Genomic DNA, 72,089 nt, shown 5'->3' on the forward strand with positions numbered 1-72,089 from the left:
TTGTTGAGGAGAGAGAAAGCTCCAAAAACGATGATTTTGAAAAATAAAAAATGTGGTTCCATAGTAAATGTGATACTAAACAACTTTAATTCTTGAAAATTTTCATTTTAAGACCGTCAGCGGAAAAATTTAGCAATGTCTATCCAAAAAAGTCCTCGATTTGTAAATGTCAGCAAGCATAGTCCTCGTTTTGATAAACAAAATATCACTGTTCTCAATCTTAAAATAATAATAATATGAAAAAACAAGAATTAAAAAAAATACGTACATGATTAAGAGTGGAATGTTGGCTAAAGCTGCATTCCAGCAAGGTAGATTGCTCATTAGTAAGTCTTAGTTTCTTTCTGCTGCTATTTATTTTCTTGCAATTCCTCAAACTAGTTATTTCTTTATTATTTCCATTTTCTTCTTCATCAAAATGGCTTTTTACGTTAATTCCATCTTCTTCGTTACGAGAAAGAGGGAAAGAGAGTTGTACAAGGGGTAAAATTGTCTCTTAGTCTCTTTTTTTCTTTGTTTTTTTGTACGTACAAACCACCAATACTCAATTTAAGATCGATTTCTCTATTTCTCCCTTCTACTTCATGTTGTTCTTCTTCCATGGTACTAGAAAAATTTGAATAAAAAAAAGAGAGAATAAAAATTTATATATAATATTGGGATACATAAAGTATATATATACAAATTATTAGTCTAAGTTTTTATGGAGGTATTTAATAGATTCAATCAGTTATTTTATGTTTTGAAAAAATTCAATAAGTTATTAGTTACTAATGACTATAATTCAATATTAATTATTATTATTTTGGTTACTTTGATTATTAATTATTTATTCAATGTTTTCTTTGAACTTGAGTTACAACAATGCCTCTTTCCAAAGAAACCACATGTTTCATTTTCTAAGTTCAATTATTATTATTATTATTATTATTTGTTGTTGTTATTGTTGTTGTTGTTTTTTATGTTACGATTTGTATCAGTAATTAAAGACTTTTTAAGATAAGGCATATTGAATACCTCAACTTGTGATCAAAAGGTTTCTTATGGAACTCTTAATCAAGAATAAAAGAAACAAAATGATAAAATGGAGAAATAAAAGAAAAAGAAATTGAATTAAAACTGATTAATAATTAACTAAATTCTTACAATTTATATACAACATTGATTTCTTGAATTAGAAAAATTAAGGGTAAATTCTAAAAACAACCTCTGTGGTTTCATGTATTTCAAAAAAAAAAACCATGTGGTTTGTTTTTACAAAAAAAAAAAAAGAGTGTGTTATACGCCGTTACCCGAAAAACGGAAAATGGCTAACACCGTTAGTTTGGATGACGTGGCAAGGGTGAAAACGGGAAAAACCAATTTTTTAATTTTTTTTATTTTTATTTTTCTCTCTTCTTCTTTTCTTCTTTTTCTTCTTCTTCTTCTTTCATTAATAAGGAGAATAATTTATTTTTCTTTCTGTCTTTTCCTTCTCTCTCATTCTTCCATGGTTTTTCTTCATCCATGGTTTTTCTTCTTCTCTTCTCTTCTTCCTTTTTCTTCTTTTTCTTCTTCTCCCTCCTCTCTTCTCTTCTTCTTCTTCTTCTTTTCTTTTTCTTTTTTTCTTTTAATTTTTTTTAATTTCCAAAATTCTGAAGAACGTATGAAATCCAGACGTGATGAATGTCTGGATTTCAGACGTTCTGAAATTTCCAGACAGAATTCTGGAAATTTCAGAATTAAAAAAATTTAGAAGAAGAAAAAAAGAAGAAGAAGAGAGAGGAGAGGAGAGGAGGAGGAGGAAGAAGAAAAAAGAAAAATAAAAAAAATTGGGTTTTCTCATTTTACCCCTTGCCACGTCATCCAAACTAACGGCGTTAAGCCATTTTCCCTTTTTCGGGTAACGGCGTATAACACAGTCCTTTTTTTATAAAAAAAACCACAAGGGATTTTTTTTGAAATACATGAAACCACAGGGGTTGTTTTTAGAATTTACCCAAAAATTAATTATGAAAATGCAAGAAAAAAACCTTTAAATTCAAAAAGGGTAAATTCCAAAAAATCCCTTGTGGTTTCATGTATTTCAAAAAAAAACCCTTGTGGTTTGTTTTTATAAAAAAAAAGGATTGTGTCATACGCTGTTACCCGAAAAATGAAAAATGGCTTAACACTGTTAGTTTGGATGACGTGGCAAAAGGTAAAATGGAAAAAACCAATTTTTTTTTATTATTTTTCTTTCTTCTTTCTTCTTCTTCTTCTTCCTCCTCTCCTCTCTTCTTCTTCTTTTTTTCTTCTTCTAATTTTTTTTAAATTCTGAAATTTCCAGAATTCTATCTAGAAATTTCAGAAAGTCTGAAATCCAGACGTTCATCACGTCTGTATTTTCTAGACGAATTTGGAAAATACAGACGTGATGAATGTCTGGATTTCAGACGTTCTCCAGAATTCTAGAAATTTTCCAAAATTCTGGAAATTAAAAAAATTAGAAGAAAAAAAGAAGAAGAAGAGAAAAGAGAGAGGAAGAAGAAGAAAAGAAAGGAGGGGGAAGAGGAAGAAGAAGAAAAAAGGAAGAAAAAGAAGAGAAGAGAGAGAGGAAGAAGAAGAAGAAGAAAAACCATGGGTGAAGAAAAACCATGGAAGAAGGAGAGAGAAGGAAGAGAGAGAAAGAAAAATAATTTATTCTCCTTATTAATGGAAGAAGAAGAAGACGAGAGAAGGGAGAGAGAGAGAAAAAAAATAAAAAAAAATTGGTTTTTCCGGTTTTATCCATTGCCACGTCATCCAAACTAACGGTGTTAAGCCATTTTCCATTTTTCGGATAACGGCATATAACACAGTCCTTTTTTTGTAAAAACAAGCCACATGAGTTTTTTTTGAAATACATGAAACCACAAGTGATTTTTTTGGAATTTACCCATTCAAAAACTAAATTTTAGTAATTGAATTTAAATTGTAAACTATTGCTAGCATTCTTTTTAGCAAATTTTCCTTTTACTTTCAGAATGATATAATAGTATTTGATATATAATATAATATTAATATCATATTATATATCAAATTATAGTATATATTATGTATAAGGGATCCACCTAGAGTAGGGCTCCCCATTGTGAGCAAGTTGAAGCACTTGAAAAGCTAAAACTCCAAGTGGGGTAATTCCGCGTTTCTTTTCTCTTTATGAAACCATTTGGAGTTGTTTGGAAATTGACCTTATCGTCCAATCCGATAAGATTCTATTGAACCACGTCAAGTCATAGTGACTTTCTTCTCTAGAATGCAATCAACAGATAGTTAGTCTTCCCTCTCAAACAACAGTCTAGTGGGGTTAGCCGAGAATCCTGAATAACTTCTTCATCCTCTAGTAAATGATGGTTCAAAAGGCTTTCAAGTACTCAAATTTTTTGACAGAATACATTTTATGTAAGGCAGTAGCTTAAGTCGAAATGTATTCTCCCCGATATTTTCCAAGATCTTGAATGGAACATATATAATTGGTTTTAATTTCTTGTCATCCTTATCGAGCTTCAACCAAACCATATCTCCTTCATGGAAGTTATGTTGGAGATTATGTCTGTTATATCGTGCTTTGTAGCGCTCTTGTGACTTCTATAGTTGCACCTCTACTTCCTTATGAATCTTTGAAATGTGTTCTAATAGTCGTCCTAAAATTAGTTTTTGAATTTAAAGGTTTCTTTCTTTTATTTCCATAATTAGTTTTCCTAATTTAAACCAATGTTGTATATAAATGGTAAAAGTTTAGTTAATTATCAATCATTTTTACTCAATTTCTTTTTTTCTCCATTTAGCATTTTGTTTCTTTTTATTCTTGATTAAGAGTTCCACAGTTTGATCACAAGTTGAAGTAATCAATGTGCCTTATCTTAAAAAGTCTTTAATTACTGATACAAATAGTCAGTGGCGGAGCCAGGACTCAAACCTTAGGGGGGCTCCATTCTATGTAGAATTTTTTTCTGGCATATAACGACTCAAGCATTTGATTCCTACTAAAAATGTATTTATACATAAAAATTGTTCTTGAATTTTTACCCCTAATGTTTAAAATAGTGCAATTTTACCCCTAACGTTGGCATCCAAGAACAATTTTACCCTAACAAAATATTTGATTTTTTTTGTCCAACTCATACAAAATACGGTATATTTTTTAATTTTTTAATTTTATGTCTAATCATATGTTTGTGATTTCTTACCAAAAAAAAATTAGTGATAAAATGGCGCACATATAAAGTGTAAATGAGGAGATTCATGACCGAGAAAACAATTTAATGAATTATTTCTCAAATTGATCTAATTTATCAATGTTAGGAGTAAAATTGCTCTTAGTTGCTAACGTTATGGGTAAAATTACACAATTTTAAACGTTAGGAGTAAAATTGCTGCTGACTGTGAAAGTTAGAGAGTATTTTTGCACCTTATCCCTTAATTTTATATCATTTGGTTATAATATGATTTTATTTAGTGAAATTTAAAAACCTCTAAAATTAAAAATCCCTAAATTAAAAATTTCTAAATTAAACCCTGGATTAGAAATTCTTCAACATAATCCTAATTTGAAAATATCTAATTTAGTTGAGAAATTATAAAATAAATAACAAAAAGAAAAGTAAAAAACTTACTTAAAATAAAAAGAAAAGAGTTGGGTGAGAATGGAGATTTTAAAGAACTTTCTTAAAATTATTTTGGATTTTATACTTTATAGGTTGAATGAGCAAAGAGTGAAAGAGAAGATTAAAAAAAGAAAAAGAAAAAGGCAATTTAACCCATCAGTTTTCTTGCGGATGGAAAGAGCATTTTTGCTCTTTCCATCCCTTATATTTTTAACCTACAGCATCATAATCGTTTTGTGCTGTTGTAGGTTAAAAATATAAGCAGAAGATGGGATCCCATCTTCTGCAAATATGTTGCAGCCGCCATGGATGGAGGGGCTCCAGCCATGGCGGCCCCTGGCTCTGCCAGGAAGGAAAACCCCTATCTAAGGGTTTTCTGGCGGGGCCGGAGGATCGGCCGACCTTTTCCGCCCCTCTGGCTCTGCCCTGCAAATAGTAAAGTAAAAAAACAATAATAACAACAAATAATAATCATTGAATTTAGACAATGAAACGTATGGTTTCTTTGGAAGGAGGTATTATTGTAAGGCAAGTTCAAAGAAAGCATTGAATAAATAATTAACAATCAAAGTAACGGAAAAATAATAATTAATATTGAATTTAGTAACTAATAGTTGATTGAATTTTTTCAAAAAAAATAAAATAACTGATTGAATCTATTAAATACCTCCATGAAAACTTAAACTAATAATTTGTATATATATACCCTTACGTATCTCAATATTATATATTATTTTTCTTCTCTCTTTTATTCCAATTATTCCAATATCATGGAAAAAGAACAACATGAAGTAGAAGAGAGAAATAGAAAACTCGATCTTGGATTAAGCATCGGTGGTTTGTACGTACAAAAAGACAAAGAAAAAAAGAGAGTAAGAGACAATTTTGCCCCTTATTTACAACTCTCTTTCCCTCTTTCTTGTAACCAAGAAGATGGCATTAACGTCAAAGGTCATTTTGATGAAGAAAATGGAAATTACAAACGAATTATTGGTTGGAGGAATTACAAGAAAATAAATAGCAACAGAAAGAAACTAAAACTTACTAATGAGCAATCTACCTTGCTGGAATGCAGCTTCAGCCAACATTCCACTCCTAATCATGTACTTATTTCTTTAATTCTTCTTTTTTCACATTAATAATTTTAAGAGTTAATTCCAAAAGAAACTCATGTTTAATTCTTCTTTTTTCACATTAATAATTTTAAGAGTTAATTCCAAAAGAAACTCATGTGGTTACACTTTTTGTAGATTGAGTATTGTGGTATTTTGTATGTCAAAACGAAGACCGTGTTTGCTGATATTTGCAAATCGAGGACTTTTATGTTGATTACCAAATTTGGTTGCTAACAACCTCAGAATGAAAAATTTTAAGAATTAAAATTGTTTAGTATCACATTTACTATGGAACCATATTTTTTTATTTTTCAAAATCATCATTTTTGGAGTTTTCTCTCTTTGAAAAGTAATCTATCCTTAACAAACAACACTTAAATGACCTCAAAACTAAAAAATTAAAGAATTAAAGTTGCTTAAAATATCATTAATTAAATTCTTAAAAAGTTTCATTGTGAAGTCGTTAATGGCCAAATTTGGCATGGTCAACTCAAAAGTCGTCGATTTGTAAATATCAACAAGCACAGTCCTCATTTTGACAAAAATTACCACAGTCCTCTATCAGCAAAATAGTATAACCACATGGTTTCTTTTAAAATTAATCCTAATAATAATTGTAATATTATATAATTTTTATTGTTTGTCATTGGATAGTCAAACAAAAGTGTAGACAATTATACAGATTATTGTTTGTCAGTGGACTGAGTCTCATTTTGCCAGGAAAGCCTCTTTCCCAAATATACAGATTGCGTTCTTAGTTCACGAACCTATAGTCATTACTCATTTTCAAAGTTAGACTTTGACCTACTTAATACTATGAATAAATATTAATTCACTCCTTATTTATCATTAAAATTATTAAGTGTTGTTATATTTACTAATAGTGAGAGAAGAAAGACCCCTCAATAATAAATTATTAGTAAAAAAATTGAAATAAGGAATGGACTAGGAATGGACAGAGTCTCCTCAATAATAGAGAGAATGGAAAGACTCTTGGTGATTTGAGGAGTCACTTAGAAGCTGTTGGAGTTGATTTTTAACTCTCTCTACTCAAATTTTAACTTAAGAGTCCAACTAAGATATTGTTGGAGATGATATTAACCCCAACATATGCAAATGCATTAATTATGTGATTTATTAAATGAGAACCTAGAAAAACCTAGTGGAGGATAACCTTTGACTTCCAAGGGATGGGTAATGAATCTGGATCTATCAATAAATATACAACGGATATAGGTTTACCTCTTGTAGTGCATATCCGTTGATTTGCAACGAAAGAAATGAATTGTGGCTCCATATAACCAATCTAGATGAAGGCTACACGAGAGGAGCAATGACTATAGGTTCATGAACTAAGAACGCACATCGAGATCAAAGAGGGGGCGGTGACTTATGAGAGAGAAAAGATAGCACTTGAACACAAAAAAATATATTAACAGTAAACAGAAAATAAAAAAGAATTGAGATAGACAAATCTGAGGCCTGTATTAGCAGTTTCCTTAAGACAGATCTTGCCGCTATTGACAATCGTCTCCCAGGATACAACAGATTACGCAAGCGAACTCAAACCGTGTGTAGCCTAGTTATCACCGGAGTAGGAAAACAAGAACTTTATGAACAGATAAAGAGCATGAAAAATTCAAGAACGGTATTTTTTCTGACTATTTTTAATTTGACAATCCATTCTATATAAATAGAACTTGGAAGGATATGTCATTTCACGAACAAACACGACTGTACACGGACAGACACGACTGTTTACGCACAAACACGACTGTTCACGAAGGGCACGACTGATCATGTAAGGAGGTGTTTGTTGGTATTAAAATTAACAAATAATTTTATTCAAATTTTTCCAACAATCCCCCACATGAATAAAATTAAAAACGAGACGATTAGGATATGGTGATAAGTTTCTACAGAAGATATCTGCATAGGATAGGTAGCTAATGTGCCTTGAACCTTCCCTTGTGAAAGTATATTTACTTTACTGGCTGACTAGTAGACGCGATGCTTTGAACTATTCTGCCGTTTGTGTAAACAGTGATATACCCCCACACAGATATCAACATAACACGGTATGGTTCTCATGGTTATGTTCGTTATGGTCATGAACATCGCCTGGTTCTGCGAGAGTTTAAGATAACTAGGCCCCACTAGTCTCCATCGAAGCGACCCCACTTCACTCTGACATAGGTGATTTATTGACGCACAATGTATCATTAAAAGCATATAGCTTAACCTTTTCCCGTTGGTGTCACTGTTTACATCTAGGAATGGACTTGGGTTTAACCCCCACAGTGAACGCATAAGGTTTATGCAATTAGGTTGTCCCTTTGAACCTATTTCTTGGGATCTCCAGTCAACTAGGTAGGGTTTTCCTTCACATAACGCCTCTTCTCTATGGGCTTTAGTCTCATTCCTTTCGATGATTTATCAATTTGATCTCGGTTTAACCTCTAGGTTAGCGGATCCGCTGTGTTATCCTTTGATTCTACAAAATCAACAAGGATGACACTCGTTGAGATCAATTGACTAACGGTGTTATCACACGGAAGCTTTTCTACCTGTAACTCATCATACAGAAGCTTTTTATACCGCATATTCACCGATTGATATGATATTTTTCTTTTCTTCCATCATTGAAACGTACTTATTTTCAGGCGATTTGATTTCTACATTTTTAGTTACTTTCACAAATTAAATCTAGCCAACTAATGTTCATCTCCCAGCAACCAACTCAGCTAGATAACATCATTGCTCAGATTTTTCAATTTGTGACATTTCACATTTCTAATGTATATCAACCCTTACGCGCGATAATATCAAATATGGAATTTTCGCATATCATCATCATCTTTAAAGAAAACGTATTTTCTTTTATCAATAAGTCTTAAAATTCATACCAATGAATTTTCGTAGACTTTCGTTGTGGCTTATACGTTACCACTGGTACAAGTAGGTTTAAAACCTTTGAAATGTCCGTGTTCTTAGAACCGAATCCATCTTCAATTAACGTATGTACCAACACATGCCAAAAGGCAATTACTCTGTTTAAACAAACAGAGACTATACAATAATTTAACAATTTTCTCTTCCTGAAATTCCAAACAAACCAAGTTAGAATCAGGAAATTATAATTTGTTTAAACAAACAGATACATAACAAACAATTTAACAAAAAATTATAATAAATTATCCTCCAATCTGTCAAAATAATTTTTCAATTATAATCTGTTCATCAAGATAATTCATCAAGATAATTCATCAACGTATTCCTGTATGTCTCTTTGGAAAAATTATCATCAAAATAAAATCATAAAATCACAGATTGATCACAAGAAAAATCATGATAATAGTAGGGATCAAAACTTATGTACTGTGTTCTTTTCAAACAATACATAATCTACATAGAAAATAAAAGGCTGTATGCTAACCATTATTATCAATACGCTGCTACTAACCTCCATCTTGAAGAAAGATGAATAATAATAATAATAAATGCTTATTACCTCCATCATCAATGATGACTTGAACTTATCCAGGAGAATAAACCAATAAAAAATGCTTTACTCAACTTGCATGCTCCCTTTTTTCCTTTTAAAGTAAAGTACTACCTCTGCATGTATTGATAAAATAATGCCAAACACTTTCTTCTGTGTATTTCTGGAAATCACAAAAACAATAACTCTGTCTTAAGATGGTAGGATGTGATTAACCAAAAAATAAAATGAACACAAAAAAATATATTAACAGTAAACAGAAAATCAAAAAGAATGGAGATAGACAAATCTGAGACCTGTATTAGCAGTTTCCTTAAGACAGATCTTGCCGCTATTGACAATCGTCTCCCAGGATACAACAGATTACGCAAGCGAACTCAAACCGTGTGTAGCCTAGTTATCACCGGAGTAGGAAAACAAGAACTTTATGAACAGATAAAGAGCAGAAAAAATTCAAGAACGGTATTTTTTCTGACTGTTTTTGAATTTGACAATCCATTCTATATAAATAGAACTTGGAAGGATATGTCATTTCACGAACAAACACGACTGTACACGGACAGACACGACTGTTTACGTACAAACATGACTGTTCACGAAGGGCACGACTGATCATGTAAGGAGGTGTTTGTTGGTATTAAAATTAACAAATAATTTTATTCAAATTTTTCCAACAATTTATAGCTAGGCTAAACCCTAATCCCTAACCCATAAGGTTACAGGCAGTCTTAATAGATTTGTGCTGGGCCAAGGCCCATTTAATCCATTAATTCATGCATCTCTCACTCATACGTAATAAAAAGATACTCCATTATTCTGTCTCATTCATATTTGTAAATAGTTCATTTGACCGGCACATAATAGAGAACTCAAACGATGTATCCTTATTGGAGATATACAACCTCTCGCATTACATGTGTAATTAAAAAAAAGGTATGATTTATCCTAGATTTCATATTATATCCATTGTAACCATTATCATCTCAATAGTTGTCTATTTTCACAAGAGTGCACAAACACACAACTATCTGGATTTGTGAAACATAGAACTAAAAGATGTGAACTTAATAAAGTCTTTCCCTCTTACTACGTTCTTTCTATAATAATTCAATTTGCTTGCCTAGTTGCCCCTTTTCTAACTGAATTAACACCTAGCTCTTGAGAGCATCTGGTAGCCAAAGTGAATTACACTTCTTGAACTAGTTAAGGGTATCAAGGATAACATTTCGAGAAAAACATGATTTCACGAAGTGAGTCTCACACTGGGAAAAGGGTGAGATTGTCTCTTTTTCCATCTCTTGATTGCTAAACACACATGATATGAAAAACATATTTTATGGTGTTCAATTTCGTCCATCTAAAAGAATAGCATGTCTATACTCAGAGCAACATCATATGAAGGTTTCAATTCTGGTGTGCCATAACATCCAACCTTAGTCTCTTTTATTATATGACTACCTTCGACTGTCCAAGACAAAAGATTTTATTGAATGACTCAATTTGAAATCCCAGATTATGAATAATCGTTTATATACATACTTATCCACTTATATGTATATCTATATCTTGCAATCTAACAAACTCAGATTCATTGTTACAGTAAGACGACCACAATTATTGAATGAGTTCTCGTTTACTCAAAAAAAATTAGTTGCATCCTTATCATCGTCACTATAATAACAAAATAAGGGTAGACACTCGTGTGAGTGAGCTACTTCTTTGTCTGGCATGCTCAATAGTAAACGTTCATATACAACATTTACATATGTGTATCATAATAAATTCAAAAGTACTTTATTGAGTTAGAAATACAAGTTCTAAAAAATACATGTAACAGAAGTACGATTAGATCCTTAACAATCCCTGGGACCTAATATGTTTCACAAAAACATATCTCTTAACAAGTTTCGATAGACGGTCAGCAACCATGTCATGAGTTGAAACATACTTCATACAAACTTCTTTGCGTCCAACTAATTCTCTAACAAAGTGATACTTAATCTCAATATGTTTTGCCTTGCTATGAAAACTTTGATCCTTAACAAAAGCAGTAGCATGCTGACTATCACTGTTAATTATTACTAGGGAACTTATGTTGAAACACCTTTCCACATGATTTTGATTTGACAAAATTATTTAAGTAAAATTAAATATATTCTAAACACACTAAGTTTAAATGCTTTGATTTATTATACTGATGTGTTTGTTCAATGTTGAGTTAAATTGTTTATAAGACATAAAGACTAAAAGGCTTAAAGCCCAATACAGAAGTCAAAGCCCAAGTCAAACAGATCAAGACCACTCGACCCGCGTGTGCAAAATGCTGCCGTTGTGTACAAAACGCAGCTCAGCAAGAGAAGGATCGAGAAGACCTTCGTTGAACAACTTCGGAACGAAGCTGCTGAGTTGTATCGACAAAGAGTACAAGACAGCAGCTGAGCAAGAAAAACTTCCAGACAAAGTATTTCTACTTTGGGTAAAGTTCAGAAGACACAGAAAGCTGTCTAGTTGACCTTACCATAAATGGAGAGACATTCTGCCGGACTGACTAAAAGCTGCTCAGCACTGACCGAAGACAGAAGATACTTGAATCTGATTGGCCAAGAGCACTGAGCAGGACTGAGTGACAACGGCAGGAAGCCGTTTCCCTCCAACGGTTATTTCAAAATTCGAAATGACTGATGCCTCAGACGTCTCTATAAATAGGTCCTTTCAGTTGCTTCATTCAACACAGAACTTTCATCAAGCCATTACGCTGACCAAAATTCTACTCAAAGTTCTGTGAGAAAAAGCAAAGGAAATACTTACACCAAATTTTATATCTTTCGTGTAAAAGTCTAGAGTGATTATTCAATCATCTAAGGTGTCTTAGCAATTGTTGTTTAGGACAAATCTTTATCATCTCTAGAGATTAGAAAGGAGAGGCTGAGTACTCGGTTACAGTACTCAGCGAGAGATTAGGAGTGAGTAGAGGTATAGAGGAAGGTACTCTTGTTATACTCAGCTTCTAAGTTGTAAAAGGTTTGATGCTCTACCGTTAAAGAGCTCAGTAGAGAATTCGAAAGCTCGAAACGTGTTCCGGGGACAGGACGTAGGCTTAGAGGCCGAACCTGGATAAATCTGCTGAGTAACATCTTTCTAACCTTAAACTCTTTAATATATATATTGCTTGCTTAAAAAACTGACCAAGAAAAGAGGTCACGCTGAGTTGTGTGTATTGAGTATCTGAGTTCAGGAATAGACTCAAGTGTTATCTCCTGACTCAAGGAAAGAAGCTGACTTAGTCACCAGTTGACTAAGCTAGTGTGTTAATTTACTCAGCGCGCTGTGTAATCCTTTTTCAAAGAAAAAGAAGTCAGCCTTAACGTACTAAAATTTTAAATAGTTCCTATCCCCCCCCCTTGGAACTAACTTGTTATGTTATAAGGGACCAACAAGTGGTATCAGAGCTTAAAAGCTCACTGTGAAAGGTTTAACTACCTTGAGCTGATCTCCACTATGGCTGAAAACAGCACTCGATTTCTCCCAGGAAACCAGACAACTCAGATCTTACCTGAGGGGCTGTCCATTACTCGGCCTCCCCTATTCTTCGGGTCTAACTACACCTTCTGGAAGAATAGGATGAAAAACTTTATTCAGGCAACAAATATGAGTGCATGGCTTTCAATAGTCCAAGGCCCATTTGTTCCTGTTGAAGTTGTGGCTGGCCAAACAGTTGTTAAAGCTGAGGCCAAATGGACAGAGGATGATCTCAAGAAGCTACAAAATCACACTTCGATTATAAACATGCTTCACTGTGCGCTGGATGCTGTAGAATATAACAAGATATCAGGTTGTGAGTCAGCGCAAGAGATCTGGAAGAAGCTGGAGGTCACCTACGAAGGAACCAACAAAGTAAAAGAGTCCAAGGTGAACCAGCAGATGAGACTATACGAGCTGTTCGAAATGAACGATGATGAGGGAATCTCTGACATGAATGCAAGGTTTACAAACATCATCAACGAGCTCAAGAGACTTGAGAAGATCTTCACTGAGGAAGAACAAGTCAAGAAGATTCTTAGGAGTCTTCCTAAAAACTGGCAAGCAAAGAAGACTGCTATTGAGGAAGCTCAAGACTTAACCACCTACAAATATGATGAACTCATCGGCTCACTGCTGACCCATGAGATCTCAATGAAGAATTTTGAGGTGAAGGAAAAGTCTGAAGACAAGAAGCAGAAATCTCTTGTCATGAAAGCTGACTCCACTGATGGGAGCTCAACAGATGATGAAGAGATGGCTATGTTCACCAGGAAGATGAAAAGGCTGTTCAGAAAGAATGACAAATATTCTAAGAAGCCTTACAAAAAGTTTGATAAGTATAAAGCTGAGTCCAGCGACAGCAAATACAAGAAGGACAACTCAAAGCCCATTACATGCTTTGAATGTCATCAAACTGGCCATATCAAGTCAAGCTGCCCCACGCTGAGGAAAGAAAGGAAGAACGGCAAAAAGGCAATGGTGGCAATATGGAGCGACAGTGATGAGTCTTCATCATCAGAAGCTGATGCCACTGAGTCAGCAAAGATCTATTTTATGGCTGACGAACTTGCTGAGCCGTGCGTCTCTGAGCATGCTGACCCCTCCATTGCATCTGACGATGAGGAGCAATCAAATGAGGTAATATCACTACCCCAGCTCAGAAATGAAATGGTTAATGCCCTGAGTGACCTCTATACACTTGTCAAAAAGTGTAATAAGAAAGTCAGAGCACTCAGCAGGCGTTGTGACGAGGTTGAAGAGGTCAAGCTGAGTGACCTCAGATTCTTTCTTCAGGACAACTCAACTTTGCATGATAACATGGAGATCATACATAAGTCTATCTCTGAAGTCCAATCAGATTTTAAGAAACTGAGAAAGGACGTCACAACTATCCAGAACCAACTAAAGGTTCCAAACAAAAGAAATATTCCTCTGAATACTCAGTACCGAGGTACTGGTCAGCAGAGATGGAATCCTCAGCGGAATGTCCAGTGTGACTTCTGTGGGAAGAAAGGACACACCACAAAGGTGTGCTGGCACGCTCAGCACTGGGGTGCTGACCAGTTAGTGAGAAATCCTAAACGGAAAGTCAGCTGTGACTTCTGTGGAAAGAATGGCCATACTATCCAAGTATGTCGCCATAAAATAAAATATGATGCTTTACCTGTTGAACCTAACAAGCCAAGACCCAAAAAGAATTGGGTACCTAAAAGCAACTAGCTACATTGCAGGTAAGCCTGAGGTGTGCTGAGAAGTAAAAAATGTGGTATATTAACAGCGCATGCTCGAGGCATATGACTGGTGATGAAACTCAGTTCATCACATTTGAGCGTAAACGAGGAGGAAGCGTAAGTTTTGGAGACAACAAAAAGGGTAAGATAGTAGGGTCAGGAACCGTTGGAGGTAATCCTACTATTGAGTATGTCTCCCTAGTCAGCGGACTCAAATATAACTTACTCAGCGTAGCTCAGCTATGTGACAATGAGAGAAAAGTTATATTTGATAACACTGGATGTAAAATATTCGAGGGTAAGACTAATGAGTTAATTTTAACTGCCCCTCGCATTGATAATGTCTTCATGCTGAACTTAGAGAAAAAGTTTTCAAAAACTGTATGCTTAGTATCAAAGGAAGAAAATTCCTGGCTATGGCACATGAGACTTGGTCATGTAAGCATGGACCTCCTGGCCAAATTAGCAAGAAAACAATTGGTTGAGGGACTGCCAGAACTTAAATTTGAAAAAGATCAACTATGCCACGCTTGCCAAGCGGGAAAACAAACCAAACAATCTTTTCATAGTAAAAATATTGTCTCAACTAAGCGTCCGTTAGAGTTACTACACTTGGATCTCTTCGGTCCAGTCCAGCCGCTGAGTCTGGGTGGAAGAAGATTTTCCTTGATCATTATAGATGACTTTTCTCGGTACACTTGGATCATCTTGCTGAGTAGCAAGGATGAGACCTTTGAGACATTTTCAAATTTGGTTAGAAAACTTGAAAATGATAAAGACCTAAAGCTGGCTGACATCCGAAGTGATAATGGTGGAGAATTCAAGAACCAACAGTTTGTTGAATTCTGTGAAACCAACGGCATTGACCATAATTTTTCTGCTCCTAGAACGCCTCAACAAAATGGGGTTGTAGAAAGGAAGAACAGAACCTTGGTTGAAATAGCCAGGACAATGCTGAGTGAGCATAGGCTTCCAAAGTATTTTTGGGGAGAAGCTGTCAACACAGCGTGCTATATTCTTAATAGGGCTCTTGTTAGACCTATACTAAAGAAAACCCCCGACGAACTTTGGAAAGGACGAAAGCCCAACATTGGATACTTTCGTGCCTTTGGTTGTAAATGTTTCATTTTAAACACCAAAGATAGCCTAGCTAAGTTTGACTCAAAAGCTGATAAAGCTATCTTTTTAGGCTACTCAACAAACAGCAAAGCATACAGAGTTTTCAATAAACGAACTCAGGTTTTAGAAGAGTCAGTACATGTTGAGTTCGGCGAAACTAACCCTGCGAGAAGATATCGGCCGCTGACCGAGGATGATCCACACTCAGTACCCGCTGATCAAGATACAGCCGCTGAGTCATTCCCTCAAGGGTTGACCCAAGGTAAAAGTGAACCTCAAATTGTTTTCACTGACCAGTCTACACCTGCAGAAATTGTTGAAACACAAACAGCATAAGACATCAATCTATCAAAGGAGATAAGGATACCAAGAGGACACTCAGAGAGTGCTATTCTTGATGCCGCTGAGAATACCCTAATGACAAGAAACCAACTCAGGAGATACATCAGCAACGTAGCCTTCGTCTCAGTTCAGGAACCAAAGAACTTCGCTGATGCTGAGGAAGATGAATTCTGGATGAGCGCAATGCAAGAGGGACTTGATCAATTCAGAAGAAACGATGTATGGGAGTTAGTGCCACATCCAAGGAGTCAGAAGACCATTAGAACAAGATGGGTCTTCCGCAACAAGCTGGATGAACAAGGAAATGTAGTCAGGAACAAAGCAAGGCTTGTAGCTCAGGGCTACAGTCAGCAAGAAGGTATTGACTATGGTGAGACCTTTGCCCCAGTGGCAAGGCTAGAGGCTATTAGAATTTTATGTGCTTATGCAAGTTATATGAACTTTAAACTGTTTCAAATGGATGTTAAAAGTGCATTCCTTAATGGAGTTATAAACGAGGAAGTTTATGTTAATCAACCTCCAGGGTTTGAGGATCCTAAATTCCCAAACCACGTTTATAAACTCAAAAAGGCTATGTACGGCCTCAAGCAAGCACCACGTGCTTGGTATGAGAGGCTGACCAGTTTCCTGCTGACTAGAAACTATGTCAGAGGCAAAGCTGATACAACCTTATTCATTAAGAGAAAGGGTAAAGATGCCCTGCTGGCTCAAATATATGTGGATGATATTATTTTCGGTGCTACTAATGAGTCAATGTGCAAGGAATTTAGCAAGCAAATGCAGACTGAGTTTGAAATGTCAATGATGGGAGAACTCAACTTCTTCCTTGGACTTCAAATCAAACAAGGGAAAAATGGCATCTTCATCAGTCAAGCTAAATATGCTAAGGAGATATTGAAGAAATATGATCTTGAAAATTGCAAGCCAATATCTACTCCTATGGGCACTGACACTGTCCTTTGTGCTGACGAGAATGGTAAGTCAGTAGACAGAAAATTGTATCGAGGTATGATAGGCTCTCTACTTTACTTAACAGCAAGTAGACCGGACATTCAGTTCTCAGTATGCTACTGTGCTAGATATCAATCTAACCCTAAGGAATCTCATTACATAGCTGTAAAAAGAATCCTTAGATATTTGCAAAGCTCAGTGAATGCAGGTTTATGGTATCCCAACACTCATGGTTTCACACTCATTGGATACACTGACGCTGACTATGGATGAGACAAGCTTGAACGAAAAAGCACCTCTGGAGGATGTCACTTCTTAGGAAGCTGTCTTGTATCCTGGTTCAGCAAGAAGCAGGCGTCAGTAGCCTTGTCTACCATTGAAGTTGAGTACATTGCTGCTGGACACTGTGTTGCTCAAGTCCTATGGATTAAGCAACAGCTTGAAGACTATGGTGTTCAAACAAAGACAACTGAGGTCAAATGTGACAACAAAAGTGCAATTGATCTATCAAAGAACCCAATTCAGCACAGCAGGATAAAGCATGTCAGCATCAGACATCACTTCATTAGAGACCATGTACTCAAGGGTGAGATAAAGCTGACCTATGTCCCAACGGATGAGCAGCTTGCGGATATCTTCACAAAGCCACTGGCTCGTGAGCAGTTCAGCATACTGAGAGAAGCCATTGGTATGTTTAATCCTCTTCAGTAAATTCCAGCTCTTAATATAGATTCATGTTGAGTGAATTACCATGCTGAATGACTTATGCTATTATTTGCTGAGTGAATAGATGTATGTTGAGCGTTTAATGCTAAATGAATGAACATCACATACTGAGCAAATATGAGCATTGAGTAGTTATCTCAAACTGGGTAACCAACTACTTGAACCATCCGTTTGTATAAAACTGACTACTCAGAATATAGAACGTTTAGAATTCTAAACGCTGAGTACAAGATCCGTTGCATTTAATGCTAAAGCACGCGAATAGCCACCTAGGATGACGTATGCGCCGAATGTGTCATAAGTGCTAGGATCCTTGTCGGTTGACAATCCCAAGGCTAAACTGACACATGGATTCGATAAGATCCACCTCACACCGCTATAAATAATGGGTAAATCCCCATTTTTATCTCTTTACACTTACCGAATTCTCTGGCATAAGCACCTTCTCTCTAAAAACTCTTAATACTTCCAAAACCCTCGCTGAAACTATGACTAAGATTTCCGTGAACATCTCTGGTGCCGGTCACCCTAAAACCAGTTCCGATGAACCCTCCAGGCATTCTACTCCGCCTGAAACGGCTAAGGCCACTACACCGAGCAAAGGCAAAGCTGGACAAGCCACCTCCGCTAAAGTAAAGCCGACCAAAGTCAAAACCTATACTAATGTCTTCGAAAACGTTAGAGAGTGGAAGATTGACCACTCAAGGTGGTTCTCTGAGGCCTTCGTAGAAACCGAGCAACCATTTTATGAATGGATATCGAAGAATGGCTGGACCGAGCTGTTCTCAATCAGAGATCCAACTTACCCTGACTTAGTAAGGGAATTCTACCATAATCTGAGGGTTGCTGACGATAACCAGGACTACCTAGCAACTGTGGTAAAAGGGAAAACAATTTTTGTCAATCCTACCTACCTTGCCAACTTGCTGAAACTAAAGAATGAAGGAACAAAACTGAGGAGAACTAGTGATCATGAAGGAACTGGGTACTCTGCCACCTTCTGTAAGCCCGCTAGCCACTCTGGAGAAATCTCCAGTTCCTCAATGGGCCAGCACCAAAAGATGGCACACTACCTGCTGACCAATTATATCTTCCCAAAGATAAATTGCACTAGCTCAGCAACCAACTTTGAGCAATGCTTCATATGGCATATGCTGACCTACAAGCCCATCAACATGCCAGTATTCTTAATTGCCGGCTTCCAAAGGAGCACTGGAACTCTAAGGCTGGGCTCACTCATTACTAGAATCCTCATAGACCATCAGATTGACCTATCTGAGGAAACTACGGTCCAAGGCTCTGAGATCACAGCTGCTGCGCTGCGTGCCTTGAAGTTTAACCAACTGATTAAGAAAGCCAAAGGTGGTGATCAGCCTGCTGAGGAGAATGTCCCAAAGAAGGACATAAGAACAAAGGCTCCAGCTGGCCGCAAAAGGAAAGCTGTTGGGACTCCTTCAAAAGATGATGAGTCTCCGGCCAAGAAACTGAAGTCAGTTGCTCAAAAAGGTCAGGAGAGACCTAAGTCAGCTGAGAAGAGAAGCAGTTAAGATGAGCCTGATACAGAAGAAAGAATGGATGATGATGAGCAACCTCTGAAGAAGAAAAAGTCTTCAGAGCTGACCCCTATTGATGCTATCCCTACTGACATCATTGTTCCTAGTGATTCTCACTTCACACAATGTCAGGGAACTGAAGCTGAGCATTAAGAAGATGATGTGCAACTGGATGATCACTTCATCACACAAGTTGAAGAAGAGCTAGAAGAAGACGAAGGGAATGATCAACGGGAGGAAGAAGAAAGTGGTCAGGATGACACTGAGGAGACAGTCAGTGAAGAGGAAACTGCTGACCCAACTAATACTGAGTTGGCTGCAGATGAAGAACAGGAACAAGCTGACCAGCTCAATGTTGAACAAGAAGAGACTTCTCCTCCTCACTCAGTAGAGTCTACCCCAGCTGACACTACACCTACTCAAAGAAGAAGACTAGTAAAGGCAAGTCAGACAACTGTCATTGACCTTCCTGTCCAGAAGCCGACCAAAGACCCTTCTACGCTTAAGCTAAAGTTTTTCCGCAAACAACTTCTGCGTCTCTACCAGTTTCTGTTGAAAAGCAAGCCTCTGTTTCTTCACAACAGGAACAAGCCGACTTGAATGCTTCTGCTAACCCCACAAGTCAAACCGAGCAACTTCTCGATAATGTTGCTGCTCCAAGCACTGTGCTGACTCAGGAAATTCCTGTCACTGTCAGCACTGAACCCAGTCAGCCTACCTCTGGATCAATAATCACTCCTGCCAATCAATCATCTCTATAAGAGAACCAAATGCAGATTGACAACCCCCTTCTAGTCACTGACCATGTCGTCCCTGAGAAAAATCCGACTCCTCCATCAACTGGTCACACTGAGGAAACTCGGCAACCTGATGAAAGATCACTCAGCTATCTGCATGCCACCGAGTCTGGTAGTCAACTCATCAACTCGGTGCAGTCATTAATCAAGGATCTTCATCAAAATGTTGAACCTACTGCTGGGTCTACGAACAATGAGTCAACTCAGCTGTCCCAAGTCACTCAGCTTTTAAATGAAGTTAAAGGACTGAAGGATCTGCTAAGTTTTATGATCTCCATTCAAACACAACAGCCCAAGCAGGACTCAATAACGAAGCTGGCTGAGATCCAACTGACAATGGCTCAACATCTCAACACTCTTCAAGAACAATTCCAGACCTTGTCAACTTCAAACACTCAATATGCAACTTCTGCTGAAGTTAAGATGCTCTTTGCCCAGCTTCACACTGAGCAAAACAAGACCAATGATCAGCTGGCTTCTTACTCTCAATGCTCGGTGGAGCAAATTAGCGAAGCCGTTCGTTTGCTGAACTTGAATAAGCAAGAGATGGACACTGACCAGATGAAGCAGAATGAGATACTGGTCACTACCCAAAAGACTTTCACCCATGTGCGTCAGTACAATATCCAGCGTTAATATTATGACTCAACCTTGCTGAAGATATTTCATCAAGTTTTTGCTGCACTGTCAGATACAATTACTTGGGTGGGTAAGTCTCAAGCCTACATACTGAGCATGCTCAGCGCAGCTGAACTCGATATACCTCAAGAGGTCTTAGATGAAGGCATTGTTGTCTTCGACGACATCAATGAAAGCGCCGACAAGCTTAAGGAGTTGTTCGCCACACTGACCAACGCGGTCTTAACCGACTCCTTTAGAATTCCTCCTCCTCCCGATGCTGACAAAATGGGGGAGAAAGAACAAGCTAGAACTCAAGGTAGAACTCAGCAGGAGGCTGCTAGAAGTAGTCAGTCTAAGCATAAGAAGAAGAAATAGAAATAGGCTAACTCAGTATTGTTCTTTACTTTGTAGTCCTTTGTAGTTTCTATGTTTCTTTTTGCTTATCTTTTTGTTGTATATGCTGACTACTTTATTTTAATACAATACTTGCATCTTTTATCCAACCTTTAGTTATTTTATATGATACTGAGTATTATGTTATTATGTATCTTTAAATACATCAAATGTGCTTACTTTTTATAATACTTGTTGATTGTACGCTATGCTGATAAAATGTTTGACATTATCTTGTATGTTTATTAAACACTGTCTCATAAGACCCATTGAACAATAAAATACTCAGCGCTCTCTGAATGTTAAATCTTCCGCTTAACACTGAGTAAAATAGAATATATTCCATGAGCTGACCTATGTCTGAAAACTGACCTTAGACTTACTCGATTAAACCTTAAAATGTTTAGTCAATAGCTCAACCCTTACGGGGGGAGTCTGCTAAGTAATATTAGGTCAACTATCATGGGGGAGCTCAACACTGAGTTCCTCGCTGAATAGTTTTGCCAACATCAAAATGGGGGAGTTTGTTGAAACACCTTTCCACATGATTTTGATTTGACAAAATTATTTAAGTAAAATTAAATATATTCTGAACACACTAAGTTTAAATGCTTTGATTTATTATACTAATGTGTTTGTTCAATGTTGAGTTAAATTGTTTATAAGACATAAAGACTAAAATGCTTAAAGCCCAATACGAAAGTCAAAGCCCAAGTCAAACAGATCAAGGCCACTCGGCCCGCGTGTGCAAAATGTTGCCATTGTGTACAAAACGCAGCTCAGCAAGAGAAGGATCGAGAAGACCTTCGTTGAACAACTTCGGAACGAAGCTGCTGAGTTGTATCGACAAAGAGTACAAGACAGCAGCTGAGCAAGAACAACTTCCAGACAAAGTATTTCTACTTTGGGTAAAGTTCAGAAGACACAGAAAGTTGTCTAGTTGACCTTACCATAAATGGAGAGACATTCTGCCGGACTGACTAAAAGCTGCTCAGCACTGACCGAAGACAGAAGATACTTGAATCTGATTGGCCAAGAGCACTGAGCAGGACTGAGTGACAACGACAGGAAGCCGTTTCCCTCCAATGGTTATTTCAAAATTCGAAATGACTGATGCCTCAGACGTCTCTATAAATAGGGCCTTTCAGTTGCTTCATTCAACACAGAACTTTCATCAAGTCATTACGCTGACCAAAATTCTACTCAAAGTTCTGTGAGAAAAAGCAAAGCAAATACTTACACCAAATTCTATATCTTTCGTGTAAAAGTCTAGAGTGATTATTCAATCATCTAAGGTGTCTTAGCAATTGTTGTTTAGGATAAATCTTTATCATTTCTAGAGATTAGAAAGGAGAGGCTGAGTACTCGATTACAGTACTCAGCGAGAGATTAGGAGTGAGTAGAGGTATAGAGGAAGGTACTCTTGTTATACTCAGCTTCTAAGTTTTAAAAGGTTTGATGCTCTACCGTTAAAGAGCTCAGTAGAGAATTCGAAAGCTCGGAACGTGTTCCGGGGACAGGACGTAGGCTTAGAGGCCGAACCTGGATAAATCTGCTGAGTAACATCTTTCTAACCTTAAACTCCTTAATATATATATTGCTTGCTTAAACAAAACTGACCAAGAAAAGAGGTCACGCTGAGTTGTGTGTATTGAGTATCTGAGTTCAGGAATAAACTCAAGTGCTATCTCCTGACTCAAGGAAAGAAGCTGACTTAGTCACCAGTTGACTAAGCTAGTGTCTTAATTTACTCAGCGCGCTGTGTAATTCTTTTTCAAAGAAAAAGAAGTCAGCCTTAACGTACTAAAATTTTAAATAGTTCCTATCCTCCCGCCTTGGAACTAACTTGTTACGTTATAAGGGACCAACAACTTACAGTAACAACGTTTAGCTGATCCAAAAATCTATTCAACCAACGGCCTCATACGTTATAGATGAGTAAGATACATACTCAGCTTCCATATTGGATAAGGCTAAATAAGTTTATTTCTTGCTGCTCCTAGATATTGCCCCATTTCCGAGCAAGAAGACGTAGCCAGACGTGGATTTCCTCTCATCTAAGTCTCCAGCCCAGTCTACATCTGTGTACTCTTAGTGGAAGACTCTTTTATTGGTAACACAGAAAATAGTTTATCGTTTCGTTGAGATATTTTAGTATTCTCTTCACCGCGGACCAATGTGCTTGTCCTGGGTTGGATTGATATCTTCTTACAATCCTGATGGCCTGAAAAATGTCAGGCCTAGTGCATAACTTGGCATACATAAGGCTACCAACCACATTTATATAAGGAACATTTTTCATTTTCTAGATTTCTTGTTGTGTCTTTGGGCACATTTTTAAGCTTAGACGATGAACAAACATATTCGCAAACTGTACAATTTTAAATTTCATTGAAGGAAATTGAGCTTTTTTATTCGTTAACATAATATGCAATGTCAGACCTTATAGAGTGACTAGAATACTAAAAGTTAAAGGATAGTCAAAACATGAAATTACATATTTCGTTAATGAGGTTTAAAATTATACTGTCTCATAAATATTAGATTTAAGATTACAATATTTTATACATAAAGACTAGATTTGTTCTTCCTCAATAATCGTATGGCTAAATATGTACTTTATCTCACAATAATACAATTGTTAATTATTTTACTCTCTAAATAGAACTTTTAAAGTATTGGAACCGCTCCTCTTTGTTATCGTTAGAAATAACATTAGTACCACATCACATCACCACTCTTCAATTGTATCAGCGATTTTGATATGTCCAAAAAGACAAGACTTTGGTAAAATCTAGGAAATTTTGGCCACTTGGGATTTAATTACATAGAAGAAGAAGGTGAGTGAATAGGAATGATAATTTTTTATATGAAAACACGATTTATAAAAACACGATTTATAAAGACAATTCGAATAACACGAAACGGTTAACACAAAAATCATTTTTCTAAAATTTATGTTATATATAACTATATAAAACATAAAGTCAAGTCTAAAATAAAACCTTTGTGTTTTCACTTTTTGTGAAACTGGTGCCTAGAGACAAAAAAAAAATTATCCCAACAGAACTGTGATTTTCGTTTTGCTAAAAACAATTGACACCATAAAAATGACCATTAACCGTCTCAAAATAGAAATTTTCAAAAATTAAAATTGTTTAATATCACATTTACCATAAATTCCAAAATCATAATTTCCTATCCTTTCTCTCTATGAACATTCACTATCTCATTCTCGTCAAACACCACCTAACTGGCCTCAAAATAAAAAAATTGAAGAATTAAAACTTGCTTAAAATATCATCAAATCTTTAAATTTTTCAGTTTCAACATTCATTTTAACTTTAAAATCCTTATTTTTAGTAAAACGAAAAACCTCAATCATCTCCTGATCATAATCAAAAATCACAGTCCTAGTCTGGACATTTTTTTTTCATATACCAGTTTGACAAAAGTGAAAACATGAGATTCTTTTAGACTCTGTCCTAAAACATATAACATATATACGAGATAACACGTACATATAACATATATACAAGATAACACGATTTTGATGCAAACAAAAAAAAATAAAAGAGGATAGAAACAAGATCATCTAAAAGCCCAAATAATCAAATTTCCCAAGCAATAAAATTAACTACATAATTTTCCCTACTTCTATTTATATCTATACATAGATCAAATACAGTTCAGTTATAAACACAGTTTTGTATACTAAATTTCCAATTTCCAATCAAACCCACCAATTCTACTTCTTCTTCCTCCACAGACAATGTTTCTTTCTTATCAACAATTTTAAGCTTCTGTGGCTTGACTTTCTGCAACACAATATGATAAAATAGATCTAGGATTAAACCAGGCCCTCGAACGATTCAAAATTTTATCATTTGAGCCGTACTGATTATTTGGTCACATTTGGCTCCTGAACTATCCCATTTGATGAAATTTCATCCAATTCGGATGCAAATTTACAAGAACTGTCATCCGATTGACATGTGACAATATAAATTTTAGTTTAGGGATTTGTTTTGAATTTTCTTTTTTAATCTAATTAATTATTTTCACATAAGAAAATCCACATGGCAAATAAATTTTGAGACGTGCGACGTGTAAGTCTGTGTGTCAAAGTATCACCAATGGTTTTGTCAAATGTCCATCCAAATTGGATGAAATTTCACCAATTGGATAGTTCAAGGGCCAAATATGAACGAATAACAAGTCAGGGGCCAAATGGCAAAAAAAAAATTAATAGACCAAGGGGTACATAACACTTTAAGCCAATAAATCTAGAATTAAACCACGCCCTCGACTTATCCAAAATTTTATCATTTAACCACTGATCCATTATTTGATCATATTTAGACTCTGATCTATCTCAAATTCACCCAATTTAGATGAAGACTTACCCAAATTCACCCAATTTACATGAAGACTTAAGAGAATTGTTATCCTATTGACATATGACGATATTTTGACACTTCGAATTGATAAAATTTAGTTCATGGATTTTATTTTTCTTTTTTTAAGCTAATTAATTATCTTCACATAAAAACATCTGTGGCAAATAAACTTTAAAATGTGCGACGTATAAGTCCATATGTCAAAACATCACCAAATATCAGGGGATAACGGTTTTGTCAAGTCTCCATCCAATTTGGGTAAATTTTCACCAATTGGGATAGTTCAAGGATCAAATATGACCGAATAATAGGTCAGGAGCCAAATGGCAAAATTTTGAATACGTCAATAGCTAAATAATACTTTAAGCCAATAAATCTAGGGATTAAACAAGACCCTCAATCTATCCAAAATTTTATCATTTGGTCCCTTACCTATTATTTGGTCACATTTGGCCCCTGACTTGTCCCAATTGGTGAAATTTTCACTCAATTTGTAATGAGACTTAAGAGAACTGTTCTTCTATTGACACGTGAGGATATTTTGACGCTTAAACTTGATAAATTTTAATTTATGGATTTTTTTTATTCTAATTAGGCCTAATGCTTCCCCAGCCCCCTTAACTTGTCCAAATTGGTCATTTTACCCCCCCAACTCATTGAATATCCTATTTACCCTCTTAACTCCATAAAAGTGGTATTTCTCACCCCATCAACTTGTCCATTTATCCTCCCAACTCATAGAATGTTCTATTTACCCCCTTAACTCCATAAAAGTGGTATTTTCACCCCTTACAATCCGTTATCGAAGCCTAAATTGATAACTTTTTTTAAACGTTAAACCTATATTTATGCTATTTTGTAAGTGGAACCTAAATTGATACTTCCTCAAAAATCATAGGCCTATTTTGGCACATTATCCCTACATATAATGTATTTAACTTGTTTATATTAATGTAATGTATTTAACTTGTTTATATTAATGTTCTTGTTATTTGTATTTTTATTCGTTCTTTCTTTTTTCAACTTTTTTTACTACTATAAAGGGATAAGAAATACCATTTTTATGGAGTTACGAGGGTAAATAAGATCATAAGTGGCGAGAAATACCACTTTTACGAAGTTAATGGGGTAAATAGGATATATGATGAGTTGAGAAGGGGTAAAATGATAAAATTGGACAAGTTAAGGGGTAAGAAATACCACTTTTACGGAGTTAATGGGGTAAATAGGACATTCGATGAGTTGGAGGGGTAAAATGACCAATTTGAACAAGGTAAAGGGGCTGGAGAAACATTAAGCCTTCTAATTAATTATTTTCCTATAGGAAAACCCATGTGGCAAACTAACTTTAAAATGTGCGACATGTCATAGGTCAAAATCTCACGATATACCAGGGGATAATGGTTTTCTCAAATCTCCATTCAAATTGGATGAAATTTCACCAATTGGGATAGTTCAGGAGCCAAATGTGACCGAATAATAGGTCAAAGGCTAAATGACAAAAAAATTAATAGGTCAGGGGCTAAATAACATTTTAAGCCAATAAATCTGGATTAAACCAGGCTCTCTACATACAAAATTTTATCATTTGGCCTCTTCACCTATTATTTGGTCACATTTCGCCACTGACCTAGAAATTTCACCCAATTTGGACGCGGACTTAAAGAGAATTGTTATCCTATATTGACACGTGACGATATTTTGACACTTAGACTTAATAAATTTTAGTTTAGTAATTTGTTTTTTTTTAACCTAATTAATTATTTTCACATGTGACAAATAAACTTTAATGGCGACGTGTTTAGTCCATGTGTCAAAAAATCACCACATCAATAGATAACGTTTCGTTCCATCCAAATTGGGTAAAATTTCACCAAGGACCAAATGTGACCAAATAATAATAAATCAGGAGCTAAATGAAACTTTAAACCATAAATCTATTACAATCTTAACCTATATAAGAAAATTTATTGAAATACAAAAAATGACAAAGACAGACCTTCACCGTCACCGTCACCGGAGAGTTGCTGAAACCGAGTAACTATGTGCTTTCCATATGTGTATTTCTTCAGAGCAGTTAGATTAACTCTTATACAATTCAGCAACACTTCTCTCTGTCTATCATTGCTTACTTCTAGGATTTTTTGGACCACATAATTTGCAAATTGATCCTTCATCATTGCCTGGAGTACACAGCAAAATCAACAAATCATTCACCGATCGGTTTACGATAAATTCCAGAAATTAGTGAGCTATAAACATCTCGCATGGAAAACGAAGTATGGCATTTGAATGCGATAAAAGGTTTGATATCCAGTTCACATCTCACCACCAGAAAGAAACAGATGAATTAATGGAAAGGCCTAATACATACACAACCCCTCCAAATTGGTCATAAAACCCGATTTGCCCCGAACTTCGGAAAGGACTGATTAACTACTCAAACTAGCTTAAAGTGGCCTATTGACCCCTGATCTTGTTCTGGCCCGTAGGAGTTAAGGAGGTTAATCATGTCACTTTAAACAACTTCGATGGGTTAATAATTCGTTTTCAAAGTTAGAGGGGTCATTAGACTTTTCCGACGAGTTTGGGGGATTAAGGATGTATATTAGGTTTAATGGAAAAATTAAGATTAAAGATACTGTATTGGATATTCAATAAGATGAGTTGCAATGATTTTTAAAATCATGCGACACACATGCCATATCAGCAAAAGTTTGTATATTATCTCATAAATGATATCTCAAGGTAAAAAAAAGGCTTAATGCATATTTACACCCTTGAACTTGGCACGTTTTGCCTATTGGCACCCTAAACTTTTAAAATAACCTATTACACACCTATAGTTGCCTTTAAAAACCTATTGCACACCTATAGTTGGCTTTAAAAATCTATTACACACCTATAGTTGGCTCATTCGGACCTCCTACACACAAAATCGTTGATCTTTCGTCTTTAACGAACCAGGTGGTATGCATGTTATAGAAAAAAAAGAAAAGCGCGGGAGTTCGTTCGGTATGCCACCTCATCCGTCAAAGACGAAAAATCAACGATTTTGTGTGTAGGAGATCCGAATGAGCCAACTATAGGTGTGTGATAGGTTTTTAAAGCCAACTATAGGTGCGCGATAGGTTTTTAAAGGCAACTATAGGTGTGTGATAGGTTATTTTAAAAGTTCAGGGTGTCATTAGGCAAAACCTGCCAAGTTTAGGTGTGTATATATGCATTAAGCCTTAAAAAAAAAAAAACCACAAAAACAATAATCGACTTACCAAGAAGTGGCCATTTTCGTCAGATTCCCCAATAATTTCATCAATCAAGAGCTCCTGTTCAGCTGGACTGCCATGCTCCAAACACTTCTCAATTACATTTGATGCATACTTATGCTGACTCATTGGCACAATTTTCCCGATTAGTTTGCTGATAATCTGCCTTCTTTCATTAGGCTTCCCCCTCTCCAAAACATGCTGCAAGCAGTGAATCAGTTGTGTGCACTTAAAAACAACAAACATTCAGTAGGAACATGAGCTAAAAGAAGGCCGTAATACAAGTCCATTTATGGTCATGATCGAAGCATTTCATAGAAAATTGTAGTTGTTTCAGCAAAGTGGAATTAAGCAAGAGTTACCTGATCCTAATTATGCAAAACACAAGATATTGACCATAGAACCTAACACTGAGTATTCCTGTAAGCACAAGCAAGAGTAGACGTGTAAACGGAGTTGAAATTGGTGATAAGCAACTAAGTCGAGTTAATCCGTGGATTGAGCTAAGCTGAGCCAAGTGCTATTGTAAGAGGGAAGACAGATGTTCTGTTACTTTTAACAATGATCTAGCCGTGGTTTAAAGTAGTTTTTTTAAACGATATTCAAATTTAAGGTTCAGCTTAAGGCCAGAAGAGATGGATCGGTTAGGTCATCTCTCTATCTCTTACGTTTTAAAAGATTGGAGAAATGCCCAGAAGGGCTTCTACCATGGAAAAGCTTTATATACAGTCAATTCAACATAACTTCTATCAAAACTCAGAAACATGACTACTGATAGCATAACAACAACAACAACAACAACAACAACAACAAAGCCTTAGTCCCGAAATGATTCGGGGTCGGCTAACATGAACCATCATATAAAACCGTGAAAATCAAGTCGTGTCAGCGACACAGATTCGCTCCCTCCACTCCGTCCTATCCACTACCATATTTTCCTCAATTCCCAATAAACTCATATCACTCTCGATCACCCTCCTCCAAGTTTGCTTAGGTCTTCCCCTACCCCTCACCACTACATCCCTTTGCCACTCTTCGGTTCTCCTAACCGACGCATCAAGCGCTCTACGTCTCACATGGCCAAACCACCTTAGTCGGTTTTCTCTCATTTTATTCTCAATAGATGTGACCCCTACTTTTGTCCTAATTATTTCATTACGCACCCGGTCCTTTCTCGTGTGACCACACATCCATCTCAACATACGCATCTCCGCCACCGACATCTTATGGATGTGGCAGTGTTTCACTGCCCAACACTCCGTACCATATAACAATGCTGGTCTAATTGCCGTCCGGTAGAATTTTCCCTTCAATCTATTAGGCATGCCGGGATCACAAAGGAAACCCGTAGCACTCTTCCACTTCGACCAACCAGCTTTAATCCTATGAGCAACATCTCCATCTACTTCTCCATCCGTTTGGATAATAGATCCTAAATACCGGAAGCAATCCGAGGCCTGAACAACTCTCCCATCTAGGGTGATTGCCCCTAGATAAACAAATTGAGTGAGAAACATATGTAAAACAACATTTCTAAGCCCCAGTACGATAACGATTAATGGATTGATGTTCAATTATTTAGGTTTCATCTGCTTTTGAGTGCAAGGTTCAGTTCATATGACAATAAAATGACCTTTTACAAACCATGGAATGGCCCAAAATTTAAAAAATAAGTCATAATTCATATTTGAATTTTTAAATTGGGACCCTAATCCTTCATTCACTACACCCATCTACCGAAAATGCACATAGACTAACAGCCACAAGACAATGCTCATACTATAGAAGATCATTAAATAGGAAAAGATACTTGGCAAGGAATAGAGTTGAATTATCAACACATATCTAGAAGTTAGAAACATCAGTTTAATAAATTTCACAGGAAAAAAGGATTCAAAACCAACCTGGGTTACATAGTTTCCATACTGGTCTTGAGCGAGAAGGTAGGCAGACTCTAAGATTTCATCCACTATGCATTGGCTTTGCAGCTCCTCTGAGCAATGCTCCAAAACTCTCTGTCAGAAACCAAAGGTATAAACATTATGTACTCAAAGTGATCGAGCGCATTTAACTAATCAAACTATACATTCATACCTGAATGACGCGGCAACCATAGGGGTGAGTGGCAAGTGCAGCAACTTGGTCACGAAAAGCTGATATAATAAATTCAATGTTCTTCATTGGCACGCATTCAATACACTTCTGTATGACATGATTTCCATTTTGATCATGTACACATCTCATAACGTGCCCATCAAGCTCTTGAACCAGTTGCTTCTTCTGATCAACCTCAATAACTTCAAGGGCCTAGAACAATTAGTTAGGCATTAAAGTTCACCCCAAATAAACATACACTTTTTATTCAGATTCTACTTAACTCAAAATCATTAGTTCGACAGATGGATTGGCATGTTAATCTACCAGTTAGACTGCGAACCTGATTATATACTTACCTTTTGTATCACACGACAACCGTACATCTGGAGGCTTAACTGCAACATCTGTCCAGAGAGTTTATCTGCAAGCTCCTTTCGTTGTTCAGGACTTCCATGCTCAAAAAACTACAGCATAAATCCAATTTCCACAGTAATTAAAACTGAATCCAGATTAATCTTATACAGAAATCAAACACATTTATGAATATAATATAAGACATGTGGCTGAAATTCCATCCAATTTAAGCTAACATCATATCCATAAGGATTTCATTTTCACTATCAACCCATCCCACATGTCACTAGTCACTCGTTTCATTTCTTTTACATAGTCATTGATTTGATAGTTGGAGAGACACTTATATATATATATATATATATATATGTATGTATGTATGTTTCGGGAACTGTTTAAAAAAGTAGGCAAATCACGACATACCTTTTGAATAACATAATTTCCAAAAACATCCGTCATTAACTTTGAAGCATGTGGAAGTACTTCTTTAAATACTGACACCTTTTCGTCCACACTACAATGTTCCAGCTTCTGCTGAATAAATCGACTCCCATGTTGATCAACACTGAAGTTAAATATGGAACAAAATTATATCCTTGTATATTGGGAGTGGTAAAGCAATCACATTTAGAGATGCAAGGAAACAAGCTTAATATAGAACAATGCCTGAATTCAACTATGTGGCCTGCTATATCAGAGAGTTCAAATTTCCGGGCATTGCTGCATTTCAATTCTTCAAGAAAATAATGTCTTTTGGGTTCATCAAATGTGTTGACCCCTCTCTGCCCTTGACCTCCAGAATACACTCCAGTGTTTCTACTTGAACCTTGAGGAAACCTAACATCATTTCTCCTACCAGTATGATTGACTCCGCCTACAGGAGATGATGGAAGTGATAGACTGGTAAGCGGTGCATCTGAGAATTGGGTTATAACTCCCATACTTGGAGAACCTCCATAATAACTACTGCCGGCAGTCCCCACTTTCCCGAAACCTTGTATGCTTAGACTTCCATTTGTTGGTGGATGAAATTTCCGATCATCACTATAAGCAGCAAAGGACGACTCCTGTGGAGGGAAAGAATTAGTCAGGCCCCCAGTGGCACCACTTGTTGTCAAACGACTCTGTTGAAACGTAGCACCGTATGCATCTCCAAAAGGATGTGGAAAGTATTGCATATAAAGAGGATCCATATATGAAGGTTGAAGCATTAATCCTTGTTGTCCATAAAACTTGGCTGTGTGTTGCAGAGCACCTAAATGTGGAGTGTTTTCTCCAGCTGAAGCACCAGTAGTTCGACCATCAAAATTTGGACCAGAAGCACCATATGTCACAGGAATGACACCGTGCGAAGGATATCCAGTCATGAATGGAGAGGGAAATGCAGAACCCAAAGCATATCCTCCCATACTATACTGCGGAGGATACATACCGGATTGCTGGAAGTTAGGGAAAAAATGAGTCCCTCCTGTCAAATAAGCCGTATTTGATGCATATGAAGGATGGTTAAGTCCAGGAGAATTCAATGATGGTTGTGCCTCGATAGGGAACCTAGAATTGTTGTAGGAAAAATTGCCCATGCCGTTGTGAGATTGATTCATTCCTTGAGAATAGACTCCTTGAGCCTGATGAGGAATTCCTTGTTGAACAGATGAGTAATTTAGTGATGCATTCCTCCCATAAGATTGCGGCTCTTCTTGTTTATTTCTCCTTTTAGGCTGAAGACTACCTCTAACTGAGGCATGACCCTCCAAAACAGTATCCTTAATGCTGGAATCATCTTTTAGCCGAATTGGTTTGTCATCGAGACTTTGTGAACTTGTGAAAGAAGGAATTGCAGGATCATTATCAGATATTAGCTTGAGAGCATCTACCTCCAGGGAAAATGTGTCAACGCCAACATCTGAAGAACCTGAATTTGATGCAGCTTTCGAAATGTTAACAGATGAAACATTTGACGATACAGATGAAACATTTGACAATACAGCATGGACATCCAGATCAGCTGCTTCTTCTGCTGCATGGCTTGAGGAACGAGACTGACTATATACAGGTGAAGGAGTTCGAGGGAAGTCTTCCTGCAAAATCACCAAAGGTAAAGGGTGGTAGGACCAAGGGAGGGAAGATAATAAAAGCACAAACACAATGAGAAATGAATATGTATGTATTCAACTCCACTTTTTGGCCATGCTACTCGATCAATGTGAAAAAATATGTATATGTCATCCGACTAATGCACCTATCCGGGTGGATAAACTTAAGTTTCATGGAGCAATAAAAAATGCAGTAAAAGCATCATGAACGGGTTTATGAGGCTTGAATTCATGATCAATATTCAAAATAATGTCTTACAGCTAAAAATTACTGTTTGGTGAAAGCAGAAAGGTAATTACCTGTATAAGGTCAACTAAACTTTTATGACGACCAGCCAAAGTAGTCACGTTCTGTTCATAGATAGGGGCACTAGTATTTTCTGAATCTTCTATCAGCGACCTATCATCCTCTGGCTCTTCCTTATGAGTTGAAAGCATAGACAATTGCAATGTTTTATTGCCATTGTCATCTATAGAACCAGGTTTCCAATTACTTCCCAAACCACCAATATGGCGCACAAGTCGCCGATTTTCTTGCGACATTAGTGGCGGAGGGAGTCTGGGATTCAAGTTAATGTTAGTACAGTAGTATGCAAAATAGGTCGGATCAGAGCGCAGTTGCTCCTCTGATTCACAATTTTCAAAAGCACTGCTTAATGTTTCAAGGCTCAAGCTAAAGTTCTGTTGAGCTAACAGATTTCCTATAGCAGCAAATGATCCCTCCATACTTGGTGGTGCACTGCCACTTCGGCATGGAACCACATTTTCCTGATCTCCATTAAATATATGCCCCTGCATCAGCTGTCCCAATTTCTCTGCAGCCATACTATTTAAGGGTGAACCAAATACAGAAGTATCCTTAGAAGACAGCCACTTTCTAGCACCACGACTTTCCACCATTCTCATAGGGCTCTCCGTTGTCATTCTTCTAAAGAAGACGAAGAGCTTATTTTTCTTTCCTTGTCTGGATAAGGATGAAAGTCATAATATTACTTCTGTACAAGTTGAAGTATGTTTATCTAGTTCTGCATCCATCAATTTAAAGCCACAATAAAAATATAAAAACATATAACAAGAATAAAAAGATAATGCTAAGAGCCCAAATCCTCAAAGAAGTCTGTTAGACCTTCCATCTAGGGATGGAAATTTCTGACACAAAAATACCATTTCCAGAAACATCCTGACTAGTTGACAGGATTGACACGAAAATCACTTTTCTGGCATTTTTAACATATATAACCATATGGAAACATATATATGATATAACACGAATTTGACACAAAACAAGGAATTGGCACCTCTTCCACCAAACAGTAAATTCCGAAGAGGAAAGACAATCAGCTGAAGCTGACATGGCATTAACAAAAGCTACAACCTAATAAAACACAATTTAAAATCCTTAAAGTACATGATCCGTCTTAATGGAGAATTCCTACACCAATCTTTTCTCTCCCTGAAGCTCCCTTCCTCTCTACACTTCATAAACAACTACTGAACAAAAGCCATACGAGAAATCAAAGATTCCATAAACAAAAAACAAAGCAAAAGCATTGCAACAACAACTACGACACCGTTCAATTGTCAAAATACACACCAAAAAAATTAAAATCAATACTTTTCCATACGAAAATTGTTGAACCGTAAACTCAAATTCAGGAAAATAAAATAAACACATCAATCTAGAACCTCCAAAAACCATCAGTAGGCAGCAGTTCAATGATCAAATTCACATGCATATCAAAGAAACAGTACAATTTTGTATGTAATCATCATGTAGGTACGAACAGAGTATCGAGTCTCACCGGATAATAGAAATAGCACTAGAAATTAGAAACGAGCCCCCAGAATTGAACGTAGGTACCAAGGAGAGTTTAGGTAAGGAAGAAGAAGAAGAAAGTTTTAGAGAGAGAAAGAAGGTTTGAAAACAATCGCTTGCAGAAAACCCTCACAGTTAGTCCAGGGTTCAAGTTTTTAGACTTCCTCTCTATTTTTTTAAAGTTAAAAAGTCTTCATTTTTATTTTAATATTAATGATTATTATTTAATGGGATAAGGTACCCAAATACCCTAAGGTTTTTGGGAAAGTACCAATTTAGGTAATAGCACTAATATAGACTTAACGTTTACAACATAATATCAATTCAGACTTAACATTTACAATATAGCATCAATCTAGACCTCACGTACAAAATAGCACCAATATAGGCTTAATGTTTACAAAATAATACGAATTTAAGCTTAACATTTACAAAATATATTCAATTTAAGATAAACGTCATAATTAAATTAATCATTTTATATTCTTTCCTTATTAACTTTATAGTTTATCTTTTTATTTAGTTCTATTTTCTTATTTATTATAATACAATTAATTAGTATTCTTGTCCATGAAAACTTTATATTTATTTTTCATCAACCATTCCATAACTCATAAATTGCATGGCTCATGTAATATATACGAACTAAAAGTAATTGAATATCCATAATATTTGTTCAAAATATTGTGGATATTCAATTACTTTTAGTTTGTATATATTACATAAGCAATAGAATTGAGTAGTGATGAAATCATTGATGAAAAACAAATATAAGATCTTAATGGGCAAGCATACTAATTAATTGTATTATAATAAATAAGAATATAAAACTAAATAAAAAAGATAACATATAACGTTAATAGCGAAAAAATATAATATGATTAATTTAATTATGACGTTTAGCTTAAATTGTATATATTTTGTAAAGGTTAAGCTTAAATTCGTATTATTTTGTAAACGTTAAGTCTATATTGGTGTTATTTTATATGTGAGACCTAAATTGATACTATATTATAAACGTTAAGCCTAAATTGATATTATATCGTAAACATTAAGCCTATATTGGTGCTATTTTAAACGTTGAGCCTAAATTGGTACTTTCCCAAAAACCTCAGGCCTATTTTGGTACCTTATCCTTCTAATTAAGGCCTATTACATGACCAGCTCCCTGAACTTGTCCAAAATAGTATATTGGCTCCTTAAACTTCACAAGTGTCTCATCAGCTCCCTAAACTTGATTATTTCGTATCATCAGCTCCCTAAACTTGTCTATAAAAGTATATTAGCTCCATAAACTTTGCAAGTGTCTCACTAACTCTCCAAACTTGCTTATTTTATAACAACTAAATGCAAAAAAAACATAATACTAACTCTCGATTCTCATCAATTCAATCTCTCAAACCTGCAACACTAACTCTTATAATAGTTTGAAAGGTAGGAGAAGCGAAAAAATTACCTCTCGAATAAATGAAGACGTATTTTTAGAATTTAGGTTTAATAAGTTTTTATATTTAGTTGTTACAGAATAAGCAAGTTTAGAGAGTTGGTGAGACACTTGCAAAGTTCAGGAAGCTAATCTACTTTTATGGACAATTTTAGGGAGCTGGTGATACGAAATAAACAAATTTAGTGAGCTGGTGAGACACTTACAAAGTTCAGGGAGTCAATCTACTATTTTAGACAAATTCAGGGAGCTGGTAATGTATTAGGCCTTTAATTAATTTCCATTTTCTTCCTAATTTAAAAAATAATAATTTCTTCCTAGTTAATTTAGGGGACCTTTGTTACTCCATTTTTTACTTCTGTTTGTCCTTTTCACTCCAAAAGAAAGATTTTAGGATCCATTTAGTTACCTATTATTTAACTTCTTCTGACTCAAAATGTTAGGATATTTTTATACCTTATCTTTCTGTTTGATTTTTTAAATCATATATTTTACCCCCTTCCAATTGACACCTCACCATGGTACACTTTATTTTCCATCTCTCTTAAAGTTGAAAGGCTATAATGTAAATAAATCAAAGTTAAGTGGCTATGTGTGTAATTTACCCATCAATTTTACCTGTTTTGGTCGTAGGACGAGACTTTAAGACTTTAAGCCAAGACTAATGAACACGTGTGTCGTTCTAAAACTAAAAGTTGTCCAAAGAAATAGGTTAGACACGTGGCCTTTTCTTGGTATTCGCTGACATCACCTTCTTCTTTAGGGTGTGTTTGTTTGTATACATCGAATCTTCCATTTTGGATTAAATTCGTTTTTCTTTTCCATTATCCTGATAACATATCCCTCGTGAATACTGACACTCCAAACGAACACCTATGCGGTTTATTGAGTAGACAGCTCATCATTTACCAACAGATTTGATAGGTTAGATGGAATTTTTCTTGTTTTAAAGTCACACCGATAGTGTCAGTCCATTCTCATCTAGACATTTTGAAGTATTTTGATATACTTTGTTTTGTAAATCCTTTATATAGGATAATGACTTAAACATGTATTGTAAATTGTAAACAATTTCTCTTATGTATAATATGTAAAGTTTATATGAGATTGACGTTTATATGATTGAGATTTGAAAGTATGTCTATAACTGATGTTGTGTGAGATATCATGTGATCCTAGTGAGGGGGTTACATTTAGTGGTATCAGGAAAAATCAGCTATGGTTCGGTACAATTTGAGGATTTGAAAATCGATAGGATTGTATCTACTAAAGTCAACGGTACAATTCGGTTCGGTCCTAACGAAAAAGTCAACAGTTCAATCCGGTTTTGGATATTTTTTTCTTCAGATATTCGGTACGGTTTTAGAATTTCCAATATATTTATTCAGTAATATTAGGAATTTGAAAATCTTCAGAATTGTACCTAATTAAGTCAACAGTATAATTCAGTTCGGTTCTGTAGAAAGTCAACGGTTTAATCCAATTCTGGATCTTTTTTTCGGGTATTCGGTGCAGTTCAAGAATCTCCGAAATCCACATTCAGCACAGCTATCGGTATGTAAATGGGATAGGGGGTTCGTCGGTAATCCGTCCTAACGGGAATGGAGAATTCCAATATTATAAGAATCTCTATGAAATGGAAATGGAGATAATTGTATTCATCATGACGGGAATGGAGCAGAGATGGGAGAGGTATTCCATCCCATGGAAATCTCCGTCCTCAACACGTTAATTTTCGATAGGGAGACGGATTCTCAATTATTTCTCGTGATAATTTATTTTTTTATAATTTAAATATATTTTAATTAGGTAATTGGTTGTTTTTATTTTTTTTATTTTTTTATGATTTAGAAAATGTTAGAATGATTGTTGATATTTTGTATTATTAACTACTACTTTTTAAACGTTTTAGGCTTTACTGATATTTTTTAATATAAATGGTAATTTTCCGCGGGGAATGAGGATAAGGTTTTTGAAAATAAATTTGTCCTTGTCTAACTCGTAAGGACGGAAATGGAGAACAAGGATAAAAAAATGTATTTCCTGTCTCGGTATGTTTACATCCCTAGCCAGCTAATTAGAGCTAATCTTTACCTATTTAGATAACTTGTGATTTTCATAGGATGATAATACAAACTATACAAGGATAAGGTATAAAAGGTATCATAACGTTTATAATTAATAGCAATTTTATCTTTAATATCTAAAATGATTCAATTTTACTTCTAACGTTAACAGTTAAGAGTAATTTTACGTTTAACATTATCAAGTTTTGTATCAATTTCAGACAACATTATAAAATACATTATTAAACAAAGGAAGATTACATTAAAGAGAAAGGAAAACCCTCAACCCACCTCACCCATGTGATCCGAACTCATGACCTCTAGGGTCATAGATAAGCTCTCAACCAATAGGCTAAGAGATTCACCACTACCAAATATCTATCAGTTGTTTTTAAAAAACATTATATTTTTTTTTGTGATTTAATAATATAAATGAAGATTAATATTTTTAAACTCGATAAAATATTTGGATTTTTTTGTCCACCTCGTATAAAATATAGTAAAAAAGTTAGTTTTTTTTTTAAAAAATTCATGTTTATTTATTTAGTTGTGATCTGTGATTGATAAGTGATAAATGCATATATAAAATTTAGATGATACGATTTATGACTGAAAAAATAATTTGATCAAATTAATCCAGCTTATAATATTAAGAATAAATTTGCTTTTTTTTAATGTAAAATTGTATATTAGAGATAAAAATTAATCGTGACTGTCAACATTATATATATTTCTGCGTCTTATATCAATTATATAATTATATATGAAAAAATGTATTAAAAATGATAATTGGGTGACTTGTGTCAAACTGAAGGTAAATCGTTAACGATAATTTTGAGACGGTTTACTGAGGGCGTTTACTTATTGAACAACAAAATTCAGTGATTTATATAACAACAACAACAATGCCTTAGTCCTGAAATGATTCGGGGTCGGTTAACATGAACCATCATATATATGAAACCGTGCAATCAAATCTTATCAGCGACATAAATTCTTTCCCTTCACTTTGTCTTATCCACTACCATATTCTCCTCAATCCCTGATAAACTCATATCACTCCTGATCACTATCCTCTAAGTTTGCTTAGGTCTACCCCTACCCCTCACCACTATATCCCTTTGCCACTCTTCAGTCCTCCTAACCGGCGCATCAATCACTCTTTGTCTTACATGACCAAACCACCTTAGTCGGTTTTCCCTCATTTTGTTATCAATAGATGTAACCCCTACTTTTGTCCTAATTATTTCATCCTAATTATTTCATTACTCACCCTATCCTTTCTCGTATGACCACACATCCATCTCAACATACGCATCTTCGCTACTAACATCTTATGAATGCGACAGTGTTTCACTGCCCAACTCTTCGTATCATATAACAATGCTGGTTTGATTGCCGTGCTGTAGAATTGAGTGATTTATATATTAAGTTTAAAAATTGAGAGGTGATAATGTAAATATATCAAATTTGAGTGGCTATTGTGTAATTTAGCCATCAAATTTACCTGTTTTGGTCATAGTACGAGACTTTAAGCCAAGACTAATGAACACGTGTGTCATTCTAACATTTCTCCAAAGAAATATGTCACGACACGTGGCCTTATTCTTGGTAGTTGCTGACATCACCTTCTTCTTTAGGCTGTGTTTGTTTGTATACATCGAATCTTCCGTTTTGGATTAAATTCGCTGTTCTTTTTTCATTATCCTGATAACATATCCCTCGAGAATACGGTCCCACCAAACAAACACTTACGCGGTTTGGAAAGTCAGCTAATTAAAGCTAATCTTACATGCTTAGAAAAATTATTATTAGGTTAAGGTGTAAACAAATGTTTTGGATCGGGAGTAATTTTAGGGTGTTGCTATTTACCGCTCTCAAATTACCTATTACTATTCCTATTTGAACAATTTTTCCATTTTGAAAAAAAAACGTCAATTTTGGTCTAGATAGGTGTCAGATCCGCCCAGCCAATGGGCTGGATGGATCCAGCACCCGTCCAGCTACTGGGCTGGGCAGATCCAGCATCCGCCCAGCTAATGGCTTGGGCGGGTGGTATCCGCCCCAGCCATTAGCTGGGCGGATGCTGGATCTGCCCAGACCAGTGGCTGGGTGGGTGCTGGATTCGCCCAGCCCATTGGCTGAAAATCTCATTGATGTTGGGCTGAAAATGGTTCAAGAAACCAAAGAAAGAAATTGAAGTGGGATTAATTAGAGGATGTGTTGTCCCATTCTTATCGTAAACCATAAATAAATAACAACAAGGGATTTAAAATACTTTAATGTTTACAGCTAAGTGTATTTATTATTTTTTTTTAACAGAAGTTGGGACGATACAGTAACAATGATCCAGGAATCTTAACTAGGTTGGCACTCCAAGAATATGCACGGAAAACCCGATATTATTAAAAATAAAATAATGTAGCACAAGGGGGAAACGGAAAAATAAAGTAAAAAATAAAAAAACAATAAAAAACAAAAAAACAAATAAATCAGTGAAATTTAAAGTGACCAACATTACAGATATCATTAAAAAACAGTGAGTGACAGAAGTGCGGAGCCGATTGCCACCACGTAATGCCAGAGGAGGAGACGCTGAAGCGGGCTAAAACATCAGCAACCCGATTACCTTCTCTGTAAATGTGGATAATCACGATGGTCATCTGCGAGCACTATTGTAGACATTTCAACCAGTCTTGATGGACGGACCAAAGATCGTTGGTAGAATGTGACTTTAATTTATTGACCACTAACAATGAGTCCGATTCAACCCAAAGCCTGTGCCAATTCTTCTCCCAAACTAGGTCAACCGCAAAAATTACCGCCTTCAGCTCAGCAATATAAGCATAAGATGAAGCAATTGGGAATGCAAAACACCCTTTGGAAAACCCTCTAGACGATCAGAATACTCCATCGGCGCCAGCAGCCCCCGGGGAGCCCAGTGCAGATCCGTCAATATTAACCTTCAACTAATAAGGCGGTGGGGGGGATCCATTTTACCGAGATGGTGTTAGGTGCCCGAGGGGGTCTGATCTGGACCTGAAGACGAGCCAGGATCACTGCGTCACGCTGGGAGAGACAACAACCCGAACTACCAAACCGAGCCTCATGAATTAGCAGCTATATCGAACGAATTGCAGCTGAAGTAGACAGCAATAAATCATTGAATAAAGCTTCATTTCTGATCTTCCAAATGAGCCAGACACAGGAGACGACCGTTGAGCTCCAATGAGCAGCAACCTGCGTCCCAAACGACATGCCACGAAGATTATAAAAAAATGAGACAAAATAAGGAAAGGCAACAATTGAACGATTGGAAATCCTCCCAATTTCACGCCAAAGCGCCTCTGCAAAATTGTAATGAACAAAAAGATGATCAATATTATCAATATCCATATAAAAAAGCACACAGCGACTCGCCAGTTGCAATCTCGTCATCTGAAGAATTGATTGAGTTGCCACTCTGCTATGAATTACCCGCCAAATTAGCATTGATCTAGACGAGGGAATATGTTGACCCCAAATGAATGACTGCCAATCAGCTCTAGAAATACCAGGAATCAGATTAGAATATAACGTTTTTACCAAAATCTCTCCTTTCATATCAGGCTTCCAAATGCAAAGGTCTGACTGATCCAACCCTCTGTCAATCGACCAAATACAGTTCTGGAGTAATTTTACCCATAACGTCTAAAATAGTATAATTTTGACCCTTAACATTGGCAACTAAAAGCAATTTTACTCATAACATTGTCAAATTGGGTCAATTTGAGAAATAATTCATTAAACTGTGTTTTCGGTTATTAATCTTGTCATCTACACTTAACATGCAAGTCATTTTACCACTCATTAATAACTGATCATAAACATATTATTAGACGTGAATTTTTTTAAAATAAAAATTAAAAAATATATTGTTTGTACGGGTTGTCAAAAAAAATTCAAAACATTTCACCGAATTTATAAATATTAATCTCCAATTCTATTATTAAATCACAGAAAATATGAATTTTTTTAACGAATTGTTATGCAATTGGTGCATAATAAGAAACAAAATATCTGTGTTCAACAATAATATTTTAAATTGACCCAACTTATAAAATTGCTCTTGGCTGCCAACGTTAGGGGTAAAATTACTCCATATTGAGCCCTTGATTATTGATTCTGTTATAGATCAAACCCTTATTTAAGTTTTCCATCGAGTTTGAGCTGCATACATCGTTAGGATGATTCGTGTTGACATGGACAAATAAAAATAAGAGTTTCTTGATTAAGAGAGCTAAAAATTAAAAAATAAAAGGAAATTATAGAAATTAATTTCCAATAGATTTTTCCAAGCTCGGTCTTCTCCTTTTCAATTTTGCGAATTCCAGCATTAGAATCGTTAAATCGATCTTCTCATCTAACACCAAAATCCATTCCCAACAAGTTCTTCAAAGCTTGATTTCCAGCTTAGAAAAACCTATTGGAAATCGATTTTTGTAATTTTTTTTTTTTTTACTTTTTACTCTCTCATCTAGTCAATAAACTTATTTTTTTATTTGTCCATATGGAAGTAAAAAATGTCAACGCCAGCAGGTTAAATACCTTAATGGCGCTTGTCGTCCAAACTCGACGAAAAAGTTAAATATGGGTATGATCCATAACACAATCAATAATCAAAAACTCAATATGGAAATATAACTGATCAGGAGTTTGATCCTTAAAACAGGTAAAGTTCAAGGGCTTAATTATGCTTTTTGCCGAGAATTTTTATGGCAATTTCATGCTTTGTGTCAAAATAGTGTAATCTCAATTGTCTAATTAAATTTAGGGGAGAGATATTAAGGGTAAAATAGTCATTTTAATAGTGTAATTAATGTTGCATTGGTTTTGATGAAAAACCTTAAACCACATGTAAAAAAAAAGAAAGGAAGGAGTAATATAAATTGAATGATTTGATTTGATAGTTATTCGACCGTCATATCGGACATCCTAAATAAGTTTATCGATAAACTTTCACGTATTTTGACAAGTAATTTATATTTGTTTTAATAACATAGTAAATATTTAAGTCAGTTTTTTTTACGATTAACTTGTATTAGACATATTTAAATATTGACATTTTAACAAGTTATTTATCACCATGTTACTAACAAAATACATACTTTAGACATAATAATTGATGTGCTAATTAAATAACAAGTCAAATAACAGTAAATTGATATGTTTAAATTTTTTTGTTATGTAAGATAAAATAAAATTGATCTTATTTGAAAACATTAGAAATAAAATCACATCGTTTCACATACTAAAGAGGTGTTTGTTTTAGCTTTTTGGAGGAGCGTTTAGCGATTTACTGCAAATCGCGGAAAATGTAATGCTTGGTTAAGTTTATTCAACAACAACATTTAACATTTTTTTTATGGAAACATCTTTCTAGAGTTTTTCATGACCAACTATTTGTATTTATTTGATATTGACAAAAAGAAATTTATTTCCACGAAACACATTTATCCTTTAATGTTTATTTCTACTTCAATAATATTATTGCCAAAATAGTAAGGTTTTACTTCGTTCAATAAATAATTATTTTTAATTTTTATTTAGTTATTTAAATTATTTTTATTAATTTATGTATTATTATTTTTATTTTTATAATTTATTTGTTGATTAATTTAAAATGCATTAGACATTTGGATAAATAATTTATTAGTCTTTATATTTTTTTTTTGCTAACACACCATTTAATCATCGTATTTTAATAACATATTGTTTAGTCCTTTACATATTTGAATTATTAAACAGTTCCGTTTTTCTTTAATACTAAACTGTTGAATAAAACAAAAGTTAAGAACTAAACAATAATATACGAGGACTAAATAGTCTCTTAGATAAAAAAATATAGGAGTAATATATATTTTGTATACTAACAAAAACTGCTAATTACAATTTTACTAAACACCAACAATCAATCAGCTAATAATAAATAGCTAACTGCAACAACGAACAAGTAACTAACAACAACAGTTCTTAGCTAATAGCTGAACCAAACAGACATTAAGGATTTGTTTGGCACGTTGTAATGCAATGTAATAAAGGTTGTAATGTAATCCATATGTAATGTAATGGAATGTAATAATAATTTCATTAACATGTTTGATTGACAAATTTTAATAAAATAGATAAATTGCGATTCTTATTATAATATGTATATTTATATAATTGAATGTAATTTTCATGTTTTTCGCGTTTTTGTCGTGTTTCACATGTTTTCAGGGTTTTTTTTTATGTTTTTTATGTTTTTCTCTTTTTTTTTGTTCTTTTCCGTTTTTTCTCATTTTTCGTGTTTTTCATATTTTTTCTCGTTTTTTTTTTCATTTTTTTCCGCGTTTTCTTTTTTGCATTTTTTCGGTTTTTATGTTTTCATGTTTTTTCGTATTTCACCTATTAGTAATAGAAATACAAGGGTTAATCGTAATGATGATTCATGTCTATTTTGTTCGTAATGCCAATTACATAAATTTGTAAAGAAAAATTAAGTGATGTATTTATGATTCTAATACGATAAAAATGTAATTACTAACCAAACATGATAACGAGGACATCCATTACAAAGTACCAAAATGGCTAAAGGGTAAATCTACACTTTAGAGAAATCATAAGGGTAAAATTGGAACTTATCCAAATTTATAAAACTAGGGGCAATTTTTTTTTTCTCTCATCCTATCATCCATGGCTTTCACTCACTCCTCTAGGTTTCCCAACCTAATATGCTCATTTCAAATTCAACCCAAGAACCCCCAAATCTCCGCCGTCAACCGGCGAATAACTCCGGCAAGAGATAGAGTAATCAACTTCGGCAAATACAAAGGCAAGATGCTCGGAGCACTCCCATCTACCTACCTAAAATGGGTATCAAACAACCTCCGAGCAGGCGATTCGATACATTGGGCAACCTTAGCCGATCAAGTGCTCGAAGATCCAGTTTACCAGGACAGATTAGAATGGGAATTCACCGACATAGTGCTGAACGGAAACATGAATTCATCTTCATCGAGTCGGAATGAAAGTGCGGTTACGCGATTGGCGGAGGTAAGCGAGAGATTTGGTTGGGATAATGAGGATAAAATTGGGTGGAGCAGAGTGAATTTTGAGCTTTTGGGAACGAGTAAAGGCGGAAGGATTCCGAGATTAGCGTCGGCGGCGTCGAACAGCGGTGGTGGTGAAGAGGTGAGATCGGAGAGAAGGGAATTGTCAGAGAGGGAGGTGAGGAGGAAGGAGAGGAGGGAGAGGGCGAAATTGAAGAATGTTGAAGAGAATAGGGGCAAATCGGGGATTGTAAATTTGATAGGTAAGGACCAAAATGCGAAAAAAGAAAAGAGATTGGATGAGGAGGACAATTATAGATTTCCTGGTCGCGATGAACTATTCAAAAAAGTGCTTGATAATAAATTATTTTTGTAATTTTCCCTTTTATCACTTTTTTTCTCTTTTATTTTAAATTTAATAGTGTAATCCATTCTTATTTTTTAGTTTAAATTTCAAATTAAACCCATATGGTTTTACTAATTTTGAGATAAAGGATTGTGGTTTACTTTTTGTCAAAACGAGGATTGAGGTTTCGTACATGTTTTAATGCTATTAAAACCATCTTTAACGATCTCAAAATGAAAATTTTCAAGAATTACAGTTGTTCAATGTCATATTTTCTATGGAACTACATTTTCGATTTCCGAAAATCATCTTTTTTGAAACTTTCTCTCTCTAAATATTAACTTTCTATTTCTTTATCAAACTTAATCTAAATAATCTCAAAATAAAAAAAGTTAAAGAATTAGAGTTACTTAGAATATTAGTAGTTATTAAAATATGTCATTTTTGAAGTTGTCAAGGGTGATTTTAATAGTATCAATCGAAAAAGTCCTTATTTCGCTAAAGTTGAAAACTTCAATCCTCGATTTGATAAAAAGTAAACCACAGTCCTTTATCTGAAAATTAGTGAAACCACAAAAATTTTATTTGAAATTTACCCCCTTTTTTTATAAGGTGTGGCCTAACGTTTATATGTAAGAGCAATTTTACTGCTAATATTTAAAATGATCTAATTTTATCCTTAACGTAGGCAGTCAAGAACTATTTTATTTCTAACGTTGATAAGTTGGGTCAATTGGAAAAATTATTCATCAAATTGTCTTATCGCTCATGAATCTTATCGTTTACAATTCACATGTGCATCATTTTATCACTCATTAGTAACAGATCACAAACCTATAATTAAACGTTAAATATTATCCTTGCAATGCCAATATGGGATAAAAGCAAATTTAACTCCGATGTTTCAAGCATAATGTAAATTTAGCTCTAACGTATGAAATGTGTTCCAAATATAATATTAATGTTTTCAAACAAAATCAATTTTAGTTATACGTTACCGAAAATTTAAAAATATTAGTTTAATTGTGTTACATCAGACATTTCAAATAAATTTATCGATAAATATAAACAAAAGCAATTTCATACCTATAATTTGTTATTTATAACTATATTAATAATACGATAAATATTTTAGATACATTGACAAGTTTTTGTTATGATTAACTTGTTTCTCACAAATTTAGTTGTTTGCATTTTAAACTGTGTTAATGATACGTTAAATATCTTAAACATAATAATTAAGGTATGATTTATTTTTTTTCAAATTTTTGGCAATGTGATGCTTAGAAATGTTAAAGTTACTGTAAATCTACAATTTATATAAAAAAAAAAGTTAAAATTAAATTCGGTCCTTATCCTATTATTTAGTACTATATAATATTCAGTTGGCTATCTAAACTAAGGCTTTAAAGTCAATTAAATCTTTAAAGTATCAAAATTATCAATTAGGTCTCTGAATTAACCAAAAATCATTAATTGAGTCTCAATTTTAAATAAAAATCATCAATTGAGACCTCATCGAAAATCAATCGGTTGAACAATTTCAGATACGCTTCTCCAATCTCATTTTGAACCAACATAGTTATTACAATCTATATAAAAAAATCATAGTTTCTAATTTTATGATAAGATGATGATTCAATTAATGATTTTTACTTAGTTTAGGGATCTGATCGATGATTTTAATAGTTTAGAGTACTAATTGATTTTAAAGCTTTAGTTTAAGGACCGCCATTAATTTTTTTTGAAGAAGTGAAAAGTGCTCTAAGATCCCGTTTACCAGGACAGATTAGGATGGGAATTCGCCGACATAGTGCTGAACGGAAACATGAATTCATCTTCATTGAGTCAGAATGGAAGTGCGGTTTCGCGATTGGCGGAGGTAAGCGAGAGATTTGGTTGGGATAATGAGGATAAAATTGGGTGGAGCAGAGTGGATTTTGAGCTTTTGGGAACTAGTAAAGGCGGCAGGATTCCGAGATTAGCGTCGGCGGCGTTGAATAGCGGTGGTGGTGGTGAAGAGGTGAGATCGGAGAGGAGGAAATTATCAGAGAGGGAGGTGAGGCGGAAGGAGAGGAGGGAGAGGGCGAAATTGAAGAATGTGGATGAGAATAGGGGCAAATTGGGGATTGTAAGAAAGGATGAGGATAGTATTGTAAATATGATGGGTAATAAGGTTCAAAATGAGAAAAAAGAAAAGAGATTGGATCAGGACGACAATTATAGATTCCCTGGTCGTGATAAACTATTCAAAAGAGTGCTTAATGATCAATTATTTTTGGGGCTAATTACAAATCTAGCCCAATTAAGAGGGGTCATTTACATATCTAACACACTTTGCTTCCATCTTACCAAATTAGATCATTTCATCCATTTTGGACAAAAATCTTCTTCTTCTTCTTCTTCTTCTTCTGCTTCTTCTTCGGGTTCTGGTTCTTCTTCTTCTTCTTCATCTCCGGTTCATCTTCTTCGATTTCTGATATCAATCGTTAGCGATTTTTGAGATTTTTGAAGTATTATGTTCAATTTCTCGTAGAAATTGTATGTTTTTAGCTTATACGCCTGGTTTTCTCGCTGGTCTTGTCTCTTTCTTCATCTGTAATGGTATCGTTTCAATTTTCTATTTTTTCCACAATTTTTCTCCATTGTTGTCGCATTTGTGACGAAATTTCTCGCATTTCGTCACAAATGCGACAATAATGGAGAAAAATGTTGGAAAATTGAGAAAATTGAAATGATACCATTATAGATGAAGAAAGAGACAAGACCAGCGACAAAAGCAGACGTATAAGCTAAAAACATACAATTTCTACCGGAAATTGAACATAATACTTCAAAAATCTAAAAAACCGCTAACGATTGATATCAGAAATCGATCTATCGATGAATAGAACTAAGGGTAATTTTGTCCAAAGTGGATGAAATGGTCTAATTTGGTAAAATGGAAGCAAAGTGGGTTAGATATGTAAATGATCCTTCTTAGTTGGGCTAGATTTGTAATTAGCCCTTATTTTTGTAAATTTCCATTTTATCAAATTTATTCTCTTTTGTTTTTTTAGAGATAAAATGTAAAAATTCTCATAATATTAATAGTTAAAAGAAATTTTAATCTAACATTTAAAATGATGCAATTTTACTTTTTAATATTGGTAATTAAGAGCAACTATAACCATAATATTAACGAGTTAAGTTAATTTGAGAAATAATTCGTACTTACGTCATTTTATCACTCATTAATAAATCTATTTACGGGTCGAGCCCAATAGGTTTTTATCTAAAAATGTGCAGCCCAAGCCCAAGTCAGTCTAGCCCACTGTTAATTTAGGCAAGCTCGGAAGTCAAACCCCAAGTCAAGCCTATATAAGCCCATCTTATATATATATATATATATATATAATTTTTAACAATAAAAAATAAAATTTAAAAATAAATAATATATAAATTTATTAATTAATATTAATAGGTGAACGAAGCTGGACCGACTCATGCTATTTTTATCAAGACCGCTTAAAAAATAGGCGGACTTTAGTGGGCTTGGCTTAAGGATAATTTTTCATATCCAAGTCTGGTCCAAAGGATACGAGCCTGTACGGACCAAACGGATGAGTAACAGATCACAAACATATGTATACATTTGAATGTGAAGAAAAATAAAAATAAAATTATAATATGCTCTTTATGAGTTGGAAAAAAAATTTAAATGCTTTTTGGAATTTAAAAATATTGATTTATAATTTTATTATAAATTACGAAAACCTAAAAAATAAACTAAACTAACATGTAGGGAATAAAATATTTGTATTTGCAATATTATAAGTAAAATTGCTCTATGTGAGAAGAAGAAGAGGGAGAGGGCGAAATTGAGGAATGAGTAAAAGAATGGAGGCAAATTGGGGATTGTAAGAAAGAGTGAGGATGGTATTGTAAATATGATGGGTAATAAGGTGCAAAATGAGAAAAAAGAAAAGAAATTGGATCAGGATGACAATTATAGATTCCCTGGTCGCGATAAACTATTCAAAAAAGTGCTTAATGATCAATTATTTTTGTAAATTTACATTTTATCAAATTTAAGTACAATCGCGGAGCACAAATGGCAAATTAACCGTAAACGAAGGAATCTCGTGTCAAACTGTCGAACTAGCATAAAGTTTAGCCATTCTTGCAATAGAATGAGCAACTAAATTCGCTTGTCAACCAATCTAAGACGAGTTATTGTTATCAACTAAATCCATACATTTTGATAGCACCCACAGTAACATTAGAGTCTGACTCCAGAATCACATTTTTGAAGTTCAATTCCTTCAACCATGAAAGAGCTTCTCCTACTCCAATGGCCTATTCTTCTCGGACACCAAAAACACCCGGTAAGGTAATTGATTTAGAAGCAACAAACGACCCTTCATTATTCTGAACAACAAGACCAATCCCCGTAAGATTTTCTATTTTCTAACTCGAACAGCGCAGCATCAAAATTACAAAAAAATTTACAATAAAATATATTTATTTATAAAAAAGAACATTACAATTCTAATAAATTTGAATTTCTTTTGTCATTTTGAAAACTAATTGCCATTTTGAAAACTAAACACACATGTACATACACTTGGATTTAGTGAATATAAAATAAGACTAATTTTTTTTTTAGGGTGTATCTATTTAACGCTACCAAATTACTTATCGCCGCTCCCATTTGGATAATTTTACACTTTTCATTAAAAAAAAATCAAAACTGAAAATTTGTTTTTTTAGAGAATCCGTCTATTTCATGCCTAGGCGGACATGATTTCCTCCTAACCATTGGCCAAGCGAAATTTCTGTCCACCTGACCGATGGGCAGGTGGAATTTCTATCCACCTAGACATAAAAAAACATCACAAAAAATATGATTTCTTTGATAAAAAAAACGTAAATTTTAATGCTTCCAACTCATAATCATTCATTTCCGAAGTTCTTAGATTGTCACGCATCAATTATTTTCATAATTTCAATTATTGTTGTTAGGTTTGTGATTTTGGAGAAACAATTTTCAATTTTTGATCAAAATTATGTGAAGGGCAAAAAAGTCCAAATGGAGACTGTGATAAATCAAATGGGAGCGATATTTAGCAATCCACTTTTTTATTTATATACAAACTTTGATTCGGTTTCAGTTAAACTAATATCTTTTACAAGGTAACATTTTTTTACGAAATAACCAAACCGATAGTTGATTACAAAACCGTGCCTAAATAAAAACCAAACCGAACTAAAGAACAAAAATAATCGAACAATTAAAATTTCAGTTTAGTTACCGGTTATTTTGCTCAACCCTACTTGCATGCATATAAACAAGTTTTATAAGTCACCCGAGAAGCGCATTACTTCTCTGTATCGTTCCAATTTTATCGATGTCCCCGAAGGGACAAGCGCATTTCTTCACAAACAATATGGTGGGTTAACCAGACCAGATTGAATAATTATAAAAAGCAACAAAGATAACATTAGATACACATTTGGCCCCCTTAAATGCACAGTTTTCTTCAAAATAGAGTTACTAAATCTAGGGTAAATAATTTATTAGTCCTTACATTTTTACCTAACACACTTTTTAGTCCTTGTATTTTAATAATACAAGGTTTAGTTCTTAACTTTTATTTTATTCAACAATTTAGTCCTTTATGAAGGAAACTAAACTGTTTAATAATTCAAATATTAGAGGGACTAAACAATGTATTATTAAAATATGAGGACTAAACAGTGTGGTAGTTAAAAATATAGGGACTAATAAATTATTTACCCATATAGTTATGCACTAAACTAATTCTTGCAGATCCATGTATAGTGTCATTTCCATATGCAAATTTACACTATCTATGGATCAACACAAAGTACATGATGGATTCATAGATACGGAAGCGGAAACGAAAACGAACCCTTTATACGTTTTGCATTGGTCGTTTCTTGCGACCACTAACATGGAAATAGGAGGGGAGAGGGGTCTCTTCGTAATTTCCCATCCGAGAGAGCTAGCTTTTTCATCTTTTCTTCACACCAAATTAACTGTTCTTTACTGATCCGCACCATTCTGAGAACCCGGGACAAGATTTTCATGTCAATTATGCCGAACAATAGCTCAACGTCTTCGTATGTTTGAGGCCAAGATTTCTTCTTCCAGCCCTTGCTCTTTTTACACAGTTCTTTCAGCTTCATCTTTTTCTGTACATTAACAGAGATAAAAGTTTATGCAGATATACGGTATGCGGGGTTCGATAAATGGATGACATTACGCAACCCAGTGCCAATTGCTTCAAGTTTCGAGCTTGCTGGGTTGCCAATTGCTTCCAGATTTCGAGCTTGCAAAAATTTCAACAGACAATTTGACATACACGAATTCTGCTACCCTATGTTGCATGGAAACAGAAATGGAAACGAAAACGGACACTAGGAGAAACGTTATTTCTAACAAAATATAGCTAGGAAACGGTAATGGAAACAGAAAAGAAACGGTAATGGAAATGAACACAAAATTTGGAAACGCTAATGAAAAAAAGTTTCCATGCAACATATCTGCTACCTTGTTTCTTTTTTCTTCTCTATTGAAACAATGTAATTTGAAAAGCAATTTTATTGCTATGTAGTGAAAATAATAGGCAAAAAACAATAATTAAGTCCCTGAACTTGAACTTTACCTGTTTTAAGGATAAAGTCCTTGATCAAATATTTTTCCACATTGAGCCCTTGATCATTGATTTTGTTATGGATCTGGCTCTTATTTAACTTTTCCATCGAGTTTTGGTGACACGAGCCTTTGAGGGATTCGGCATGTTGACGTGGACATTTTCATTTCCGTGTGGATAAATAAAAAATAACTTTCTTGACTAGGGCAGAGAATGTAAAAAGTGAAAAGAAATTATAGAAATCGATTTCCATTGGGTTCTTGCAAGTTGGAAATCGAGCTTGGAAGAACCTGCTAGAAATGGATTTTGGTGGTAGGAGAGAAGATCGATTCGGCGATTCTAATGCTGGAAATCCCAAAATGGGAGATGAGAAGATTGAGCTTAGAAGAACCTACTGGAAATTGATTTTTGTAATTTTTTTTACTATTATTTTTATTTGTCCACGTCAATAGGCCGAATCGCCTTAACAATGCGTCCCGCCCAAACTCAACAGAAAAGTTAATTAATGGCCAAATCCATAATAGAATCAATGATGGAGGGCTCAATGTGGAAAAATAATTGATTAGGGGCTTGATACTTGAAACTGGTAAAGTTCAAGGGCTTAATTATGCTTTTTGCCAAAATAATGATAATAATTAGAGAAATTATAAATACAAGATAGCCCGATAGAAGATTACCTTATCAAGTGAAGATTGAGTTAATTGAAGAGGAGTTGCCATTTGATTCTGATATCCAAACAAGTTGAGAACACCGTTCCGCTTTTCCTTGTCCATCTTTAGGAAGAGGCGAAAAGTCGAGATTGAGCTCTCCATATCTCTGATAAGATCAGGAGCAAGAACCAGTATATCAGACTCCATTTCCGCCATCTCTTTCTTACCTGAACCTGCGAAGATTTGAACATAAATACATCAGTAAAAGAAACAAAGCTCATAGAGATAACTAACTCTTGACTCACTACTTGAGGACATGGCAAAGTTCAACCACAACCTATGTTGCACGAACAAGAACACTGACACAGCCACGGAAACGGACACAGAATTCGTTATTTCTAAAACATAACCTTCACAAAATAGCCTTCAAACTAAAAAAGACACTGACGAAATGCAGAAATGTTACGAAAGAGTGCAACATACAACTATGAAAAAGTCAAGGAAATGGAAACAGACACGGACACAGACCTATGTTGCACGGACACGGAAACAGATTCCGGAATCGTTATTTCTAAAACATAACCTTCATAAAATAGCCTTCAAACTAAAACAGACACGGACATGAAACACAGAAACGATACAGAGAGAAGTGTATGTGCAACATACAACTATGAAGTCAAAACGTCAAACCAAACCCTTCAGACCGTTAATACATGTCTTCTCTCTCTCTCTCTCTCTATCTCTCCCCCTGTTTAGCACAGAAAAATACCTTTTCCATTGGGGACTTGTAGCAGTTTGGGTAGAAGGTTACGTGCACGTGCATAATTTTCTGCTCTAAGACCTTGCAGAAAGGGCTCATTCTCAATAAATCTTTGCAATAAAACTTGGAACTGCTGAAACTGCTGAGCGCTGTGATTGTAACATGTCGTGCTTTCAGGTTGGCACGAGATTTTTTGAGTTAGGTGAGTGTATTGACAGTGAAGTGCCTCCCATGTTAAGCAAACCTGAGCTACATATGCTGTTTCGAGATCTTGATATGGGTCATGCTGTGGTTGCTGGAGATGCTCAATTTCATCTTCAGGTTCTTCAATCTTTTTCAGCGAAAGACAGCGAAAGGGGGACGCAAGCTTCTTAGATGCCGACTTAGGCGATGGCGATGGAGTTGATGGTGTATGACAACCTGTCACATGATATATATCAAGTCATTGCATATCATGTATCATTGAAAACAGAACATGGTTAATATTTAGGCATGTTGCAAGAGCTATTGGTTAAAACATGTATATATTTAGAAACGATTGCTCATAAATATTTGTCCTACACTTTCTCACTTATTTTTCTACTATTTCCCTTATCAAAATAAGTGACCAATAGGCAGAATAACAACTCATATTACTTTGCTGTCTATTTAAAATTTCTCCTTTGTTGCAGAACATTTTTATTAAAATCAATTCTCTAAAAAGATGTCAATTAGGAAGTATAAATATGAAAAATAAGAGACTTTTTCCTGAACAACCTCCAAACTATGTTGCATGGAAACTCTTTTTCATTAGCGTTTTGTGTCCGTTTCTGTTTCTTTTCTGTTTCCTAGCTATATTCTTTTTAGAAATAAAGTTTCCCGGTATCCGTTTCCATGTAACATAGCCTCTCAATCATCAAAATGTGATAACATGTAACATAGCCTCTCAATCATCAAAATGTGATAACGGTAGACATCTATGTTGCACGGAGACAGACACGGACACAGAAAACGTCAATTTTAAAACATAACCTTCATAAAATAGCCTTCAAATGAAAATGGACACGAAACACAGAAAAGCTACTAGCTAGAAGTGTCCATGCAACATAGGTAGACATATATGCGGCATGAATAATGGATGCATTTGCAATTAGTTCTAAAAAGAAAGAAGGCTTAAATCTATATAGACAAAATGGTGTCAATCAACATAAACAACTAGTATATTCAAAAGTTTAGCAATCCAGTCCTCTACCTAACTTGTAGAGATGAACTCTGTAAATTGACCTAACAAATAAGAGAAAGAAGATCTTTTTGCATACAACTCCAAGAAATTCTAATAATAACAGAGGCAATAAATTTAACCAACTGGAGCAGAAGATAAAAAAAAATTTACCAGTTTCCTTAAGCTGCTGCATCATGATCCGATCAAAGAACAGCATTCTTTCACAGTACTTGTCATAAACAGCATCAAATCCGCTCCACCATTTTCTTCCTTCAGCTTCAACATCCCTCCATTCAGTAGAGCAAGTCTCTCCTTCAGCTTCATCATCCTCCTCTTCTTCAAGGCATGACTCTTCTTCAGGTATTAATACCATGAAACTATTCCTTCTCAGTTCTTTCAACCTCCTCTTTACCTCATTCGTTATGAAATCATCATCATCATCCTCACCTTCAGCTTCTTCAGATTCACCTCCAGCATCTGCATTAACAGACTTGTTAGTCACATTATCACCGTCATTCTCAGCCTTCGGTAGCTCCGCCTGTGGATCGATCTTATCTTCTAAATCTTTCTCCGCTTCTGATTTCCGGGCTTTCCTGAACTTCTTAACTTTGAAGAAATCCATAATTACTTCTTCGAAATTACAGTTGGGGATGCAAAATCATTGATCTCTGTGAACAACACAGAACAATAATCTAAAGTTACCCTCTTTGAAATCAGCGGTGGAAGCCATAAAGCTAAGCTTCGAATAGCCGTCGAAACAAAGGGTTTCTTACACAAATCACAAAACCAAAAGACCTTGATCACTGGATTCTAAAACTAACCAAAACTCAAGAGCTAAACAAGCAGGGAACAGAAGAAACTGAACAAATTGAAGCTAAACAAGCAGAGAACAGAAGAAACTGAACAAATTGAAAAACGGGAAAACAAAACCTAGGGTTTCTGAGAAAAAAGGTACTAAAAAGAGACAAGATACACAGTGAAGTATTGGGAACACGAAATCGCTATAAATGTGAGCACTAAACTTGCCTTGTATAGAAGAAAATTGATCAGTTTATTCAAATACTGCAACTGACAAAATCAGCGGTGGAAGCCATAAAACTAAGATTAACAAAGGGGTCCTTAAACAAATCACAAAATCAGAAGAACTTGATCACCGGATTCTAAGACTAGCCAAAATTGAAGAGCTAAAAAAACAGAGAACTGAACAAATTGAAGACGAAACCTAGGGTTTCTGAGAAAAAAAGTACTAAAAAGAGACAAGATACACAGTGAAGTATAGGGAACACGAATTCGCTATAAATGTGAGCAGTAAACTTGCGTTGGATATAAAAATGATCTGTTTATTCAAAATCAAATGCTGCAACTGACAAAATCAACGGTGGAAGACATTCGAAAGGGGTTTCATATACAAATGACAAAATCAAAAGACCTTAATCACTGGATTCTAAAACTACTCATAATTGATGAGCTAAAAAGGCAGAGAACTGAAGAAATTGAAGACGAAACCTAGGGTTTCTGAGAGAAAAAGTACTAAAAAGAGACAAGATACACAGTGAAGTATATGGAACAAGAAATCACTATAAATGTGAGCAGTAAACTTGCCTTGGATAGAGAAATTATCTCTTTATTCAAATGCTGCAACTGACAAAATCAGCAGAAGCCATTCGAATCGCCCTCAAAACAAAGGGGTTTCTTATACAAATGACAAAATCAAAAGACCTTGATCACTGGATTCTAAAACTAGCCAAAATCAAAAGACCTTGATCACCGAAGAAACTGAACAAATTGAAGAACTGGAAGACGAAACCTAGGGTTTCTGAGAAAAAAAAATACTAAAAAGAGACAAGATACACAGTGAAGTATTGGGAACACGAAAATGTGAGCAGTAAACCTGCCTTGGGTAGAAAAAATGATATGTTTATTCAAATGCTGCAACTGACAAAATCAGCGTTGGAAGCCATAAAACTATGATTCGAATCGCCGTCGAAACAAATCACAAAATCAAAAGACCTTGATCACTGGATTCTACAATTAGCCAAAATTCAAGAGCTAAACAAGCAGAGAACTGAAGAAACTGAACAAATTGAAGAACGGGAAGACGAAACCTAGGGTTTCTGAAAAAAAAAAAGTACTAAAAACAGACAAGATACACAGTGAGGCATAGGGAACAAGAAATCGCTATAAATGAGAGCAGTAAACTTGCCTTGGATAGAAGAAACTGATCGCTTTTCCCAAATCAAATGCTGCTGCAACTGAAGAAGAGAGACGCAATTAAATTCGCAGTTCCCAAAGGAAAAAGGAAATGGAGGGAGGAGAGCTGCACGGGCCCCGATGGTAGTAAACAGTGAAGAAGACACACACAGTGTAGAGAAGAGAATATTGTCAGAGAAACGCACATTGCAGAAAAGCCGCTCAAAATGCAGTTTTTCGATTTTTTCGTTTTCTTATGGACTATACTGTCCTCCATCTATTTTTTTATTCACCGTCATATCCCTATTGTCGTTTTGCGTTTTTTTTTTCCTCTTTGTGGTCTTTGTACTTTTTATTGTTCATTAACGGCTTGATTGGATGTGGAGTTTAGAGGGGTTAGTAAGGGAAGAGTTAGTAAGGCTTGATAGAAACCCTTGTTTGGGAGAAGGAAGAGTTAGTAAGGGTTTCTACAAACCCATATTTGGAACACAAAAAAATTAGAAGGGTAAGGGTTTGGAGGGGTTTTGAAGGTTTCTTTTTAACAAATTGCATCCAATTTTGAACCCTCCAATTTGGTGGGTTTGGAATGGTTAGAAATTACTTTTCCTTTCCTTTCTTTACCTTTCCCTACCCTTCTCTACCCTTCCTTTATTAACCATTTCCTACCCTTCATCCAATCAAACCCTAAATGTTTCTCGTTTTTAGTAGTTTTTTTTAATAGTACGAATTAAGTTTGCTTTAAAATTTGAATCTCATAATAAGAGCATTTAAGGCACTGTTTGGTTATCTACTTTTTATTTTCTGATTATTTTTTCAGTTTAAAATCAGAGTAAGTGTTTAATTCATCCATCAATTTTCACATGCACCTTAATTAATAAGTGAATTTGCTAATTCACCGTTAGATATAAGCTTATTAAATCTAAGCCTCAGGATGTATTGAATCTCCACCTTAAGATTCTAATAAGCATAGATCTAACGTTGAATGAGCAAATTTTATATGCTCATTAATGTGCATTTGATCAAAATTGTTAGTTCATGTTTGCCAATTGAAAAGTAATTTTTATAAAAACAGTAAATTCTTTGTTTTTTTTTTTTTTTGAAAAAATAGTTTTTTTAGACAACAAATATAGATAACCAAACGAATCCTAAAAGGCTATTTATGAGTTTCTTAAACATAGGCTTTGTTTGGCAATTAATTATTATCTCATTATATTAGCTGTTAGCTGATTTGACTAGCTGATTTTGTAAAGTTGTTTGATAAATTTTAGCTGATTACTAATAGTTGTTTGTGTAAAATGACTAATAAGGACATGACAAAGCATTTATTTGGAATTAAATAGTAATAATTAGAGATAAAAATATTCATAGAAAGAGATTAATCAATAAGCTAATTGAAAAGACTCCTAAAACCATCTTTTTCAAAATTAGCCGCTTTTTGAATCGAATAAACTCTTTCAAACTTTTTTTCACCAAACACCACTATTAGACCTGTCCACGGGCCCGGGTACCCGTCCGGCCCGCCCAGGCCCGTGTCCTTTGGACCGGACTTGGACAATGAAATTTACTCTTAGGCCCAGCCCGAACCAGGCCCGCTAAAGCCCGCCTATTTTTTGGGTGGGCTTGGGCCATATGAAAATATCACGGCCCGGCCCGCCTTATTAATATTAATTAAAAATATTATATATTTATAATTAAATATTTATTTTAAGTATAAATTTAATTTTTTATAATTAAAAATTAATAATATTTTTTTAGGTGTGCTTATATGGGTTTGGTTTGGGATTTTATTTATAAGCCCGAGCCCAGCCCGGTCCGAGCCCGTTTAAATTAATACTGGGCTGGGCTTGGGATAAGCACTTTTACACAAAAGCCCGTCAGGCCCGGTCCGAACCCGGCCCAGCCCGACCCATGGACAGATCTAACCACTATTAGAAATTTGACTAGTCAAAACCTTTAACGTGACTCAAACCTCTAATTGTACTCCCAAAAAGCATTTTTACCAAACAGAACCATAAAGCAGTTTTTATAGGAAACACACTGTTTAAAACCAAGGTTTCTTTGATTGCTTTGGTCTCTTTTAGTAGCTCAAAATCGAGAATTTGCTTTGATTTTTTCTAATTAATCATTTTGAGAGTTTTTTTTAGTCCTTACGTGATTTTTAACTGTTTGAACTCCATCTAAACCACTTCCACACCACCTAAATGATGATAAACAAAAAAAAATATTAATATGAATTTATTTTTTTATTTTATTATAATTTTTTTTGAGTTGTTTTAATGATATTATTGTTGAAATGTTAATGATTGCAAATTTTTAAAAATATATGTGTTTTCTATTTTCTATTATTATTTTTATATAGTATAATATATATTTTAATTGAATTTATATAATAATTTGTTGATTAACAAATAAAAAATATAAAAATACTTGATAAAAAAATATATAAAATTAAAAATCTGATTAATTTCTCTGACTAATTCTCAATTAATCTTTAAGGGCTTCGTCAACCCGATTAGTGTCTAAAGTTTTTTAGAACCTTATTGGAATACAAAAAAAAAAACTAAAGAAAAAAAAGAGAAATGTAGGAAAAATGATTTCTTTTCTAGTTAAGAGAAGCGGTTGATAAATATAAAACTATTTTTTTCTGCTCTCCCTCGCCATCAGTCTGATCACAGTCCGTTACTTTTGGTATGCAAAAATGGCTTGGCTCGACAGACCCGCTTCCGTTTCCTCTCTATGTGGACTACACATGAATCACTAAGGGGTTGATTGCCGATCATTGGAGTAACAGCCATGTTTCTCTTCCACCGGCACAACTTCTTTGTCATAAACTTAAATCTTTGAAGCCTAAACTGCGTATATAGAACAGAGAAGTTTTTGGTAGGGTGGAAGTAAATATTGTTGCTGCTCAGTCGAGGCTAGCTAAAATTCAAAGAGACATCTCAGTGCAGGGTTTGAATGAGAATTGGCGACTAATTGAGGAAGAAGCTCAGCGCGATCTTGATCTTCAGCTTCACCGGCAAAAATTGCTTCTCCGTGATAAAAGCAGAGAAAAATGGCTTGAGGCGAGGGATCGGAACTCCAATTTTTTTCACCGTTCGGCAAAAGGTAGAAAAATTCAATCATCAATGGATTCTCTTCTCATTAACAGAATCTTGGTTGATGATGAGAATATCATTTCTCAACATGTTGTAGAATACTTCTCCACTCTTTTTACTAGCAGCAGGCTAGCTATTGATCAGGATTCTATTTCTGCGGTTATTCCGGATTTGGTCAATTTGGTGGAAAATGATAACCTCACGCGGCGGCCAACACTTGATGAGATCCATGCTACGGTTTTCAGTCTTAGCCGTGATAGCTCTCCGGGTCCAGATGGATATGGGTTTTTTTTCTGCCAGCACTTTTGGGATGTAATTGGTTCAGATGTCTGTAAGATGGTGCAGAGTTTCTTTGATACCGGTTGTATGCTTCCAAGTATGAATTCTAGTATTATGACTCTGTTGGTCCCTCGTTTAGTTGCACGTATAGTTCCAAGGGGGGGGGGGGGGTTAGGAACTATTTAAACTTTTTTGCAATTTAAGGCAGACTTCTTTTTCTAAAGAAAAAGGTTTTAACAGCGGCGCTGAGTAAACAACAAGATACTGGCTTAGTCAACAGATGACTAGGTCAGTTTCTTAGCTTGAGTCAGGAGATAGCACTTAGAGTCTATTCCTGAGCTCTTACGTTTAATGCGCACAACTCAACTTGACCTCTTTACTTGGTCAGTTTTTGATTATTTAAGCAAGCAATACAAATAAGGAGTTAAAGGTTTAGGAATACTTCACTCAGCAGATTTATCCAGGTTCGGCTTCTTCTAAGCCTACGTCCTGTCCCCGGAACACTTCCGAGATTTTAAATCCTCTACTGAGCTCTTTAAAGGTAGAGCCTCAAACCTTTTACAATATCAGCAATTGAGTATGACAAGAGTACCTTCCTCTATACTTCTACTCAATCCTATTCTCTCTGCTGAGTACTTAAAACCGAGTACTCAGCCTCTCCTTTCTATCTCTAGAAATGATAAGTGTTTTGTCCTAATACAAAGATTTGCTAAGACACTTTAGACGATTTTACAATCACTCTAGACTTTTACACAGATGTGAAAATTGTAGTGTAAGAAATTTGCTTTGCTTCTTTGCTTGCAAAACTTGTAGAGATTTGGTCAGCGTAATGGCTTGATCAAGTTCTGTATGTTGCGAAGCTTGTGATGGCACTATTTATAGAGACGTCTGGGTCATTGGTCATTTCGAATTTCAAAATAACCGTTGGAGGGAAACGGCTATGTGTCGTTGTCATCCTGACTTGTACAGAGCTCTCGGCCAATCACAATCGTGTATCTTCTGTCCTCGGTCAGCTCAGCAGATGGTCTCTCCTTTTATGGTAAAGTCAACTGGACAGCATACTGTGTCGTCTGAACTTTGCCAAAAGAGGAAACACTTTGTCTGGAAGTTTTCCTTCGCCAGCTGCTGTCTTGTACGTTTGTCGAGACTACTCAGCAGCTTCATCTTGAAGTTGTTCCCGAAAGTCTTCTAGATCCTTCCGTCTGCTGAGTTGCGTTTTGTATCAAAACGGCAACGTCTTGACATACGTGGGCCGAGTGTACTGAGTTGTTTGACTTGGGCCTTGGCTTCCGTATTGAGCTTGGGCCTTCCAATCCTTTCGACTTATAACATTTATAACTCAACATTGAACAAACACATTAGTAGAATTAAATCAAAGCATTTAAACTTAGTGTGTTTAGAATATGTATTATACTTAAACAATTTTATCAAATCAAAATTATGTGGAAAGGTGTTTTAACAGACTCTTCTTCCCAAAGTTGCTGAAGCTAATGAAATTCAACATTTTTGACCTATCGCCATGAGCAATTTTAATTATAAGATCATTGCAAAGATTCTTGCTGATAGGCTGTCGCCTGTCTCCACGTGTATTGTTTCGGATAACCAATTCAGATTCATTTCTGGCTGAAGCATTCATCATTGCATTGATGCGGCCTCGGAAGGGGTAAATATGTTAAACAATAATTGCTTTGGCGGAAATATGGCTTTGAAGATTGATATCAGGAAAGCTTTTGACACCATTTACTAGAATTTTCTTCTGGCTGTTCTTGAATATTTTGGTTTTTCTTTGCAATTTAGAAGCTGGATTTTGGAAGTTCTTCGGTCTGCTCGTATGTCAATTGCTTTTAGAGGGGGTGGCAAGGGCTATTTTAGCTGCTCATGTGGGGTTCGGCAAGGAGATCCTCTTTCTCCAATTCTATTTGGTATTGCAGAGGACTTCTTTAGTCATTGGCTGGCCAAGTTGGTAGGTGAAGGCAAATTTCAACCCATGGTTTATCACAACACTACTTTTTTTCCTTCTCACCTCTTATATGCAGATGATATGTTAATTTTTGACAGGGCTACTCTAAAAAATATGAAATGTGTCAAGGACCTTTTCAACTTTTATGCAGCCATATCGGGTCAGACGGTTAACTGGGATAAATCTGCAATTTATTTTGGGAATAGTATCAGCAATCAGTGCAGGAATAGTGTTGAGCGATTTCCGCAAGTGCACGGTATACGCTTGTAGTAATAAAAGATATCGATCCCACAGGGAACGCTTTTTAACAAAACTTATTTACAATCGGTTAAAATTACTTTTAGGTTTATAATATGGGAAAATCGTTTAATCGGTTTTGGTTTTGAAATTGCTAGAATAAGAGTTAGATTAGAATGTGAAGATGTTAGAAAGTATCTGATTAATAATGAATTTGCAAAACAGGAACGTTTTAGTACTTTAGAAAAGTAAACAAGTATATTTGTTTGCATTAAGCAAAGAAAACAACTTTAAACTTTGTACGAATTATAAAGATGAAATAAATGACGGAACCTCTAATTAATTGGCTTTGAACGCGACAAAACCCTTTCGGGATAAATTGCCCTTAATCAAATTAAAACTCTTTCGAGATAATAATTTGCCTAAGTGTTCAACAAAGTTTCCTTGTAAAGATTTTGTATTAAACTACGTTTTAATGAAAACACCAGCAGTCACTTTAGTGGATTGGTTACCATAAGTGCTAGACCTGGCAATTGTCGTGTTTCGTGTCAAAATCGTGTTATCTCATATTTATGTTCTATATGGTTTTATATGTTATAAATATTAGAAAAATGACTTTCGTGTCAATCGTGTCGTGTCAGTCGGGTTGGCTCTGTTTTCGTGTTTTCGTGTCAGAAATTGCCACCTCTAATAAGTGCTGCATAAAGATCTATCGAATAGAACGGACTTTATTAGATGAAATATAAATTGATACAAGTTTACAGAGAACATGGAGCATTGAATTCTTCGATGGCGTGCAAGTGAACGGGTTGTCAATCCTTTCCTTGGGTTTCGTTAGAGTTTGTCAGGCTCAGGGGCGAATCCTCTACTCAATCTTCTCGTTGAATCTTCGTAATAGAGACTGGGTCGGTCCACTACCGAAATGTAAACTAAACTGGAATAATGTCTAAATGCTACTGAATTTGTTATTATTTTGTAAACAATGTGTGTACATCATATTGCTTTTGAACAGAATCGAAATCTAACTTTCTGAATCACTTGATTCGGAATTTCTGCATAAATTCTACACTAATCTCTTTCTTCTACACATATATCTTTCTATATTTCAACTCTCCATCAACTCTTTATTTATAGATGTTGAAGAGTCTTGATTGAAGTGTCGTGTCCGTTGTGAAGGATCGTGTCCGCTGCGAAAGGACGTCTTTATCCACCCGAACGATCGCGTTCCGTCGAAAACGAAAGTGTGTAACTAGGCTTCTAAAATCTCCTGCTCGTACCGAGAATTATTAAATTCTCTACCGAGAATGGGGGAGCATCAATTGTATTTCAGACGAAGGGAAAAAAGGCTGAAGGACGCGTGTCGCGACCGTGAATAGGGAGGGCCACGGTCGCGGCACGGAGCTTTTTCGGTTTTTCAGCTTTCATTCGCGTCCTCGATTTAGCGTAATTGATCTTTGTTGTTTTTGACTCCTTTTGTAGGGCTTTTCTTCTATTTTTGAGCTCTTTTTACTTCTATTTGGATTTTACCAAATATTTATGTACATTGCACGAAAGAAACATATTCGAGAGTAAAAGTATTCTAAATAGGTATGAATAGCATAAATTCGTAGCAATATTGATGTAATTATTAATGATATTTTAGGTATATTTTGGGCTTAACAAATAGGCTCATTAATATTCTGGGTATTCGTGTTGCTCGGCTGCAATTTAATTATCTTGGGGGTGCCAATTTTTCAGGGGGTGCCAAGGGCTCGTTATTTACAGCCGCTTATGGATCGTTTCCTTGCTAAATTTAGTCTATGGAAGGGGTGGTCGCTCTCTTTAGCAGGAAGGCTAACTTTGATAAAATCGGCATTAACAGGTGCTCTAATTCACTCACTTATGATTTACAAGTGGCCATCCTCTTGTTGGTCCCGTGTGATTAGTTCCAATGAGGGGGGTTAGGAACTAATATAACTTTTTCCAAATTGATTAAGCTGACTGATAACTTGTGGAAAAATCCTTGATCAGAGCACTTCCCTGTGAGGCGCCGTTGGGATCGGCCGGGGACACTCCGATGCCAAAGCCAGTAATATTTCTGAGAATAAACTGTAAGCACAAAAGTAGAGAATCAGTAAGTGTACCTTTGATCCTAGGAAGCTGATGTATTTATATAGGTTTTTGTAACCTTCAGCATTAATGGGGTAGCAGGTGAAGAGTCATGTCATTACTCATCTTTAATTGCTATCAATTCTCCATTAATCCCAGCATTTATCCTTGAAACCCTCAGAGTTGGAGTATTCGAACAGTCAAGTCTTTATTCCCCTTTAATGACTATTAATTGCCATTTAATTGTATTTATTCCCATTCATGGATGGTAATAAAGGCGCCTTTTGGTATTCTTAGATCTGTCAAGGCGTATGTACGCTCTCCTTGAGAACAATGGCGGGTCTCGTCATGGTCCACGTGGTGTGGCATAATGCTAAAGACTCCTTCCTTTTTCTCATTATTTGCATATTCACCCCTGCATTAATTATCATTAATTCCACATTAATCATGCATAAATATCTCTTTTAGAAGGAATAATGGTTTGCCATTATTTCTATTAATTTTCCCTTATTCCTTATTCAAGAATAATTTGGGTTGTTATCAGAAGCCCCCCCTAAAGGTATAAAAAGCTCTTTAGGGCTGTCTAGATGGTGTTTTATTTTTCTATCTTGGAGGAAAGTGGACCCGCCCTAGATGGGATCATATATGGATATGATGCGCTTTTAGGGGTTTTTTCTTCTTCGTAGATAGGTGGTCAGCTGTATCCATGGTTAGCCTCTAGGGGCTTCTTGAGAGTTATATTTCCTTTAGAAAGGAATAACCTGTCCTTTATGGGACCATTTGTTCCTACCGCATAGGATTATGATTCGCCTTAGGGACTTCTTTTCTTCAGTTCTACTATATTGAGGAGAATGACCCGCCCTTAGGGATCAGTAAGAATGATCAACCATTTAGGGACTTTTGCGCATTTTGTGGAGGGTTTTGGCACTCTAGGCACTTGCCTTTTTAGCCTTTACTCATTTTCCAAAGTGTTTTACTTTGCATTTGTGAAGGCGAGACTTCGTTATTTCTATGATGAAGATGAGGATTCATTACTTCGATGAAGACGAGGCTTCATTGTTTGGATGAAGATGAGGCTTCATTGTTTGGATGAAGACGAGGCTTCATTATTTTGGAGATGAAGACGAGGCTTCATTATTTGGATGAAGACGAGGCTTCATTATTTGAAGATGAAGACGAGGCTTCATTATTTGGAGATGAAGACGAGGCTTCATTATTTGGAGATGAAGACGAGGCTTCATTATTTAGAGATGAAGACGAGGCTTCATTATTTGGATGAACCCTTTGTTTAAGGTAGGTGGCCAGCCGTACCCCAATGTGTGAACCTTTGTGAAGGTTAGAAGCTTTTATTCCTGGTGAGGAAGTTAAGCTGCCTTAGGCGATCGATTTTGCTTCCTATCTTTGAGGTGAATCGATCCGCCGCCAGGTCTTGAGACTCTTCTTTGGGAAGAGTATTTGAGAGTGTAAAGTTCTCACGTCGGAGAAATGTTTTAACTCTGTCTCTGACGACGATCAATCGTTTCCTATCTTTGAGGTAGATCGATCCGCCGATGAGATTATTGTTCTCCTATCTTTGAGGAGAAAGTTTAGGGTGTAATTTTCTCATGTTTGAGATAATTTTAACCCGCTTTTGATGGTGACCAATATTTTTCCTGTCTTTGAGGAGAGAGTTGAGCTCATTTGAAAGCTCCTGAGGGTCTGTGCTTCTTATATTTGTGGAACTTTTCATTCGCCAGCCACTGGGCGTATATCAGGAATAAAAGCTAGGCAAATGAATATAAGAAGTATGGCGAGAAAGAATAAATTATAAAATATAGGATACTATAAAAGTTTAATGCACATATAAGAATACGTAAAAATACCGATTTTTAGGCCTATGGTTCCGTCTTTTCTGAGCAACTAGAACCGCATCCTTAATGATGTTTACCTTATGAGTAATCACATTTGGGCTTACTCCTGTGGGGATCTCATTCTCCTATGCAAATAGGCTTTCAGATTCAATGAGAACTTTCGTAACATCCTCCTTGATCTCAAGTTTTAATCCTTTGGCGATCCGCACCCGCTTTCCATCAGCAATAAGGAGTGTTTCTGTGTCGCCCAAAGCTGTAGTGACAAGTTCATCTTCCTCACCTTCGTCATCTTTGAATTGTGGGCGGATCGATAGCGACGCCGAGTAGGTCTCTTAAACCGCCTTTTGGTTCCCGCTAATCATTATTCCTCCTTTGCTGGTGGGAATGTACATTGCCATACGACGGATGGAAATTAGGGCTGCAACCTCTGAGATGAACGGCCGCCCAAGAATGATGTTATAAGTTGATTGTCCATTCATAATAGAGAACTCCAGATCACCAATCCACGCTTGATCATCATCCGCCAGCTTGCATTCCAAAGTTACCTGGTCCTTGGTCCGGATAGTGTAACCTGTCACTCCCATGATGTCAACAATGGTTGTTTCTATTTGGATCGGATCAACCTTTAGTTTGGCGAATGCACCTATGGTGATGACATTGCAAGAACTGCCCGTGTTTACCATTACTCGCTTCATTTCATCTCCCATCCTTCAATTGTCAACGCATCTGTATGTGGAGAGATTACTGGACCTGTTTCTGCAAAAGGGGCAATTGAGGGATGTTTTATCCAGAACGGATATTTTTGCTTTTTCCACGTGTGGCTGATACACTGGTCCATCTGCTATGACATTAATGACACTTTTGAATTTCTTTTTGGGATCTGTCTTCTGCTTGTCGTCTTGTTATTTGTTATTCTGGACAAAGCTATCTAGTTTGCCAGCTCCCAGCAAGCTTCAGTATGGTGGCCAACCTGTAGTACGCTTTGGCGTTTCTTCCAACGGTTACATGCTCCCCTCCTTTGGGTTCGGGATATGTAATGTCCCGCTTATATTGATTCTTTTCTTTTATATTGTGGCAAGTTGGAAGCTTTAATCATTTTTTCCGCCTCGTACCCCATGATTCGTGCTGTGAATGGCGAATTCTTGTTAACTGGATGGCGTATCTTTCTGCATTGTTCTCTTGTCTATCCAGAGCGGCATGCACTCGCCTTTCAATCTCATCATTCGTGTGTTCAATGTTGAATCATGATGGTGAAGCCGGCTCTTGATCTTGATCTCGATCATGTTGAGGTTATGCTTGGAGCTATGGTTTAACGTGGATGGATGTTGTCACAATCGTGGGAGCCATTTTATCTAGCTTCGAATATCTTGTATCCGCATCCTTCAACATTTTTCTAACATAATAGATGGAGAACTGCTGACCTTCTTCTTCTTGAATAACCACGGTGCACATAGCTTTATCCATGACAGATTGATACAAATGCAGGTCTCCCCTTCAGATTGGTCTGCTCATCAAGGGTGGTTCTGTTAGGAATTGTTTTATACCTTGATATATGCATGTTGACAATCTTTCTAGTACGATGATCCGCTCGTTCAACCTCTGGATCTTTCTCACCCATAGTGGGGCTTTCATTTAGGCGCTCTTTTCACCTTTTTCCTCGCAGGGCTTTTTACTTTATCTGGATTTGCTCTAACTCCTTTTTTGCTAATGACATAGTCAAGGAATTTTTCTGAAGTGACTCTGAATATACACTTCTCTGGATTGAGCTTTATTTTTCATGCTAGTGTTTGGCACTGGTTGCATTATTAGCAATTCCCTTGTACCTGTGGGTTAGCACTGAAAGAACTCTAGAAGTGGGGCATACCCTGTCCATTATTAAAAGATTGTGGTAAGGCATAAAAGTTATATTCACTTACCTTGGGGATCAATGGCTTGATCCATGGAACATACTTCATAGCAAAAGACTGTTTGCATTGGCCTGGTTGGCAAATATCATGTACGATGCAATGTCTCTTTATGGAATTTTTAGTTCATCTTGGAATCAATTTAGTAATTCCTTCACGTTGGTCCCTGACTCTAGAATGAACTTAGTCAAAGGATAAAACCGAGTAAATATTATATGTCAAACAAATTCATAATAGAATTTTAATAGTGCTTGTGTTAATAATACCACATATAACGGTTATAACCATAAAGATTACTACTCACATAAATATCATGATGAATTCTTAATAAATAACCATAATGAGAATGGTTTAAGAATAATATCCTTTTGTATTTCAATGCGCATTAATATCCAAGATAGCATATTTATTTTAAACGTCATAAAAGTTATGACATTCTATATTGGGTAAGATATCTTATGTAGTTGCTATTTACTTGCAATTAATATTGTGCATCCATGCATTAATGGCATTCAGAGATCATTAAGTCTTTGTTTGGATGAAATATAATTAAAGTAAGATAAGTGATGGTTTAATAATGTAGTTATATATGAAGTTACTCTTATATAAATTTATTTGTATAAATAAAATAAAAGAGAAAGGATAATTTTGGAAGAAAAATACATGTACCATGATTCTCCTCCAATTTGGAGTGTAAGGAAAATTACTCAAAATCCACTCTCACCTACCTTCACATACAATCCTCCAATCTTTAAGGAATTCTCATGTATATCCTAAGAATTTTGCATAAATTAATGTTCTGATCTGAAACTGACACTTGCACTATTTTGTAGTTAGCTCAGGACATGAAAGTTTTGTTTATCCCATTTGGTAATTCATCAGCCCATAATGGCCTTAATAGTTAGGGACAATTACAGGATAATTAGAAATAGATTCAATATTTTCAAGTCTCTTATGTTGGTAATAGAAATTATAACAATGTCAAATAAACAGTTTTTATATGAATAGACACATCCTTGTAAAAAAGGGAATGAAATAACTGTTTGACAAAACAATATTCAAAAATATGAATTTCTGATATTAAAAGTACTATATAGGAGAAAAGCCATATATAGATGGTGAACTGTTACAAGGAAAAACCAAATATGATTTTTTTGTAATTTCTTCTAATAGTTATATGCATGTTCATCCAAAAGACCGACCAGATCTAAATCATTTGTAATTACATGAGCCCTTTTATGATATTTTAATATCAAATGACAAAATCACATTGAATGGATGATTTTTTTTGTAAATCCCAACATTACGGGTCTTATACATACGTTTGTACTAATTCAATAATAATATCATATTATACTTGTCATGCATAAAAATATGAGGGCATAGTAAGCATGCAAGATTTAATGAAAGATTTATGTCTATGACTTCATCTTTCATAGTTTATTAGATTTATCATAATAACATGTAATGATATTCATAGCACTTTATAAGAGTGAGGGATCTCAATTTTCTTTAATTAAAAATGGAATAAGAAAGGGGAGGAAACTTATCTTTTTCATCATAAAATTCCAGATTTAATGTAGAAAACTCTTTCCCACCAATATATGGAGAACTGTATCTTTGGATAGATTTGTTGTACTGATTGAGCCAAAGTTTGAGATTGTGATTTCTATTCTGTTGACTCCATTGTTTTGTTCTTTGTGAAACTATATACAATCAAGATTTTGTGATCTTCTGTTTGTTAGAGATCCACGTTCACCGCACCAATTGATAACTTGTGGAAAAATCCTTGATCAGAGCACTTCCCTGTGAGGCGCCGTTGGGATCGATCGGGGACACTCCGATGCTAAAGTCAGTAATATTTCTAAGAATAAACTGTAAGCACAAAAGTAGAGAATCAGTAAGTGTACCTTTGATCCTAGGAAGCTGAGGTATTTATATAGGTTTTTGTAACCTTCAGCATTAATGGGGAAGCTGGTGAAGAGTCATGTCATTACTCATTTTTAATTGCTATCAATTCTCCATTAATCCCAGCATTTATCCTTGAAACCCTCAGAGTTGGAGTATTCGAACAGTCAAGTCTTTATTCCCCTTTAATCACTATTAATTGCCATTTAATTGTATTTATTCCCATTCATGGATGATAATAAAGGCGCCTTTTGGTATTCTTAGATCTGTCAAGGCGTATGTACGCTCTCCTTGAGAACAATGGCGGGTCTCGTCATGGTCCACGTGGTGTGGCATAATGCTAAAGACTCCTTCCTTTTTCTCATTATTTGCATATTCACCCCTGCATTAATTATCATTAATTCCACATTAATCATGTATAAATATCTCTTTTAGAAGGAATAATGGTTTACCATTATTTCTATTAATTTTCCCTTATTCCTTATTCAATAATAATTTGGGTTGTTATCACTGACTTATTATATTTTCTTGAGTTTGTTAACTCGGCTTTGGTCAGCACGGCCGATTGTAGCGTAAGATAGCTTTAGTCGGATGTTGACTAGTACTATTGACTTATTATATTTTCTTGAGTTTGTTAACTCGGCTTTGGTCAGCACGGCCGATTGTAGCGTAAGATAGCTTTAGTCGGATGTTGACTAGTACTATTTTACATATGAGTTGGGAATTGACACTTTTGTGGTCAGCTTCCAACTCAGCACTCTTATTTTACTCAGTGTCAATTTAAACAATTTAGATACCGAGTAAATATAACAAGCAACACATACAGATATATATATATATATATGTATATATATATATATATATATATATATATGTATATATATTGAGAGAGTTAGAGATTACTCAGCACGACTTATCCTGATTCGGCCTCTCCGCCTACGTCCAGTCCCCAGAATCCCTTCGGGCTTTTTAAATCCAATATTGAGCTCTTTAAAGGTAGAGCACAAACCGTTTACAAGGCAGTTGAATATGGAAGAGTACCTTCCTCTATTCGTCTACTCAACCCCTACTAAGTGCTATAACCGAACACTTAGATTTCTCTACCACTGAGTATTTAAAACCAAAACACTCAGCACAACACTCTCAATTTACACTTGATACAATTGTTCTTTTCGGATGAAGAACACTTTAGATGATTACATAAAATCAATCTAGCTTTTACACAAGAATAGAAATTTGGTGTAAGATCTCTTTTGGTTTTTGTGTGCTTTGTATGTATACTCTTTTTGTTCTCGTTGTGATCGGCTAATGATCCAAGAATGATCATGTCCTTTTATAGTTGAGATCTGAAGCATAAATGGTTTGAATCTTGGAT

The 72,089-nt window shown here is 35.3% G+C and overlaps 2 protein-coding genes across 6 annotated transcripts; both read right to left on the reverse strand.

The window, feature by feature from the left end:
- Window positions 1–24,560: 24,560 nt before the first annotated feature.
- LOC136220344 (pumilio homolog 5) lies at window positions 24,561–35,167 on the reverse strand. 3 transcript variants are annotated; one of them, XM_066008158.1, is made up of 10 exons: window positions 34,991–35,166; window positions 33,489–34,152; window positions 31,762–33,173; window positions 31,519–31,660; window positions 31,098–31,205; window positions 30,739–30,951; window positions 30,549–30,659; window positions 28,651–28,845; window positions 27,378–27,561; window positions 24,561–24,796 (listed from the first exon to the last, which is right to left on the reverse strand). In XM_066008158.1, exons 2-10 carry the CDS (start codon window positions 34,110–34,112, stop codon window positions 24,774–24,776), a joined length of 3,012 nt encoding a protein of 1,003 aa, XP_065864230.1. In that variant the 5' UTR covers window positions 34,113–34,152; window positions 34,991–35,166; the 3' UTR covers window positions 24,561–24,773. The 3 variants fall into 3 exon arrangements, with proteins under 3 accessions (XP_065864230.1, XP_065864225.1, XP_065864236.1); XM_066008153.1 differs by having other exon boundaries at window positions 33,489–34,213; XM_066008164.1 differs by lacking the exons at window positions 24,561–24,796; window positions 27,378–27,561; window positions 28,651–28,845 and adding an exon at window positions 28,962–29,064 and having other exon boundaries at window positions 33,489–34,213; window positions 34,991–35,167.
- A 14,774-nt stretch (window positions 35,168–49,941) lies between these two features.
- On the reverse strand, window positions 49,942–57,595 carry LOC136220362 (uncharacterized). Of its 3 annotated transcripts, none has more exons than XM_066008192.1 (6): window positions 57,404–57,595; window positions 55,372–55,868; window positions 54,009–54,419; window positions 53,267–53,472; window positions 51,846–52,128; window positions 49,942–50,268 (listed from the first exon to the last, which is right to left on the reverse strand). In XM_066008192.1, the coding sequence occupies exons 2-5, from the start codon at window positions 55,820–55,822 to the stop codon at window positions 51,883–51,885; spliced, it is 1,314 nt and encodes a 437-aa protein (XP_065864264.1). In that variant the 5' UTR covers window positions 55,823–55,868; window positions 57,404–57,595; the 3' UTR covers window positions 49,942–50,268; window positions 51,846–51,882. The 3 variants fall into 3 exon arrangements, with proteins under 3 accessions (XP_065864264.1, XP_065864256.1, XP_065864249.1); XM_066008184.1 differs by having other exon boundaries at window positions 49,942–50,340; XM_066008177.1 differs by lacking the exon at window positions 49,942–50,268 and having other exon boundaries at window positions 51,734–52,128.
- Between the last annotated feature and the right edge of the window lie 14,494 nt (window positions 57,596–72,089).

The sequence above is a fragment of the Euphorbia lathyris genome, chromosome 1 (assembly GCF_963576675.1).
Source record: "Euphorbia lathyris chromosome 1, ddEupLath1.1, whole genome shotgun sequence".
Classification (NCBI taxonomy): domain Eukaryota; kingdom Viridiplantae; phylum Streptophyta; class Magnoliopsida; order Malpighiales; family Euphorbiaceae; genus Euphorbia; species Euphorbia lathyris.

Excerpts from the sequence above, each read along its gene's own strand:
- LOC136220344 (XM_066008158.1), bottom strand. The coding sequence starts at position 34,112 with ATGACAACGGAGAGCCCTATGAGAATGGTGGAAAGTCGTGGTGCTAGA. Across the intron at positions 31,661-31,761 it reads GGCCACATAGTTGAATTCAG|TGTTGATCAACATGGGAGTC; the intron begins GCATTGTTCTAT and ends ATTTAACTTCAG. Across the intron at positions 30,952-31,097 it reads GTTGTCGTGTGATACAAAAG|GCCCTTGAAGTTATTGAGGT; the intron begins GTAAGTATATAA and ends TAATTGTTCTAG.
- LOC136220362 (XM_066008192.1), bottom strand. The coding sequence starts at position 55,822 with ATGGATTTCTTCAAAGTTAAGAAGTTCAGGAAAGCCCGGAAATCAGAA. Across the intron at positions 54,420-55,371 it reads GCAGCAGCTTAAGGAAACTG|GTTGTCATACACCATCAACT; the intron begins GTAAATTTTTTT and ends ATCATGTGACAG. Across the intron at positions 52,129-53,266 it reads CTCAATCTTCACTTGATAAG|AAAAAGATGAAGCTGAAAGA; the intron begins GTAATCTTCTAT and ends GTTAATGTACAG.